Source organism: Molothrus ater, chromosome 14 (genome assembly GCF_012460135.2).
Source record: "Molothrus ater isolate BHLD 08-10-18 breed brown headed cowbird chromosome 14, BPBGC_Mater_1.1, whole genome shotgun sequence".
Classification (NCBI taxonomy): Eukaryota; Metazoa; Chordata; class Aves; order Passeriformes; family Icteridae; genus Molothrus; species Molothrus ater.
The window spans coordinates 15,417,755-15,474,684 of NC_050491.2; the positions used below are offsets into that span (position 1 = coordinate 15,417,755).

The 56,930-nt window shown below is 46.3% G+C and overlaps 1 protein-coding gene across 2 annotated transcripts; it reads right to left on the reverse strand.

The window, feature by feature from the left end:
• Positions 1-16,533: 16,533 nt before the first annotated feature.
• HDX (highly divergent homeobox) lies at positions 16,534-56,634 on the reverse strand. 2 transcript variants are annotated; one of them, XM_054516367.1, is made up of 11 exons: positions 56,497-56,634; positions 52,706-52,851; positions 48,573-48,719; positions 45,572-46,696; positions 41,739-41,792; positions 33,815-33,961; positions 30,185-30,392; positions 27,118-27,197; positions 25,481-25,564; positions 23,229-23,351; positions 16,534-23,017 (listed from the first exon to the last, which is right to left on the reverse strand). In XM_054516367.1, exons 3-11 carry the CDS (start codon positions 48,717-48,719, stop codon positions 22,892-22,894), a joined length of 2,094 nt encoding a protein of 697 aa, XP_054372342.1. In that variant the 5' UTR covers positions 52,706-52,851; positions 56,497-56,634; the 3' UTR covers positions 16,534-22,891. The 2 variants fall into 2 exon arrangements, with proteins under 2 accessions (XP_054372342.1, XP_036258160.1); XM_036402267.2 differs by lacking the exon at positions 52,706-52,851.
• Between the last annotated feature and the right edge of the window lie 296 nt (positions 56,635-56,930).

Below are 56,930 nucleotides of genomic sequence, written 5' to 3' on the forward strand. Positions count from 1 at the left end.
TGGAGGGGATTGGGGTCAGGGACAGGTCTGAGGGGGAGTGGGGTGGATGGACTGGGGGTGCGGGGTTGGGGTGAGGGACGCAGGATGAGGGGGATTGGGGATGAGGGACGGGGGTGAGGGAATTGGAGTCGAGACTGCAGGGACAGGTCTGAGGGGGATCACGGCTGAGGGGACGGGGGTCAAGGGATTGGTGATAAAAGGGTTGGGATGAGGGACAGAGATGTGGGGACGCGGGCTGTCAGGGATCGGCGCTGAGGGGCACCGGCTGCGCGCCCCGCACAGCGAGGCTGTTCCTCCCACGGAGCTGACAGAGAAGAGGAAAAAAAAAAAAAAAACCAAAAAAAAAAAAACCAAAAGTTTCGCTCGGTTTTGTTTTTTTCGAATGTGCGAGGCGTGGGGACAGGAAGCGCGGGCGGCGGGGAGGCACAGCCCGCTCCCCGCGGGGCCGTGGGCAGCGGGAAGGAGCCGGGGCGGCCCCGGAGCCGCCTCACCGGGCTCAGAGCAAACCGGCCCCGGAGCCGCCTCACCGGGCTCAGAGCAAACCGGCCCCGGAGCCGCCTCGCCGGGCTCAGAGCAAACCGGCCACGGAGCCGCCTCGCCGGGCTCAGAGCAAACCGGCCCCCGAGCCGCCTCGCCGGGCTCAGAGCAAACCGGCCCCGGAGCCGCCTCGCCGGGCTCCGAGCAAACCGGCCCCGGAGCCGCCTCACCGGGCTCACAACAAACCGGCCCCGCCGCCTTTGTTTGCCGGCGTGTGTTCGGAGAGAAACACGGCAGCACTGCCCGACAGAAGAGGCAGAAGGAGCGTGCGTGAAAAAATAATATTCCCACTTCACCATTCGATTTTAGGAGCTGGATGGCACTAGATGATGCTGTCAAAAGTGTGTTTTTAAAGGATAGAAAGGTGCCTCAATGACACTTTGTATTTGAACATGCTGCATGACTTATCAATAAGCCCTGCCCTCTAGATAGAGCAAAGGAAGACTCAAACCGTTCTTACTTGCCAAATAATTTCTATGAAATGAGCACAAACAAGGGAACAAGCTGGTGCACCCCATAGCTCAAACACTTTCCATGCTGATTTTTTTGGCTCAGAAGTCAACCAGTGCACAGACAAGTGTAGGATGCTGTGCTGCTCCAGTCCTTGATTGGATCCCATTCCCAGTCCCCCTAAGGTGCCCATTCCCAAAGGTGAATGAAGAGTTGCCTGTTGTGAATGTGTCACTGCAGCCAGCTGGCACCTCAGCATTTCCACTGCAAGTCTGTTTTTAAGGGTCTGGAACTCAACCATGAAAGACAAATGTTTTAGAGTGTGTACTGGGAATGCTTGTCCTTCAGAAAATAAAAATCAGGTGAGAAAATGGAGGAGCGAAGTCACAGGAGTTGATGTCGACAGAGAATTTATGCATTAAATATAGAATTGTTCAGGCTGAGTCACTTTATTTTTGTTGTGGTAGGAACAATTTGCAGGCTGTGGGTGCACATGTCCATATCCCAGTGCCTCCACTAGTGACACCGGTGTGGCCAAATCTTCTGTGAGATCTGTACATACTTCATCAGTGCCGTCAGGCACTTCATTTAAATATAAAGGAAATCAAGTGAGAAGTGAGTTTTGAAAGTTCTCGGAGTGCTCAACAAGAACTTGTGTCGAAACTCCTGCAGCAGATGCTGTTTTCCTGCATCTGACTTCTCCCATTGCTCCAAATAATAACAGGCTGCAAACAAGTGTTCTGCATCCCCGGGGATTTGAGAAGTTCAGAGGAAAGCAATAATTAAAGGAGTTGGGATTGTTATTTGTGTCAAAGGCTGGAAAAGGGAAATTATTATGTATGTAGATATCAGAAAAAGGAAATTCAGAATTTCTGTTATTCTAGGTCTCACAATCAAACAAGCAACAGGCATTCAATAAAAAGGCAACAGTATGTCACTGAAATGTAAAAATTAGCAAGATCCCCCTCAAATGCTCTTTTATAGAGAAATAAACCATCAAAAATACATTAGCAAATCACTGTTTTAGGAGGACCAGGGCTCCATGTCTTGGGTTTCAAATGAATATTTCAATATTATATACCTGGATATTATATGCTCCTATTTCTAGAGCATCTAATCTGCCTGTAGGGGTATCAGATCTCATTTGGTGCCCAGGTTTCAGCTGGGGGTATCACATCCCTGCTGAGAAATTTGCAGCTGAATATTTCTGACACTTCAGCACCTTCATCTGTTCAGCAGGTTCTGCCCATTCCATCCCTCAGCAGGTCCTTGCAGGAGCAGCATGAGAACCTCTGAAGGACTTTTTGATTAGATGAAGGGTTCAAAATAATTAGTTTCTTAATATAGATTCGCTTCAAAATTCACTCTACAGCATGGTAAAGTTGCTGAGAGTAGTATTTTACTGAGCCTAATAGGAAAGGAATAAAAATAAAGATAAAAGTAATAATAATATAGTAATAAATGGGATCTGCAGCCAAAATTCAGCTTGTTCAATATCAGTAACATGAAATCCAAGCACTCAGATGTCCCTTTTACGCACCTGCAGCCACCTGACAGCATCCATGCTTAATTTACTTATTCAATTTCCCTGAAAAATCACACACTTGAACATATGAACAACAGTTTATTTATGAATTTTAAAAATCCCTGCACAATTTCCTGCATGTCATTCCCAGCAGGACACTTCTAAGAAAGGCCAATTACAGACTGAGGTTCCCTCTCCAGTTTTCTGGTAATCTGTAGCTACACTAAACAAGATTATTTCAGAAGAATCCTGTAAATTTTGTGTTCATTCACCCAGCAAGTTTTCCAGGAAAGGAAAAATAAAAAATATTATCATCAGGCCAGTGTCTTTTGTTCCCCTCCTTCCCCAGCTTAGTGACCCTGAACCCAAACCACAGCAAGGACAGCAGAGCTTTCCCCTGGAAGAGCTCAGGAAGGAAACTGCAAAAAGCAAAGTCTGAGGATGCTGCCCTTGCTTTCCCATTCTGCTTTTACAGCTCTGGTAACGGCCCTGGAAGGGAGCAGGTACAAATCTGGCTTTGGGCATTCAGCTCAAGGCAAGCTGAGCTCTAGGATTGATTGTGAAACTGGTTTGGGGGATACAGGTGATTCCTCAGGGCGAGTTTATTCCAGTTCTTCATCATTTCACCTTTGATCTGTTTTACGATACAGTTCAGCACATTCTCAGAGTCAGAGCAGCACAGCCCTTCCCTGGTGTGGGGATGAATGCTCGTGGGTACAAAGCACGTCCTGTTCGTGCCACTCGCTCTCCTGAGGAGGAAAAACAACTGTCCTGATGCAATAAAGATGTGTCCTTGTGTCCTTGGGTCCCTGCCAGCACTGCCCCAGAGGAGGGACTGCTCCACACAGAGCCCAGGGAGATCTCATCTGGGCTCTGTGGGACCGCTGTGGCCTCTAACATGTGGAAATCCTCTCCACTCAGGTCCTAAGGAGCAATTTCCAAAAATACAGCAACATTTTCACCATTTTAGACACTGATATCCCAATACCAAACATCTGTATACAGACTGAGTCATGGAACAGCATCATGGCAAAATCTTCAGTCAATGCTGTGTGTGAATGTGAAACAGAAATGTGAGAGTCCCTATCCCACCCTGTATATTCTGATATTTAAAATATGCACCTAAGCCAAGCTCAGATATGGGTATGCACAGGGATGTGGTATCAAATACAAACAGTGTGAACTTGTTAAACAGTTTATTGTGTGCTCTGCCCCAGTGTGAAGGCAAGAGGAGCCACTCACACGAGGCAGCAGCCAGAACCTCTCCGTTGTGGTTATGTCAGAGCAAAAAGTGTGAGGGAAGAGGCCCTTGGTGAGTCCCTGCCTCAGCTTCATTACATCTCCCCATCTCATCTTTGTGCTTCTGTAGCAAGGCTTTAAAAGCTCACTTAGGGATAAAAAAAGGAAACCAATTTGGAGATGATGCTCCCAGATCAACACCTTAAGAAAGATCTACTATTCCACTCTCACCGTCAGAGCAAACATATTTTGGGGGATATTTTGGGGGATATTTTGGAACCACAGGACAGACTTAGCAGCAAATTTTGCCACATTTGGCCAAAATTATCTCAAGAAATATCTCAGCCATATGGAAAATACAATGAATTTATCTCTGCTGATCACAGTGCTTTGACAGTAGAAGATGGAAACTGCACATAGGCACAGTGAATGAAGATCCTACTAGATGTTATTTATGCTTGTATATACTTGTTTTCACTTAAAACTATTTCATTTTCCTTCATTTTGAAATGCCTTTTGAAATCAAATGTCCTACAGTTTATATTTTTTCCCCAAAACTGAGTGAATGCTACAAACCAGCCAACTAACACATCTCAGTTCTTCTCCACCCTCAAAGAAAAATATAAATTAAAGATGTAGTATCCTGTCTCCACACTGGCCAGGAAGCAGATGCCAGACAGAACATACAAGCAGGGTAAGCAATAGCTAAAAATACAGCTCCAGATTTGTGTTCTGGCTCAAGCAATTCAGGTTTCATAAACCAAGGGTGAGATCCTGCACAGAACAATCTTGTGGGGTATTTCTTCCATCAGTTTGCCAAAATCTTCTGGAGTATCTACAATTACAATGATCATAACACCTCACAAATTCCACCTTTATCACCAAAGTACCTCACTCTGAGCCTGCTGCTAAGTTGGATCTGCTGTTCCCTGGCTTTGTATTGCAAGGGAGAGGGGTTAATCCCCTGTGCACATTTGGGATTTCACACAGGTGTATATCCCACCTCCACCCCCATAGCAGGCACTGCTCCTTTCCCCATCCCTGGGCTGGTCACTCACTCAGAGCTGGAGTGGGGAATTCCTGTTTCCCTGCACACATTTTCACTGCTCCTTCGGAATGAACATAAAATAGTTGGCACAAATTCCAAAGAGAAGGAAAGCAGTGAGCAGCTCCCCAGGTCCTGTGGGAAAGGACAGGGGACTCAGAGCACCCCAGGAGGGCACACAGGGATGGAGTAAGGAGGGGGCTGGTTCCACACCCATGACTCACCCTGCAGGGATGGACACTCAGGCTTTGTGGGCACTTGTGGAGCCTGAGCTTAGGAAAGCCCAGCAGAGAGCACGGGAGTCCTGCAGCCTCCACCATGACTCAGTGAAAACCCCAAGGCCCAGCTTTGTCCAAGCTCCTCCTAAGGACTCATCAACAAGAATTCCTTTGGTAATTCATCTCTTCCCAAAAGCCACTGACGAAAACATGACCAAGTGTGTTTCTGATGGAAACTCCCAAGCTTAGCTGAGCCAAGTGCAGTCAGAAAACGTCATTAAATACTGAAATAAGTCACTGCAGCAGTGTGCACACACCAACAGATGGCAAATCTACCACAAGCAATTGATCCTTTTTTTAAAAAAACTGAATCTCACATACTTTTGTCTTTTTCCAGAACTTGCTTCGTTATGGTTCTTCAAACCTGATTTATCCTTGAAGCTGAAACCAAGCTTGCAAAATCCAGCTGGAATTCAGAGCGAATTTCGCCTCAGAGCGCAGAATAAACCACCATGGTGTTCCAATATGCAAATGTATCAACAATGATGAATACTTAAGGGATTGATTGCATCCAAAATCATCGTGATCTCCATCTTCAGGGTGGTTCTTGTGACAGCAGAAGGTGTTACTTCTGCAGTGAGAGAGAGCCAAAGATGTTGCCAGTGCCTAACTTTAGCTAGGAGCCCACATACCATGCCTCAAACCAGTATCCTAATCATCCCAGGTGAAAATTCTTCCCGTTTTGGAAGATTATAATTAACTTCCTACTGAGCCATGCTTAGAAAAATGCCTCAACCTGAAAGATTAAATAGGAACTTAGTATCTGTCAGAAATAATTCAGCAGTAGCTGTTTGTGTCTTGCAGTATAAAGATACCAATTTAAAATTATATATTTAGAAGTTGTTTTCTCCTTATTGTGTAACAAAAGGACTTGACTGGATGAGTAATAGCTGCACTGCTGGAGCAGGGAGGAGGTCCTGAATGCCACTTGAGGCTTATCAGTTTGGCTCTTGAGGTAATTGCTGCAGCAGCAGCGAGTGCTGAGAGGGTCCCCACTGCTGGGGGGGCAGAGATCCACAGAAACATGAAATGCAAGCACTCACGCGCCAGCCCCTGCTGCTCTGGGCTCCTGGGGGTCACCACAGCTCCTCTGCTCTCTCTTCTCCACCACAGTCAAGGTTATTTTCCAGCCGCCTTGACTTTGCTCCTGCTCCAGTTGGGGCACAACTTGACTCATCAGTTCTTTATTTGGAACACACATCACATTTCTGCACTTCATCAGTTCTGCTCCCAGTGAGGTCACTCATTTGTGGCCATTCAATACTTCCAGCTCTCAGTTTCACCCTTCCCACTGCCCTGAGGCTGGAGCCACTCTTCAGCCAGGGACGCTCTTTGTAGCCCTGTGACTTTGGGTTCAGCAGGACACAAGCTGAGCACATTCTGGAATGTATTTCAGAATCAGTCTCTTAAGCCCAACTTCTTTTCCCATTAACTCTGGTGACAATATTCATAATAACTTCAATGGGAGCATGATAATTCTGTAAGTAATTGCTATCAGGAATTTAATTTAAACCTCATTTGACTGACATTTCTTGTTTGCAAGATATCTATTTTAGGAACAATGTCTTGCTAGTATATCTCTCTTCATCTTAGTCATGACTGATAACAGAATAATCATCCCAACCACTTTTCTTTTCCTGCATAATGGCTTTACTGCATTTTTACATAGCAAACACACAAGAATAGAAACAATTAGACAAATAACAGTATTATATGTAGATGAGCAGGTAAGTGACTAGAACTAACTTGAAACTCTTTACTAGGCTGAGAAGCCTCTCGAGCCACAATGGGGTTGTTGAAAAGACTAAGGAAGGATGCAAGTTGTGTTTCTCTCAGCTGGGCTTACCAGGTGTATTAAATACAGAATGTCAACGTGCCAGAACTGCAGCCTGCTCCTGATTTCACTGCCAGTAAGACACTGAGGGGCTGGAGCGTGTCCAGGGCAGGGAATGGACCTGGGAAGGGGCTGGAGCCCCAGGAGGGGCTGAGGGAGCTGGGAAGGGGCTCAGCCTGGAGCAAAGGAGGCTCAGGGGGGCCCTTGTGGCTCTGCACAGCTCCTGACAGGAGGGGACAGCCCCAGGTCAGGCTCTGCTCCCAGGGAACAGGGACAGGAGCAGAGGGAATGGCCTCAGGTGTGCCAGGGGAGGCTCAGGTTGGAGATCAGCAGGAATTTCCCCATGGAAAGGGAGGTCAGGCCTTGGGAGGGGCTGCCCAGGGAAGTTTGGAGTGCCCAGCCCTGGAGGTGTCCCAGGAATGCCTGGATGTGGCACTCAGTGCCCTGGATTGGTCCCAGGCTGGATTCCATGGTCCCAGAGGTTCTTCCCAGGCTCAGGGATTTTGGGATCCCGTGCTGCTCTGCAGGAGTTCACTGCCCATCCTCCAGCACTGCCCAACAGCACAGCAAAGTCAACACTGCCCCAGTCACGTCCAGGACAAATCTGAAGCAGCAATTTCCAGGCAATGGATCTTTAATCAGTGTCTTTGCTACAGGGAAATGCCACAAAACACTTTGCAGGTCATTGCCTTGCCCTCAATAACCAACAGCAGCCACGGGGGAGCGCTGAGCAAGGAGGGACAGGGCTCTCCACCTCTGCCACTTCTTTCTCATATTTCCTCCTTTGCTGTAAATCCACAGGGACAAGCAACTATGAAGAGTCTTCCACAAGTTGACTTTGACACTGAAAGAGTTGCTTCTCCTGTCACTGAGGAGCTGTCACAGGCATAGGTGGAGCTGTGGCAGAACAGCTGAAAGGGGTAAAACATTGAGACAAGCAGACATCCAGAGATCAGGAAAAAATCCAATCCAGGCCTTGTGAGAGGCCCCTAATGGGAGGGTTTTTAGTAGATGTTGTGAGTTGGCTTCAGTGAGAAGCAGAGCACTCAGTGGAGGAAACATCTCGCAGGATGAGGTCAGACTTGTAAAGAATGGCTCTTAGCCACAGCCCAGCCCAGCAGCATGAGCAGAAATCACCTGTAAGCAGCAAGGATAATTCTGCTGGGGCACCTCAACCTCCCTAACAAAGCTACAAAACCTCAGCTCCAGCTCTTTTTGCATTTCACCAGTTTGTGGTGTTTTGAAGCAAGTTGAAATAATGTAATTCTGAGCATCAATATTTACCTTGTAAAAGGAGGAGAAACAATCTTTGATTTTTCTTCCTGCGACAAGCACAGTGTGGTACCTTCCCTGGAAGGCCAGCAAAAAGCACCAGGGCAGGACTCTTCAAAAGAGGAGGATCTGCTTTTTTAATACAAAAGATTAATAAGCCTCACTTTTAAAATCTGCTAACAGTAATCTCGAGGAAAAAAGAAATAATGCTGGGTTTGTGTGGGAAGGAAACAGATTTAAATCTCAAATGAATGACGTACCTTGTAATTACAGGAACCATTGAAAGAGATAGTCAGAATTAAAATACTTCCAATATTCACAGCGAAATATTACTTTGGAAATTTTCAAGGATGGATAACTGCACATAAACAGAGGCAGATGATCAAGGGCTGAAGATCAAATTAACTCAGAGAAAGAAGTCAGCCTTGTTAAATAATGATATCTAAAATTGTCCCTGAGCTTAGCAGCGAGGGCTTGAGGCAGCGTGTGGCTGGGGGAGCTGCACCTTGGATTTCCTGTGAGACTGGGCCTTTGTGAGTGCCACAGCTGCCTTCCAACAGCGCCTTGCAGCAGCACATGGACTCTGAGAATGCCTCAAAATTGAAATTAAAACACCTTTCCAAATTTTCAATCACCAAGCAATGGGTGATTAAGCACAATCATTAAGCTGGCAGCCACAGGAGTAACCTATTTCTTCCGTTATGACAAAGTCCTCGTTGCTTAATGCATTTTAATAAGACAATTATAAAGTGTTTTATGTTGCACCTAGCTATTAATATTGGTTCTTTAGCACTCTAGGTGGAAGATGTTTTCACTCAGAGATGATTCCATCTGTATTAATGCTACAAATAAAACTATGAACCCGTTTTATATCAATTAATGGCAGTTTTTTGGACTCAGTTGACCCAATGGACTCAATTAATGGTATTTTTTTGCACCCAATGGACTCAGTTAATGGCATTTTTTGAGTGAGGGAGATGATTACCTGAGCACAGAATCAGCAGGAGACCCCCAGACCCTTTAGATAAGATTTTAATGGGATAAACACATGGTGTCAATTTTCTGTACAGAACATTTTGCCATAAATATTTTCTCCACAAAGGATTTTTCCTCCATAAAATGCCACAGTGATTGCTCAGCATTTCCCTGTGACTCCCCTCGTGTCACTCTGATGGATCTGCTGAGAGCTGTGGAAAGCTCAGGGGAGCCCAAAATTGTCATTCCCTGTTTGTCTGCCTGTTTGTTTGACTCCAACCCCGCCGTTCTGGCTTCCTCCAAATTCGCTTGGGGACTCTGGGAGAGCTTTTTCAGAGCTGCTGGCTTGTCACAGTGACACCTCTGCTCCACTCTGCTCCTTACAGCTGGAAAACAGGGAGAGCTCCATGCAGACACCTCGGCTGCTGCTCCCATTCCTGGCAGGGCCGTGGAGCTGGTGAGGAATTCACCCAGGCTGGGAAAAGCTCTTTGGGAAAAGCAGCTGCCAGAACCACTGCCATGGCACTGCAGCTCAGCAGCACCAAAATACCCCAGGGGAGGCACCAGGGTGGTCAGAGGGACGGAGCAGCTCTGGGGAAGGAAAGGTCGGGAGAGTTGGGGCTGTTCAGGCTGGAGGAGAAATCTCATTGTGGCATTCCAGAGCCTGGGGGAGCCCCCAGGGAAGGTGGAGAGAGACTGGATGGGCCTGGAGTGCCAGGACAGGGGGGATGAATGGCTTCAGACTGCCAGAGAGCAGGGTTGGCTGGGATATCGGCAAAAGCTGGGATATTGGCAAAAACTGGGATATTGGCAAAAACTGGGATATTGGCAAAAACTTCTTCCCTCTGGGAGGGGCAAGGGTCTGGCACAGGTGCCCAGAGCAGCTGTGGCTGCCCCTGCATCCCTGGCAGTGCCCAAGGCCAGGCTGGACGGGGTTTGGAGCCCCCTGGGACAGTGGGAGGTGCCCCTGCCCATGGCACGGATGGGCTTTAGGGTCCCTCTCACCCCAACCCATCCTGTGTCTATTGACACCTCCCAAGGACCCGATTCCTTCCTCCCTCATGATGATTTTGAGCTGGAAATCATGGTCTGAACTTTTACAGGTGCCCTTAACCCCTCCCTGACCAGCAGGCTGATCAGCCCTAAACACGTTTATAATCCTCAATGGTTATATTGTAAATGACAACACCCCTTGAAGGAGTTCAAGGAGTCACCCAAAAAGCAAAATAAAGTTATCAAAGGTCAGATCCTGGCATGAGAAAGCTGGAATGACTCAGTTTATCCAGAGCATGAGTAGGATCTGTTCAAACTATCATACACTGGACTAAGAAATGCTTCTAACAAAAATACTCACCATTGTAAAGCCTTTAGGATACGAAAAAAAAAGTAACTCAACGATATTAGTAGATAAAGGTAAAAACAGCTTCTAAAACCTCTTAAGCAGGGGATTTTCTAATGAATAGTATTTTAATTTTTGCTTATTGCTACACTGCTTTTAATACAAATCTTTATTTTGTGCACAAATTTTCCTTTCCTCGCATACATTCCACTCCTAAAACATCCCAGTGAAAACTCCACAATATGCAGCTCATAGCGAGGCTTGAAACAAGCAAACAAAAAAACCAAAAAAAAAAAAAAAAAAAAAAAAAAACCAACAAAAAAGGTTGGGTTTTATTTTTTCCTGGTTGAGCTAAAAACCAGCCGTGATGCCAGCCCACAGCTCCTCCCACGGGCAGCGCCGGCAGCGCCAGCACATCCCGGGTGACACCGGGTGACACTGCAGGGGACACCAAGGGACACTGAGTGACACTGCAGGGGACACCAAGGGACACCTCAGATGACACCGAGGGACACTCCAGGTGACACCAAGGGACACTTCAGATGACACCAAGGGACACTCCAGGTGACACTCCAGGTGACACTGAGTGACACTGTAGGGGACACCAAGGGACACCTCAGATGACACCGAGGGACACTTCAGGTGACACCAAGGGACACTCCAGGTGACACTGAGTGACACTGCAGGTGACAGCTCCGAGCCCTCTGAAGGGTCAGTCAGGGCCACCCCAGCCCTGCTCTGCTCTGCCCCCATTCCCAGCTGCTCCTCCCTGGTGGGCACTCGGAGCGTTCCCAGCTCTTCTCCTCGCTCCCCAGCTCCTCTTTCTCCATGCTGCACTTTGTGCCTCAGTTTCCCCTTGGTTACCCGCAGTTCCCAGCTGGATTGGTCCTGTTTCCTCCCTGCTGTGGCCTCCCGAGGCTACACACACCCAAGGGACGGATGAAAGGGAGATTTCACAGAATCCTCTAGGCTGGAAAAGAGCTCTGAGCCATGAGTGCAGCCTTTGGCTGATCCTGGATCTTGGATCCCCCCTCTAAGTCCAAGTGGCAAAGCTGGGAGGCCACAAATCCAAGCTTTGTTTTATCTCAATTTTTAGTGTATTTCACAGCTCATTTTGAGCTAAAACAAGGAAAGCTCTGCATTGCCCAAGCTGGGCTCATGCCAGGCCTTGGGATTTGGGTGAGTGCTCTTCTTGCTGGAGAAGCCCAAAGCAGGAGTTTGGGAACTCTGCCTCTCCAGGCCCTTCCAGTCATTGCTGCTCAGAGCAACCCCAGGACGGGGTGACCTGTGTGTCCCTGTCCCCAGCCACCTCCCAGGCCACCTCTGCCCCTCCTGCCTGCTCCAGAGCTGTCCCTCTTGTATGTACACAAGTTTTTTTTTCCAGGCATTGAAACCCTTAGCTCACAAGATGTGTGTGCAGCTCCAGGTCTCACAATACTCAACAATATTTCCACTTTTTTTTTTTTCTTTCTTTTTCTTTTTTTTCTTTCTCTGGATATCCAGAGTGAGGTCAGAACATTTTGCTCTCTTCTTTGGGAATTTCCTTTACCCAGGAAGCCAACATTCACTGCTGGAAGGGAGTGATCCCTGTGTGAGCCATGGCAGTGGTGAGGAAGGACAGGAACAAGATGTCCCTCACCTGGCTGGAGCTGTCACAGCCCCTGGGTGGGAAATCTGGAATCACTTGTGAGGGAGACTCTGCAGTCAGTCTCTAATTCCTGCTCATGGCCTGGCTGTTCCCCGGAGCTGCCCTGACCCCCAGCATGGTGGAGCCAGCAGAACCTGTGATGCATTGACCCACGGTGAGAAATCGATTCAGGGGTGACACAGAGGGGCCCCACTGCCAGAATTCCCCCTCAAAATTCCAGCCACACACCCTTCCCTGGCCAGCCCTTCCCAGAGCCCATCTGAGCTGGCTATAAATACACACCCGGCTCATCCATCGACATTTAAATTTAAATATAATACCCTGCCAGGGAGAGAGAGGGCTTGGAAATATCTGAGGGATGTGGTATCTTGGAAACCGATTGCCTCGAGCTGCCCAAATCAATTTCACAGTGAATCAACACATGGCTGGGGCGTGGGAGCAGCGAGCAGCTGCTGCTGCCACCCCTCCCTGTCCCCAGCCTGTCCCCAGCCCTGTCCCTGTCCCCATCCCTGTCCCTGTCCCCAGCCCTGTCCCTGTCCCCAGCCCTGTCCCTGTCCCCAGCCTTATCCCTGTTCCCATCCCCATCCCTGTCCCCATCCCTATTCCCAGCCCTGTCCCCATCCCTGTCCCCATCCCCATCCCTGTCCCCAGCCTGTCCCTGTCCCCAGCCCTTTTCCCATCCCTGTCCCCAGCCTGTCCCTGTCCCCAGCCCTGTCCCTGTCCCCAGCCTTATCCCTGTTCCCATCCCCATCCCCATCCCTGTCCCCAGCAGGGAGTGGCCCTGGCAGCCCCAGCTGCTCCTGCTGCCCAGGTCAGGGCACATCAGGGTAGGAGCAAGGAGGGCACTCTGTGGTTTCGTATCAGCTCAGCTTCTAAACTAAAGAGGGGAAAACCCATTGAAAATAATCTGCAAAGGTGATAGGTGTCACTGACATGTTTTCTGAAAAATCCTTTTGCCAGGATCTTTTCTCCTGAGGAGCTGGGGAGCTTCAGCTTCTCCACAATGTGATTTTGAGAATTGTTTACCCAGCATGTGAATTGTTTTTCCTTGATGACCAATGACAGCCACCTGTGTCGAGGCTGTGAGCAGTCACAAGATTTTATCATCATTCCATTCCTTTCCTTTCAAGCCTTTCTTCTATTCTTTTAGTATAGTTTTAGTATATCATTTTCTTTTAATATAATATATATCATAAAATAATAAATCAGCTTTCTGAAACGTGGAGTCAAGATTCTCCTCTCTTCCCTCGTCCTGGGACCCCTGTGAACACCAGCACAGATAGGAGTCTTTATTTGGAAATGTTTGCACAAATTAAGGGGGTTTACTGCTAATTGCTGATGTTATTTTGGTAATATTTTCCACCTGTCTTCAGGCCATCAGCAGCACTTTGAAAATTGCCAGTCCTGCTTCTTGCTGAGACCACAAGAGCAGCCCTGGCTGTGCCAGCTCACAGCCTCCCATGGCAGCAAGAAATGGCATTTTCAGCCACACACTCGGGGGTTTTGTATGAAAAAAAAATAGATTAATTAATATTTTAAAGAATAAAAGATCATGTATTTCTGAGGTGTGGTTGTAGAACGTGAAAAAGTGTGTCCATCCTGTTCCCATGGCCCAGATTAGGCAAAATCCCATTCCAGTGGGGTTTTTCCCAAAAAGGGCTGAACCAGGGAGCCTGGGCTGGGGCAAACCCTGCAGGTGTCTCCTGAGGAGCCACAGCCCCACTGAACTCCTGCAGCTGCTTCATTCCTCCCTGATCAGCTTTGATTCCTTGGCCAGGCTCTGTAAAAAGCCTGAAATTTTAAATAATGGTCCAAAAATGGGAAGATGTAGCTGGGAGAGTGTGGGTTGCTGAGAGAAGAGAAGGCTGAGCTAAATATTTGGCAGAATTAAGCAAACCAGGAAAGACATGTGGGCACAGAGAAATAATTCAATATTCAATTTCTGGCAGAATTCATGAAATCTGTTTATAGTTCGGATCACAGTGAGCCATTTATTGCTATTATGGGAATGAAGGCCTGGGGGGGTTGGTGGTGATGGGTTTGCAACTGTGAAATGATTAACAGAACATTAAATTCAGGTTAATTAACCCATAGTCCTTGACCTGATGGGGTGTCTGTGCCCAGGTGTCGCTCCAAGGATTTGGCATTCCCAAAATGGGCTCTCCTGGTGTGGCTGCTGCTCTCCTGCTCTCTCCATCCCTGAGGAGGTGGGACCTGCTGGGCGACTCCTTCAAATTCCCCTGAATTCTGACTGAGCCCAAAACCTTCGGAAGAAAGAGGGGGTAAAGGGCTTTTAATTGAAAAATTCACATTTAACAGAAAAGATGAGACTGCCAGGGAAGATTGAGGCTGGGGATAATTTTTCCTTCAAAAAAAGTCAAATGAGATTTTTCAAGTGAAAAAAATTCTACACAGTCCAAAATTATTTCAGATTTCCAGGAAGATATAACCGAAAAGCAAGATCAAATAGTAGGTAAAATGTGAAAATTTTCACATTTCTTGCTCTTTCCTCCCCACTAAAATAAAAACTGCAAGTAAATAACCAGAAAACACCTTTTTTTCCCCAGTTTCTCTCTCCTGCCATGGCCCTTTCCCTTGCTGCTTGCAGCAGGAACGTGGAGCTGGAGTGGCCGCCCCAGCGGTCCCTGCTGGTCACACATCACCTCATGCCATGGAGCAGCTTTGGTGCTCCTGACCTTAAATCCATGTGTGCAAATTAAACTGGAATATGCTCCTGGTTTATGGCTGCACCTCCAGTCTGATCTCAGCCTCCTCTTTCCTAAATGCCAGATTTATTTTAATATTTGATTCTCCATTGAGACAAAAATAGTTGTTCATTCTGAAACATGAGGTATGGGGACAGTTCAAGGCATTTTTCTCCAGTTCCTGGGGTTTTTGCCACCAGGTGGCAATGGAGCTGCAGCAGCACCCGGCTCGGTTTGTTCCCGGAACGCCCGAGTTCAGGGTCCCGGGAGCGTTTGTTAATAAATCTTTCGGGTCACACAGATTTAACTCCTCTCCATCCACGTTCCCTCTGCTTTTATCCTCTCTCTGCAGCCGGAATTCCAAAGCTGGACTGGGCTGAGCTCGGAGTTTGGGTGACTTTGGAGCGTTCAGAGTTTGATTAATGAATCGGGATTGTGGAAATCGGCAGCGCAGGAGAGGAGCCAGGGGAGCCGTGAGCCCACGGGACCCGCAGGACGCGGCCACGGCCACCAAGGGCGGCCGGGAGCGGCGGGAGCCGGGAATTGGGGGACCCGGGAATTGCGGGATGAGGGAATGGAGGGATGAAATGAGGGAATTGCGGGACCCCGGAGCTGCGGGATCTCGAATTACGGGATCAGGGAATTGCGGGACCCGGGAACTGCGGGATCTGGAATTGCGGGACCTGGGAATTGCGGGACCCGGGAGCTGCGGGATCTGGGAATTGCGGGATCTGGGAATTACGGGATCCGGGAATTGCGGGATCCGGGAATTGCGGGACCCGGGAGCTGCGGGATCTGGGAATTGCGGGATCGGGGAATTGCGAGATCAGGGAGCTGCGGGGTCCGGGAATTGCGAGATCCCGGCAATTGGGGGACCCGGGAATTGCGGGATGAGGGAATGGAGGGATGAAATGAGGGAATTGCGGGATCCGGGAATTGCGGGACCTGGGAATTGCGGGACCCGGGAGCTGCGGGATCTGGAATTACGGGATCAGGGAATTACGGGATCCGGGAATTGCGGGACCCGGGAGCTGCGGGATCGGGGAATTGCGGGATCGGGGAATTGCGGGATCGGGGAATTGCGGGATCCGGGAGCTGCGGGACCCGGGAGCTGCGGGGTCCGGCTGCAGCTCGCTCCCGTATCCCTGCCCGCACCGAAGCCTTTTCCGTGCGGTCCCCTCGGGCTCTTTCCCAGCGCTCCCGGCCTGGAATCGTTTGGGTCCCGTCCCCAGCACAGCCGCTCGCCCAGCCCCGGCTCCAGGGACTCTCCCCAGCCCCATCCACGTGGATCGGGGCGCGGGTCAGAGGCCACGGGATTTCGCTCTGGAGATTTTTAACTTGGGGAATGCCGAGGGATGGGATGAAGAGAGCACAGAGAGCTCGGGTTTAGCTTAAAAACAGCCTTAAAAACCCCTCGGGTGAGCTGAGCTGGGTCAGCGCTGGGTGTGCAGCGCCTCCGGCAGAAACAAATCCCATTTTGGGAAGGGACATTCACTGCTCCTGGGACAGAGGGCTCCAAGGGCTCTGTAAAATTCCAATCCTGAAAAGCCACTCCGTAAATAATAAATTAATTTATATAGTGGGAACTGAAGAATTAGGGCTGAGCCCTGACGTGGATTTAATTCTTGTTGCTCTGAACACAACAGAACATTTACAAGGCCATTAATAAAGACAGAAACAGAGAAGTTCATATAGGAAAAGGAGTTAGTTCACCTTTATTTCATTTCTCCATAGTCCCAAACTTGACAGACGTAGAAAAATATCCTTGAGTCAGTAGACAAATTTACCAATGCTAAATAGCCCTTTTCTCTGACCATCTGGGCCACCCTAAATACATTTGTACAAGCATTACTTCTGGGGGTTTCAATAAAAGGTTCTTCTAAACTATAAACAATAAACTACAGAGGAAAAACTTGAGCTACCAAAGCATGCAGATGAAGGGATCTTCCAAAAATTAAAAAAAAAAAAAAAAAAAGAAAAAAAAAAGAAAAAAAAAAGGAAAGTAAACCAACCTTGAGATGCATTTGGAGGAGAAAACAAATTAGAACAATTTCAGGAAAAAAATTAATTATTAATTAAGAGAAGTCAAAGCAAACTCTGTAAAGGATCTGTGGATAAGTTAAAATATCTATGGCACAACTTCTCACCAAAAAAAAAAATTAAGGCGAAGACCAACGTTTTATATAAAAATAGCTGAGCAGGCTTCTAAAGCAGGAAATCAGCATTTCCAATGATGACTCTGTTCATACAAGATTATAAATACCCTTTATATACACAGAAAACCAACTCAATACAAACGTCTGGACTGTTTCCCTGGGCATCTGGCAGTGCCCAGATCAGGAGTCCTGGACCATAGTGGAGGTACTTCCGTTGAAGGTTTGTAGTAGTTTCTTTGCTACACGTACTGAGACAAATCATAAAAATGAAATATAAATAGTGATTTTCACACAGCAACTTAGGAATATGCTCAGGTTACAAAGCTTAAGGAATTGGCCCAAAAGGAAATGATGAAAGATTTAAAATCATCAATTATCCTGTTTTGCAGGCGAAGGAAAGCATCCAAGTTATACAATAATATTTAAATTTTCAGAATATTTTTTTAAATGAAACTGATTCCTACAGTGAAAATAAAGCAGAAATTATCATTATCTCTTCATAAATACAGCAGTTAGTTGGTTTATTTGCCAAGATCACTTAGAAATATCATTATTATGGGCATTTTCATAAATTTCCAAGCCTAAAAGTTACCAGTTGCAAGGACATAAACAATAAACCATATTTGTATGGGTGTATTTGACTAATTTTCAGAACTATGCAATTGATATGCAGCAAGACACAAAAATAAGAGCAAATGAACTATATTTGAGAAGAATTCCATTAACATTTCAAGTTAAAATACCTTTGTAGAGCTACTGTGATCAGTGTATCTGTGCACATTGTAAATCTGCATCCGTGTGTTCACACACACTCAGTAATTCCAGAAATAACCCCAGAAATGATCAAATTCCTACTGGAGAACACAATTTCCCCCCAGCACAACTCAGTGGATTTGCCAATGACTTTTTGACCTGTATTTCACAAAATCTGCAGATAAAGCAGAAGCTCTTGTTTTCCACAGCACAGAAACCTTTTAGTTTATTGAAATCTTCTTGACTAAATCCCAGAACCTTCATTTCTGCCTCCTTGTGCCTCATTCCCTCCATCCCCCTTGTGCATCCTGCCACCCTTCCCTGAGCTCCAGGGAGAGAAACGTGAAGGGGGAAATTCAAGGAACTCTTTTCAGATGAAACTTGAATACAAACGTGGTCTAAATCTACATTTGACCTCAGTTTGTTACTGACCCATTTTCATTTAACACTTCAAAATTCTTTCTACAAGGTCTCTATAAACTTATGGCAAAAAAAAGGAAACGAGTGAAACAAAAATCTGTGGAGGTATTTATGGACTGTGATGTCTCAGAAAGTGTAAAACCTTTTCCTGACAGTGCTGAGATCCCTGACTGCTCTCTCAGATTTTGTCATCTCATGAACTGAGCAATGTTCCAACCATCATTAATACCAGAATTAAGGATTTCACCCATTTCTCACAGTAACTGCACCAAAACCAGCACAGCCACCCCATCCTTCAGCTGTAACAGAAACATTTTCTCCCATTAACATATGCTAAGCTTTTCTCCCTAATTTCTCCATTATTTCCTTCTCCACAGATTGTGATGAGCACAAATACAGAAAAACAGCATTAAAATAAAAGCAAAGTGATGGCTCACACTCAGCAAAAACCAAACACAAACTGAAGGATGCATGTTGGGAATAATTTATTGCCTATAAAAGGTTAAAAAAAATTCCTTAAGTTCACATTTTCTGTGTGGGTTTAAGGGGTGTCACGTTTCAGAGGTAGCATTGTGTAAAAGTAAAACAGAGCTGGAAAAGAGTTAGTGACTTAGTTCAGTGACAGGGGGAACTGTTCCAGAGCCAAAGCACTGACCTGAACTGTTTTCCTCCCAGGAACATCCTTGAACACCTCCTTCAGCCAGGAGGATTTGCTCCTTTGTGGGAAAAGAACCCCACAAGCCCAAGGCTCTGCCCCGTTCCTGTTGCCTTCTGACCAAAGCAGCTGCTGTTTTTCAGAGCAATAAATACTCATACTCCAAACTCCTGTTCTTCCATGGAAACACCCATTCTGTAGTGCTGCTTTGACTAGTTTTTTCCCCCCCTAAACTTTTCAGATTTCACATTTGGCCAATGTGGTAAAACATTCTTGATTCAAGGGACCGACCACCAGGATCCAGCTGTGCTCTCTGCAGCCAGGTGGAATTTGCTCACTGGCCACCCCAGCTTTGCTCAGGCACCCCCCAGCCAAGCTGGAGGATTTGGGGCAGAAAAAGCAGAATCTGGCCAGGTTCCAGCCCTTCAGCCCCTGGTCTGGGGGAGCTGGGCAGGGCTGGAGGTTGGACATCAAGCTTAGGGCTGGAACAAGGTTAGGAATTGTGCCAGGAACCCTGTGCTATTGCCTTGGTGCACATTCCTGTCCCCCCTCACAGGCTGAGGCCAGCAGGAGGGTCAGTGTGAGCAGCACTCTGTGCTCAGTGCAGGGACACACAGGGCAGGAGATCCCCCCGGACAGGGCAGATCCATCTGAAGCACAATTCCCATTCCCAAGCAGGATTCCCATTCCCAAGCAGGATTCCCATTCCCATTCCCATTCCCATTCCCAAGCAGGATGCCCAGGATGCTGCTGGTTTGTCCCAGCCCCTCACCTGAGCCCAGCTGCACACTCAGCCTCTCCCCTTGGAGAGCAGCCTCTCTAAAGCTGCTGCCTGGCTCAGGTGAGGACAGAACTAGGACATTCTTTTCCTCACTCACAGGGCTGCATTGCCCCAAACTCCTCATTTCACACTTTTTATTGCCTTAGTGAAAAGAAATAACTCGGAGAGATTAAAGTGCAGAGCTGCCTCCAGGGCTGGGCACTCCAGAAACCTCGTACGGTTCATCAGGCGTCTTTAAACCCGCCCCAAATTCACCTGCTGGAGTATTTATTGTTTTATTGGAGTATTTATTGTTTTATTGGAGTATTTCCTGCTACTGTTACTCCTGTCAGACCTGTGGATGTGACTGAAGCATCATCTGCAGGGTGAGCTCCAGGAAATAGGGTTTAACCACGAGCAAACCTCCAGCACCCAAAGCCCAGGGAGAGCCTGTGCTGCCTCTGGGTGAAGTGTCTGCTCTGGGCTACCTTCCCACCTTCAGAAAGACATCACTGGTGTTCCCATGGGTGCTTTAGGAATGAACAATGCCAGGGAAGTCACTGTTCGTGGACAAAGAGATGCAGGATGGTCAAACATTGATACCTGGCCACAGGAAGGTGATAACACCACCAACAGGAGCCCTTCTGCTGCAGTGATAATTCACATTACAGTCACACACAGGGGGCTGATTTCTGGCACCCTGAGAAGCACAGGATGGAAGGGTATGGAATGCTGAACTGCACTTTCTGCAGGCGTTTGTAACCATCCTACAGTCAGGGGAAACACCCCAGAGCCACCCTCACTGCTCTGCACCAACATTTAACCACCACTGATGGTCACAGTTCTTCCATTTCTGTTGGAAATACCCACTGCTACTGAAAAAAAAACAGCCAAGGGGCTGTGGAGCATCTTCCTCCCCAGATTTTGTTTCAGGGATACAGTTTCAGTATATTTTTTATTCTATAAATTCTATTCAGGGATAGAATTTGTACTCTTTTCTTTCCCCTGACTGTCCTGTAGTGCTGTCAAGTGTGCCAGGCTGTGTTTTGTCCCCCCACAGGACATCCCCAGGGATGGGGTGGGCCCTGAGTGCAGCTCATCTCAGCTGCACATCCAGGAGGATCCCAGCTCCCTGGAGAACAGGGACTGACATCATTGCTTGTATCTAGCAAACAGGCCATTCAAAATTCATTCCTTCCATTTGTTAGGGTATGAAATAGCAGCAAGACAGCAAAGTAGGAGTCATCAATGGAAGTTTTTCCTGCAGGAAGGCAGATGATTTAATTGACCATGAAATTGAAACTCCTGTTAAAGAGTATCCTGCTCTCTGTCATGGGAATTCAAGTGGAAGAAGCAGGAAAACAGGGTCCAAATAGTGGCAACTCCCAGCACTATTTTATGGTAATTTCACAGAAAACAAGAGGTTTCATTGTCAGTGGCACAAATTTCCTGTCTAAAGAGAACAGCAATAGAAACCATTGTCAGCCTGGCATAGAAAACCCTTTATAAATGAGTTTTTCAGAGAATTCCAGCTCAGCCCTGTCCTATCTGTGAGCTCTGCTCACAAACCTCATTCCCACTCAGAGTTTTAATGCCCCAGCTCAAACACAGGCCTGGAACTCTGGGCTTTCCCTGTGGAAGGGTGGCTCTGTTGGGAACTTACAGAACTGAACAGGGGGCAGAACTGTGAGACTTTTGGTTGCTGAGAACACCTTTTAAAAGCATCCCTGCCCTTTCTGCAGCTGGTATTTAACAGTATTGCTAAAAGCTCCCCATGCCTAAGGAGAGGAGAGACTGAAAACCTGAAAGATCAGAGCTCACTACTGATAATAAACAGAAAGAGCTGAACAAGTGATTAGGGAGGAACTGATTAGACTGAGAAAACCCTAAAACCTGAGTCTAATCCCAGTATTAAAGGAAAAAAAAGATGTTATTTCCCCAGCACTCTGGATTTTCTGAGCTACACCTTGGACCTCCCACTGAAATTAAGGGTGTTACTCACTGCATGAACAAGGATTCATCCCCAGAGTCAATTATCATTTGGCATAAAATGGGAAGATCAGGTTTTTTACCAGACTGAAGCATCTGTGTGAAAAATGCTTGCTGAGGGGCATCCAGGTTGGAACTGGAGCATCAAAGCCATGGGCAGGCACCTGCAGCACCCCACAGAACCAACCTGGAGGAGAAGAGCTCCAGGACTGAGACTGCCCTGGACTGGTCCCCTACCCGGTCAAGCACAGCACCCCTGCCTTGGCCAGGCATTCCCTGGACACCAGCACACCCCGTGAACCCACCTGAACACCTCTGCACAGCCATCCCACCACACGACTGAGGGGATTCAGTGCCAACAGCTCTGGGAAAGAAGAAAATTCAGTTCAGCCCCTGCCTGCAATCCAGATCACAGTTTAGAAATGGCATTTGCCAAAAAATGCACCAGGCAGGGCTTCAAAGCAGATCTGCAGAGCTCACTTCCAACACTGGAAAACCTTGCAGGGTGCAATGACAGCTGTGGAATCCTGACTGGTAAACTGGAGCAAAGTTTGTGGAAAAATATATACCCAAGAATTAAAATAATAAGCAGTACTTTAGCATTCAGGCTTTGACAAATAAATACTGTGACTACAATCATTAAACTCTAAAGAGTGTAAACATCCAATCCCATTGCTACTGTATTAGGAAGTTGTATCCTGCAGCTATCAGGGTTCCCATTTCCACCTCATTTGTTCCAACACTTATCACTGCTTCTTTGCATTAATAATTTATTCATGATAATTCAACTTTTTCAGCTAGCCTTTCAAGGTTTTTTCAGCTATTTTGGTCAGAAAAATGGAAGATTTAACAATCTCAAATCAGAAAACAAAAACCACTTCAGTTTCATTTCAGGTTTTCAAGCACAACTCAGAGAAAGCCCGTTATTCTATTTGGATCCCCAATTTTTAGTCCACCTACCTGAGTAAAAATGGGGAAAAATATAATAAACAGGCCTGGGGAGCACGTGGAGCTGGAGAATTCACTGTGTGTGTTTCCCACTCTTGCATCCCTGCTCAAAAAAGACTTTGCTACAGAGCCAGAGTTGTTCTGGAGAGTCAAAGTTAATCCTGCCCAAGGCCAAGCTGCTACCAGTGAACCCTTCCCTCGCCCAGTTCTTTCATTTTCCACACCCAGCATTGCCAACTCCTGGGCACTGCAAGGCTGTGAGGAGCCAGGACTGAGAACACTGCAGAGCAAAAGCCTCTCTCTGTGTCTGTGTCTCCTCTGCACCTCGCTGGGGTTTGTGCTGTGTCTCTCCAGAGCAGAGCATCACAAACTGTCTGAGGCGTTCTTCTCCGACAGCGACGAGAGGCTGAATGAGGTATCGTCGGGCTCCGGGGAGGTGTGGTTGAAATCCATCTCTTCCAGTTCAGGAGGTAAGTCTGAAAGCAGAGCCTACAAGGGAAAAACATATCTAATGTCTGGTATATACACTGTTAGGTGTGGTTTCTGTGTCAGCAGTGATTTAAACAAAGTGGGAGAAAATTATTTGAGTTTTTCGATCATAATTTGAGCCTCTGGAACAAACCCAAGGGAGGGACACAACACAAAAGGACAAACATTTTCTGATATTAAAGACAGATATTAAACCTGCTGCAGGATTTACCTGCTGCTGTTCCTTATCATCTGCTTTAATTGCAAGTATCAAACTCCGGGTAAACGTCTGCAGCTCAAAGTATTTCTGTTTGTGGCTCTCCAGCTGACTCTCGATGAACCTGACTTCTTCATTCTGTGGGGAAACCAGAGAGCTCTGGGAATGATCTCAGAACCAAGGAATCCTTTAGGCTGGAAAAGCCCCTAAGGCTGAACCCAACCATCCCCCAGCACTGGCCATGTCCCCAGGTGCCACATCCACGTGTCTGTTAAATCCCTCCAGGGATGGGGACAGGACAAAGCATTGGAATAACCACACCTAAACAGCCCTGGGTTAAAACTAAACTGTTTTTAGTGACAATGACAACCAAGGCCCAGATCTCTTCCTGAAAGTGATCAGGGGGCTGAGAGAAGAGAAAGCAAATAAATTCAATTATTACAGCAGAAGGCTTGACACAAAAATCAGGGAAAATGACTTGAAAATTCCTCAAAGCTACCATGAATTAAAAGATAACATCCTCCAGCAGCTGGGTTTGAGGTGGATCAAGTGTCAGCTCACCAAGCTCCTCAGCATCCCCTGGGTTACAGAATAAACAGGAATATCTCAGAGTGACAGAACAGTCTGGAAGGGACCTTACAGATCATTCAGTTCCAACCTCCACAGAGTTGTTTATGGGGCTGGAGCTGGATGCAATATATTACAAAGGGAGGAAATATCAATAAGTTGTGTGCTTTGGCTAAAAAAAGCATTTTCCCAATCTATACTTGCAAATCTCTTAATTAAAAATTCAGATTTAGTAAGTATTTCTATTTATTCCAAGTATCTCTTCTCTTTTAAACTTATTGGATCAAAATGTTAAACCTGTTGATCAGTGCAGAGCTAAAATTCATTTTCTCTGGTTATTCACTTTTGCAAAGATCATGAAAATCAAACTGTTTATTTAGGTTACAAGATCAAAGGCACTGCTCATTTTTGCAGAAGGGCTCTGCTTAATAGCACCAGCTCATGAGAGAATAATGAAAAAAATATGGTATTCCTGCTCACAGTGGCTGGAATTCAGCTTTAGTTGACATGAAAACCTGTGACTACATGATGCTCTAAAGGTTTGCAACAAACCTTTAAAAATGGTTGTATTTTTGCTGGTTTTTTTCCCAGAAAATTCTCATTTTTTTCAGTGAAAGCACTGCTCACCACACTGTTCTAGCTGATAACAGCTCTGGGAATGAGAGAAGAATATTCTGAAGTTTCCATAAAAAATCAGCTGAATTCTTCCCTATGGATACTTAGCAGTTGCCTGTTTAGCTCTAGATTTTGCCCAGCCCAGGAAGAATTCAGATTTAGGCAGAAAACTCAGGGAGTAATGAGTGCTGTCAAACAAAGGCCTGGCTCTGCAGGGCACTGTCACAACAAGCCTCTCACTGTGCTGACAGGTGACATTAAGAAAAGGTCATTCCCTCTCCTGATTCATTCTCCACTGCCCTTCCCAGGAAAATGCTGCTGGAAGGAGGAGTTTCTGTTCCAAAGAGATGATCTGTTCATTATTGTGGTAATTGATTATTATCAGGAGAACAGACCTGGTTTCTAAGGGAAAAACTGGGGGTAAAAGCTCAAGGAAAGGTGGAATTGTGGCAACTCCTGGGAGAGCAGCACAGACACAGCCTCAGCCTTGGGCTGGAGCTGGCAGGATCCAGCTGCTTCTCCTCCCTCCCACAGGCACCACTTCCAGCATGTCCTGGGGAATCCTCCTCCTCAAACCCCCTCTCCAGCAGAGGATTCCTTCCAGCTGTTCAGTGCCTTCCAGGCTGGCAGCACCACACTGCAGGAAAAGCACCACAGCATTCCCAGAACAATTCCAGTGGGGTGGCTCCATAAATGCCTTGGCTGGGACACATGGAGGGAGCTGCAGCTCTGTAGAAATGGGGTTTTCCAGGGGAGGCTGATCCAAAGAACACTTCCAAATGCATAAATATGGACATTTTCACCTAATTCACAAAAACTTGGGGAGCTTTTTATACTGAGTTTCTAAAGATACCTTAAGCACAGTGTTAAGGCCAAGCTTAACACTGACTAAGACTCAGAAATACATCCCATTTGGGCTGAGTAAGGATGAAGTGGCTGGAGGTGGGATGAGGGCATGGTGTGCACACTGGGAAAACAGCAGAGGAGCTCAGGATCCCACAGGCTTTTGCTGAATTCCTGACAGATCCACCCCCTGAACTCCCTGGGGATTATCCCAATGTCCCCAACACGGCCCAACCACTTACCTTGTAATCCAAAAGAGAACTCATCTGATCCACTTCAGAATTGCTGATCAGATCACTCTCCTCATCGTCTAAAATTTCTATTTTCTGAAACAGAAGCAAACAGTTCATTCCAACACACAGAGGAGCCAGACAAACGGGGATCCCCATCCCAAAGGGGCAGGAGGGAGGAAGGAGGCAGGATAAATGATGAAGGACAAATGACAAAGGAGGAAGGAAGGAAGGAAGGAGAGCTCTGTGCTGGCTCCTGAGCAGCCCTGAGCCATGCAGCCCCATTAGATGGCAATCATGCACCTCAGCCAGGAGATCCAGCAGGAATCCAGTGGGAGCTGCTGCCATGGAGACTCAGGCTGTTTACAGAGGAGGAGCTCCCTGGCCCAGCTTTTTGACTTTGAGTTGCACATTTATCCCCTCACAGCCCTTGCTCTGCTCTGCTGTTGCAAAGGAGGGTCTGGAAATAAACCTCTGGAAAAACCAGCCCTCCTGCCCTGAAGAAATCAAGGAGTTCTCCTCTGACCCTGCCTGGCCATGTACCCTTAGCTGTAAGGGTGATGATCCAAAGGACAATTCCAAATACATAAATATGGACATTTTTACCTAATTCATAAATATTTGGGGAGCTTTTTATACTGGGTTTCTAAAGATACCTAAAGCACAGTGTTAAGGCCAAGCTTAACAATGACTAAGACTCAGAAATACATCCCAAGTTTTTTTACTGATTTTAATTGTTTTGACAGTTGTGAACATTTATGAACATGTCCATAATAAGTTAAAGTAATTTTCCTGTTTTTTAGGATGGTGTTTAACCCAGTGTAGGGAAGGGCCCCCACTGACCCAATCCATGTCCATGGGTCATTCCTGAGGTGTTAATTCAGGTTTTTCCTGCAGCATGTGGTCCCTCCTGCCTGCACACCAGGAATCTCCCTGAAATCACTGGGGAGAAATCCTTCCAGGGACATTTCCAGCTCTCCCTGGCAGGACCCACCAAGCTCCCAAGCCTGTGCTGAAGGAAGGGAGGATAAAGCACATTTTGTGTGCTCCAGTGTCTGCCAGCCCAGCTGAAGTGACAACACTCAGAGCTTTGATGTCCCCGAGTTCTGCTGCTCCATCAGACCCTCAGGAACACTGGGACTCAAATATTTTTGGTTTCAGACTCAGCTTGAGGAAAGAGTCTCTAAATAACTGCCAAATATTCACATTCCCCTTCTTAGGCACACTTTTTAAAATAGGAGGGGAAGGAACAGATTAGCATTTCAAATAGGAAAACCTCTTATGCAAATACAATGTATTTTAGTCCAATTTTAAGCGCATTTTTATAAAGTTTTGTTACAGGGTTTCAGAACAAAGTATGCAGAAACTCTTCCTTGGTTTTGTTCATTGTTGTATCAAATGACAAAATTCAGGCAGGCTGGGGGGCTGAGTCTCTTGGGCACCATCTCTCCAGACCATTTCTACTGAAGGTCTGAGGGGTTTTTCCTGCTGTGTTTTAGAATTTTTAGTTCATTTTTAAAGCTCAAATAGGAAGGAGTTTTAACACACACAACTGAAGTTGTCACCTAGTGAAAAGCACAAGTGCTGGACAACAACCTCAACGTTAATTAAGGAGTTATTAATTGGTGGAAAAGGAAAGGTAAACATACCACATTATCAGTGGAAACTGGATTCTGGTCATCATCTTTGTGGCCAATTTCTTCATTTTGAAGAGCTTCATTTGTCTCTTCTGCAGAAATAAATTGGTTTTGTCAGATTTCATTCCAATTTTATGCTGAAGGACCATTAATGGTGTTTACCACTAAATGTCACAGCTGCTAAATCCAACAGCAAAGTCATGGTATCAATGTCTAATCATAAACAGAGTATCTGCCTTATTAAAAAGACATCTTGTCACAAGCATTTCAGGCCAACATCAAACCAACTGCCCCCTGAAACAACAACAAAACTCTCAGTTATTCTCTGCACCAAAACCTTCCCACTTTTAGGTTCAGGTTGGAATATTCAAAGGTGATGCAGAGTTTCACATCAGAGATGTGCAGAAGTTGGGTTTTTTTAAATGAAAATTAATTCCTACATGAAAAATCCTGCATTCCCTGGAATTCTGGGGTACATATCTAAATCCCACTTCCCCCTTGCAGACATTGATGAATTTTGAGCCAAAAATGGATCAGATTATGGCAAATGCTTACCCCAGTAAACCTAAAGTGCTTTTTTATGTATAAACACTGAAAACAGAGCAGATTTTACCCTGGTATTTCAGCCACAAAGCATAAGATGATTCCACTGACCTTAAAGGCCAAGGAGAACATAAAACCCAAAGAAAGGTTAAGTCTATTTACCCTTAAAATTGAAGTTTGTTTCTCATATTTACTTGACTTCTGCATATTAAAACATAAATCTATAATACATAATAAATATCGAGAGGAAAAGAGGGAAGGGGCAGCAGGGTTCAGGTGACTCCAGGGTCTGTCACCTCCACACAAACACAGGGACAACAAAATTTCCCTGGGATTACCAAAAACAGGGTGATGTTTAGGCCAGACCATAGAGAGCCAGTTCATGGTTTTAAACAACTTTCAAGTTAAAAATCTCTGCCCTGAGCAAATTTGATTGGGAATTGTTTCAAATGAACTCAATGTGCCACTGGTCACAGCTCCATAGGACAGTTTGTGCCAGGAGCACATGGGATCAGAGGGAGCAAGGAAGGGTGGAGGTCCCAGGGTGAGGTCACTCCTCAGGGACATTCCAGGGCACCAGGAACTCTGCAACCCTGGCAGTCACCCCTTGGATTCAACAGCTGAAGGAAGCAGCTCCTACAGCATTCCCAACTCCTTAAATATTCACCCTGAGCTCACAGAACCAGCACAGCCCTAATGGCCTCCACCTACACACTGTGGATTCAATTAACACACAATTAAAAAAGGTGAGGCAATATGAGAGCTTTAATGATCCATTTTGCATCACAGCACAGTTTATTTTTTTTATATTTACGCACTACATTTTAAAAGCAGAAGCCATCAACTTTAATCGCTCTAATTAGGTGACCAAAAATTGCTTTTGTCTGTCTTTCAGAGTGGCTTTTTGCTCTTGTGGTTTTGGTTTTTTAATAAATTAGGATCAAAAGTTACAGTTCACAAACATTGGAACAATTCCCTATCTGGGACTAACCCATGGCTATTGGGGGAAATTTTTCCAGGAAGTTCAAACCCAGCTGAGCTGCAGCAGTGGAACCTCCTCCTTTGAACTGGAGAAATGAACAGAAATAATTGTAGTGGGAGAATAAAGGGATGAAGGTGGGATTCCTGGGTGCTGTGGAAATCCTGTTGTTTCCTTGCATTTCCTTAGGCTTTGACACTAATAATGCTCCCAAGTGTTCAGCCTCACCTTGCCTGCTGGAAGCCTGGCTCAACAACATGGAGTTATTCCTCACTTGATCTGCAGACACTTCAGACTCTTCCCTGTCACCATTTTCTCTCAAGCAGATCTGACTTAAATCAGCTCCTTCCACACCTCAGGCAAATCAAGGACTCTGAGATTCCTCATCTCACTTGGCTTTCAATCACTTGACCCATTTCTTTATCATCTTATTCCCTCCACACTCAAGTATGACAAAGCTCCCAAACTCATTCCCAGCCGCCTCAGTTCCCCTGGCTCTTCCCTTCAGACTGTTCTGAGGACATGACAGGATCCAGCCTGGCACACTGAGCTGCACAGCAGCAGGCCCAAGGTCAGGCTCTCTGTTAGCTTGGAGAGCAAAGGCTCCATTGATCTCCCCCAGGCAGAAGCACTGGGAGCAATTAGTGAGTGGGGATGTGCCGGGCTCAGGGACAGGAGGGGCAGGGAGACATCGATCCCATGGGCTCCTGGGGGGAAAGGGAATTCAGCTGGAGGCATTTCCCACTCCAGATCCTGCAGTTTACTGAGGACACCCCCTGTGTGTGCAGTTCCAAGGCTCCTGGGCTGTGCCCTGCTCCTGGCTTTGATCTGCTGGCTGTGTTTGCCTGTCAGACAAAGCAGCAGGAGGCCTGGGCAGCTCCTTGTTCCAGCCTGAGCTGAGGGGTTCCCTGCCAGGAGAAATGGGAATGCACAGTCCCAGCAGCTCTGCTCAGTCCCAGCAGCAGCTCCAGCCCCACCAGTGCCTGGGGTGGCTCAGGATCACAGGGATGGAACCATGGAATCACTGCATGGGTTGGGATGGGGAGGACATTAAAGCTCACCCAGTGCCACCTCTGCCATGGGCAGGGACACCTTCACTGTCCCAGGGTGCTCCAAACCCCGTCCAACCTGGCCTTGGACACCTCCAGGGATGGGTGTCAAATGGAATGGCCATCCCAGCTGGCTGGGGAGAGCTGAGCAGTTGGCAGAGGGCATTTTCTAAATCTGGATTCCCTGGAAAGAGAGGCTTCCCCACGTGTACTGGCTGCCCAGCTCTCAATTGCACCAGTAGAACGTGAACGCTTGACTTCATTTCAGATGAATCTGGCAGAAATGGGGCTCTCATGATCAAAGGTTTCTCCAATCTTTGTGCAACAAACCCAACAAAACTCAGAGACACAGAGGCAGAAGAAAGAGACCAAACAGTACCTTCAGCCCAGGCGGGGTGGAGCACTTGTGACTCTGTCAGACGTTTTTGAATGTGTACAACAGAATCCAAAGCATGCACACTGCACAAAATTGAAAATATAGGCACAGTAGTAACTGCATTCCAAATACCTTGTGAGCTTCCTTCAGATAAGCAGATTGACACTTCATCATTCCTATCATTATCATCCCCCACTTCAGTAGCAGTTTCCTCTCCTGGATTAAGTGCTGATTTAGAAACAAATTCAGATTGATCAGAGAAATCAGCAGGACCTCCTCTAGGGGGTGGGACCTCAATCCCCATTAAACGATATTTCCGTCTTCGATTCCCAATCCAAGTCTTGTAAGAGAAATAAACATGAATGATATCAGAAACTATGACAAAAGCAACAGGCCCCCAACCAAGTGACATCAGCACATGTGGCCTACAGGAGCAAGGGTGCAGCCAGCAGCTCAGGGAGCTGAGTATTCCCCAGTATTTCACCCTCCTGAGGCTGCTTCCCCAAATCCTGTGTCCAGCTTTCCAAGGGAAACAGGGAGGTGCACAGCAAAAGGAAAAGAAGCAATAGGCACAAGTGGCAGCAAGGGAAGTTCTGATTGGAATTGAGAATATAAAAGAAAAAATAATGTTTTACAGTGATTCAGAGGGACAGTTTGTCCATAGAAGTTTTGTAGCTCCAGCCTTGGAGGTACTCAACGTTTCAATGGACAACATCCTGAGAAACCTGACTTGATTCCAAAGTAAATCCTGCTCCAGATAAAGAGCAGGACTAGGTGACTTCGTAAGGTCTCTGCCCCCCTAAATTATTCAACAAATTTAGCATAAGATCTTTGATTCAGGTTCTCCTATTCTGCAACTTCCATAAGGGGACTGAAGCATCCGATGACCCGAACACCTGCCCTGTTCTAGGATTTCCTACAGCACAGAGGGAGCTGGCCAAGGTGACAGATCCACAGCACTCCCCTTGCAGGACAGAAAGGAGCTTGGAAGGATAAAGCTCAGAGCAGCTCATCCTTCAGTCCCCTTTGGCTGTAAAACAGAGCTTTAGGAAAAGCTGTTTGCAATGAGTGCAGAGGAGCACACTGGGAACAGTCCGGGAGATGAAACCAGGGATGGAGATGGATGCTTTAAGTTCACCTCACATCAATAAAATTGAATTTCAAAGGAGAAAAAAAAAAGAAAAAGAAGAAAGACCCACATTCTAAATTCTCCAAGTGGATCTGTACACCTGGTCATTAATTTGCCTTCTCTGATGAAGAAACATTTACACAAAAAATTATTAAAGATTCAGAGTTTAACATGATGTAACAAGAATTGTCTGCAACTCTTCACCTCCTGAGGCTCTCCTGTCCCTTGTGTCACTCAGGCTTTCAACTTCTCATCTCATCTCAACTCTGCTCAACAGCCCCTGTACCCCAGACCCTCCATTCCATCAAATCAGCTCTACTGGCAACCAAAAATCCTTCCCAGAGCCAGGAATCCACTTCTTTACCTAGCTGCTCCTCCCACTCTCCTGGGGCTGGCTCTCATCCCCCTTCCCACCACCCACACCCCCAGAAACAGAAGCAGCAGCTCCTGGGTTTGAAAACATGACCAGGCCATGGCAAAATGCACAACCTTTCCATGAGGCCTCTGTTCCAAATGAGTAACCCAAGACATTAAAATATTTCAGGATATTTTTTAAAGACACACTAAGAATCACTCTGGCCTTATTTCATAAACACCCGCCCTGTTCCTCTTCCTAGGGTTCTGAGAAAGTTGAATAAAAAACTTTTTGCTTATAATACCTTGATTACCAAAGAGGAAAAAGTAAAGGAATATTAACAGCAGTCCCAAGTACTAAACACAGTTTCATGCTGTGCCAGCCTTGGAAAAAAAAAACAAGCCTTTTAAAGCTGCATCTCTAACAAGCTGAAAGATAACATGCTGAACACTATTTTTAGCAAATCTTTTTTGTTGGCTGGTATTTGCTTTCCCAGCTTGCTGATTTTCCTCTTTGAAGAATGCACAACAGGTATGCAGAGAACTACCTAGATCATTTTTTTTTCTATTACCTACAGTTTGGGGAAAAAAAAATAAAGAAAACCCACAAGCAGCCCTTTGAGATCTGGGTATCTTTTTTCCAAGCAGTGTATTGCCATTCTTTAAATTTTCCCATCATCTTGTGATTTTAACAAACAGTGCTAACAAAATTTAAAATTCAATCTATCTCTTTTTTAGTAAAGAAGGCACTTGGGAAAGGCAGATCTTTTCACAGACTTTGCAAAGCAGAAAATCTTTCATTCAACATACTGAGAATGTCAGAGAAGATGAACATGTTTTGATAGTGTCTCAAATTAAATGGGGAAGAGAAGGTTCCACATCCTGTGTGCTGTGCTGAACAGAGAACATTCTGGAACAGCAAAACAGTGAGGGCAAGAGCAGACTGGAATTGCCATGTGGGAAATCAGCTTGAGAGTTCTATCCCTAAAATACATTCTTATCCCTAAAATACATCCTTAAAGCCCTCCAGCAAGGTCTGTGAGTGCATGGGATCATTTGTGGTCTGTTCTGGTGCAGGTGAGGCTGAGCCTTCTGGGTGTCCTGGTCCCTGCCCTGAGCACAGAAAGGTTCCAGCAGGAGGAAAAGGGCTGCACTGAACTCCACAGTGACAGCCCTGCTGTGCCAGTGTCCCCAAGGGAACAAACCAAGGGTGTCACTGTCCTATCCAGGAGGTGCTGCCAGGGGGAACAGCTTCACCTTCAGAGAGCAAAGGGAAATCCTTGGAAAACAAGGAGCAGCTTTGCTCTCTGCAGAGGAAGGAGTGATTCTCTTCAGCCTCCAAAAGTACAATTGGGCTTTTTAGAATTCCTGTGTGCCCACAAAAACAAATAACCAGATGGGTGTTCTGAAAGCAGCTTTGGGACCATGTGGATGCAGCACCAAGGCAGAGGTCTCACAGCAGGAGAGCTTCACTGAGGGCTCAGCCCTGCTCCTGCAGCACTGCCAGAAGTTCAGGAAACAGCTGCAAAAAGAGGATGAAGCCTGGAAGGAACAATCCCAATTGTCACATCTGTCACAAGGGAAAGGAAGGCTCCTGTCCTTGTCTGACTGCCAACAATGGGGCCATTTCCTGAGGCTGGGATGGGAAAGAGACCCCAGAGGTGCTGCTGGGTGTCTGCTCAGCCAGGACACAGTGGCACCACCCCAGCCTCTGGAGGAGATGATGTGCAGAGGCTCTGGGAGCCAGGTCATCTCCAGCACACCTGGGCCTCCCTCAGCCCCCTACAGCAACCATCAAACTGAACTGACCCAGAATTCCTCCCTCACACCTCAACCTGCCCTCAAGACAGCCTTGTGACATTTTTTTTTTCTATTTTGGAGCATTTTCTTTCATACAATTTTCCCTATAAGCATGAATGAGAAGTATTTTCCCTGTATCTTTAGAAAAGCCCTTTTTTGGTATCTTATTAGCAATGTAAATAGTACCTTTCAGTCTTCTAGGATCTCCCTCAAAAATGTAACACTTTTACTTAAAGTCTTCCTCAAGAGAATGTCAAACAGCTCCTAGTGCTGCTTCTGCTGCTGATCAATAAGACCCTGACCTGAGGGCTTTTACTAAATATGGACTGCAGAAAAGGCAGGAGAGCACTTCCCAACATGGTCATTCATTATGTAATACATGAAATCTATTTCAAGCTTCCTCATGCAATTTTTAAAGCCTTTCATCTGTCCTATTTTTGCTCCTGCGACAAGATAAGGGAAGACTCTGGATTTCTTACCCGAACTATTTCACAGTCAACATTTAATTCTGCAGCCACAGCTTCAATTTTCTCTCTGCAGACTGAGCCCAGGCTGGTCATGCCATTGTCCCAGTATTTCTTTAGGGTAGCTAAGTCTCGGTCACTAAATTGTGTGCGGTCCTGTAACTGCAAGATAAAAAAAACACTGTTAGATTGAAAAAAAAAAATCTGCTTATCCTGAGCATTCATGTCCACAGGTCTCTCACACAGTAACACACACGTTCTACTGTCTCCATGGCTCTTCTTCTCTTCTAAGTCTCCCTTAAGAATTTGGGGTTTTTTTTGATTTCTTTTTTTTTATCCAGGGCACTTCAGAGTTCCCTGGGATTTGCTGTAAAGGCAGTGGCAGCATTAACACAAGTTTAAGGCACTTCAGCTTTGTTTCACTCACCTGATTTCTTTGGTAATTTGTTTTATCTCATTCTATGGGGCCTTACTGAAAATAACTTTTTTCCCCCCTTGTGCTGTTTACTCTCTCCACCCAATTTATGCAAATTACTCCTTAAAGGCTTTTCAAGTTTCTCACCCTCCCCCCTAAAAGTTCTTTTATCTTACTGCAAACTACAACACATGCATAATTCAAAGGATTCTGACTTCCTAAAGGGAATACTTTAATGTTTATGTGGTGAGCTTGAGTTTAAATTGGTTCCACTGTTTATCTTTGAGTTCCCAAACTCTTTGTCTATGTTTATCAAAACATGTGATAGTGGATCAGTGATAAAAGGAGTAAAACTGAAAAAGAATTCCTAAACATCTCACCACTGTTTGAACTGGTGTGAGCACAGAAAGTATTTCTCTGGTAGAGCTTCTAAGCTTTAAAAAAACCTTTTCACACAGAATTTTATCTAAAATCTACAGTTTCATTACACCAACCCATGTTTTTCACTTTTCCTGCTACTCAGAGGACAAGCACTGAGGAGCCCCTGTGCTCTGCCAAGTGAGCAGCTCTGTGGGATCTCAGAGATCCTGAAGGATCATCATTTCCACAGCCTGCTCTCAATAGCTGCACCAGCATCATGGGATCAGTGTCACTCCTTAAGCTCAGCAGATGTAAATGACACTTGAGCATGTCCAAATCTCAGCTCCAGATTAGCTGCCTTGGTGTAACACGCTGTGCCATGGGCCTTATCAGCACTTTCTTAGGGAAATCACAAACTACCTTCAATTACAGGATCATCCCCTTGACATGGATCATACCCAAGTTTGACTCCTACATTATAAACTGCTTAAAAATTACATAATGACTTTTGTCAGAAAATAAAGGATAGAATTTCTACATTGTACATGTAACTAAGCTTCCATCAATTTAGTTAATAACCTTCCCATGCTTAATATCATCAGAGGAAATGAGGGACCAAGAGGAAAACCTCAGAGCCCTACAAATATCATAATATTCATCATTATAGGAGAAAATATCAGAATATTGGAAAGCTTCATATTTATGACAATACTTATAGGTGAAGGCAAGCCAGTAATTCAGTTCTTATTTTTTTACGTCATTAAGCTCTGAATACAATTCTCATTTCCTCTTCAGATAGCCAGCTTGCTAATGCAAGGCTTGGCTTTGGCAGTGCTGGCTGTTGGCTGAAACCTTTACATTTCCCACTTCTGTTGGCCACAGTTTAAGCAGCAGAGGCTTTGTCCAGCAGAATCCAGCCTATGCATTCCCAAGGAAAAGCAATTGAATCAGCAGCTGTGCCGTGCAGGGTTAAACCCGGCTTATCCCCGACCTCCCAAGTAGCACAACACCATCCTTGGAGATGACCCAGTTTATCAGAGACATTCCTGGCTCTCTGCCAGCCCCTCATCCCCCACAGTGCAGCAATTTCTGTGGTGCAAATCCGGTGTCTATAATTGGGGTGAATAATTGCACGAGTGGAGTGTCCTCATCCTGCCTTTGCTCAGAGCCTGCGCTTTCACATCGGCTCTCATGCAGCACTTGAAAATGTTTCAGGCCACGTGCACAAAAGCTATCCACAAATTTCAGATTATTAATCAAAGACATGCTAAAAAATGGAAGAACTTGAGGTTTTATACATAACTTGCATTTATGCTGCAGCTGAGCACTGTGTGTTGTGTTCATTTCAATTGCAGTGAAATCATATTAAATCAACATTCAGTTCTGATACTTGGTGATGAAATGAGCTGAGGTAATGGTTATTTTTAGCAAACAAACCTCTCACAAACAAATTTGCCATGCCTTTGATCTCTGTCACTGCTTCTCTGTTATATTTTGGGAGGAATGGGAAGATCAGAAGCACTCAAAGTATTCAAGGCATGAACAAATCCCAGATTCTTCTGTACAAGCACAGTGTCATTTTGCCTTATTCACCTTTCCCAGTGACACCAGCATGGAGCTCTCTGAACCCTGACACTAATTAATACCTGTTTTCTTCAGAGGATTATCAATTCCCAGCTCAGGACCTTACTGGTATGTATTAACAGAGATTTCTGAATCATTCCACTACATTTCTCCTTTCCCATCTACCCCATTTAATATCATTCTTGCTTTTCAGTTTATTATTTCTTGATTTCCCACATACAAATTCTGAAGGTCTGCATTTTCCCCTAACACACCAAGATACTAAACCTCATTAAAGCTGTTCCAGATTACACATTCCTTCAGCCTGAGCTTTCAGCTTCAGGTTTCACCAGTGCCACAAAGCTGCCCCCTGTCAGTGACAGCCATGCTGAGCTTAGGCTGGACACTGGTGCTCACACACAGCTGCACAAACTCAGGCACAGAGGTGTCTGAAGGGACCCTTCCCCTCCTCCTGCTCACACACTGCTAGGTTCCTGCAGCAGAGACTTTTTGCATCTTTCCCCACTGGCTGGGTAAGCATGAAGTTTGCTCTGATGGAAGCAGAGGTGATAAATATTTCATAGCACCCCATTGTGAGAAGAGCTGTAACTGCTTCAGCATGCAGCCAAAATTACAGATATTCTGTTAATACCTGTTTCTAAATCAAATTCAACTAAAAAGATTTAAAAAAACCAGAAAGAGATATCAATGCAATGAACAGTCTAGCAAAGAAATGACACTGAGCCCCAGTTATCTCACCCCAATTTCCAAACCAACCCTCAAACCACACAAATGACAACTCACCCTTCTGGAGATTTTGAGCTGGTCTGTGTAATAGTGAATGTTCAGCCTCAAAGTAAACTGATTTTTAGATTTTTAATTATGATTCTTACTTGATCTATGAATGTCTTCCTCATATTGGACCAGAAAGTTGTGCAGTTCCTGTTCAGGCAGGATGCATTCCTTGCCTGCAGGCTCCCAGCAGACAGACAATAAGCCAGGGTGATTTGTGGCACTGAGCTAGAGCACATCACACAATAAAAAACCACCAGACCTGTCCCCTTTGCATTCCTCCAGCACTGCTGAGGGCCAAGGAGGCGCTGCTCCCTGCCAAAAGGCCAGGCCATGCTAAGGGTGGTATTACCAAAGCAGAAATACCTTGAGGAATGTATTTAAATATTTCAGAGCAGGAGGAAACACTTCAGTCACTATTCCAATGGCACAGAGCAGGGGCAAGGCCAGGGCTCCATGCAGAGAGCTCCAGCTGGGCTCAGCTCCCTGCACACCCTGGCTGGCTCACTCACACATGCTCCCACTGACCCAGCTGAACCATGGTTTTCCCCCCTCCTGGAGGAGCAGAGAAGGTGGAGAGAACTCCCCAAGCTCCTCCTGGAATGGTTTTAAAACAAAAGGCAGAGCTGAGGTGCCCTCTGACTGACTGCAGGAGCTTTAATTAATTAATCCCTGCCAGGGCTCTCTGAAGCTGCTCTGAGGTTTTTGCTCTCAGCTCAGCTGTTTCTCCTGAGCCTTGCACACCCCAGGCCAAGGAGGAGCTTTCTTTAGGGTTGTTCTGCCCCACAAATTCCAGCTGTGCTCCCACACCCAGAACAGCTGGGGCAGCTGTCACACCTCAGCCCCTCCACTGCCCAAAGTGTGCCTGCACTCCTGTGACAGAGTTTTGCTCAAACAGCCAATGTGCAAACAGTGACACAAAAATCAAAATCTAGCACTCTCCACCCACCAGTATTCTCCTGTCCCCACACACAACAGTCTGAGTGCCCAGACACCCCAAAGTGAAGGTCAGGGCAGACAAGCTCCCCCTCTCTCCCCCAAAAGAGAACTTCACCACTAAAGCCAGGCTTACCCAGAGCCACCACCTGTGTGACAAATGCTCTCCAGAGCACACCAGTACCTTCAAATCTACCCCAAACACAGCCCATCCTGCTCAGACCTCAGATGACACAGAACTGAAGCTCAGTCAGTACACTCAAGACCTAAGAACAGAAGTGAAGATATTTTCTCCCTTTTAATTCTCCTTAACTGGTACCTTCACTGCTACTTCTGAATCCTTGTTATCCTTCCACCACCCTGTGAAAAACCAAAAATCAATGCATTCATAAAGGCCACTGCACATGCACCAGGACAGAAGACAGAACTCTGGCATTTCCAAAGACACTCTCATGAGTTACTGAGAGGGTGATATTTCTAGACTAATATTCATTAACAATCAGGATTACATCATCCTACAGCAGAGCTGAGCACACAAGAAAGAGTTTCTGCAGAACTGCACAGCTTTTATTTCTCTCCTGATACAGTTGAAGGACAGGGCAAGGGAAACAAAACATCAAGGCAGAAGATTAAAAATTCAGAGCATCTAAAAGACAATCTTCTCCATTTTAACCAAAATACAGATTAGCCTTTTTCCTGTTTGAATGGCAGTAATTGCCATAATGGCACTTCTACAACTCTATCCATTCTATTTCTGTTCCCTCACACTCTTTATTCAAAAGAATTTCACAGTTGAAATCAAAGTTTCTAGGAAGTAGGAGCTTTTTGTCCTTTGCTTGTCTTACCCCTGTGTGTACACAGCAGTTTCAGAGTGCCAAGTCCTCCACTTGCCCCCTGAAGGAGGCTGATTCTGCACTCACACTGGGAAACTGCATCCACAAATCTGGACACAGATGTTGTCAAACAGATTGTATTAACCAAAGGGCTTTATGCATTTTATTGATTAAAAAGACAAATGAGTAAAGGTCTAAGGAAAAAGAATTCTCTGATTACCATCCTTAATGGTCTCTCACTGAAGGAAAGACATTGAGAAGCTGGGGACAGAGAAGGGAATGGAGCTTGGGCAGGGTCTGGAGCCCCAGGAGAGGCTGAGGGAGCTGGAACAGGGCTCAGCCTGGAGCAAAGGAGGCTCAGGGGGGCCCTTGTGGCTCTGCACAGCTCCTGACAGGAGGGGACAGCCAGGGGTGCCAGGCTCTGCTCCCAGGGAACAGGGACAGGAGGAGAGGAAATGGCCTCAGGCTGGGCCAGGGGAGAATCAGGAAATCAGGATATCAGGAAATATCGGAAACCAGGATATCAGGAAATATTGGATATCAGGAAATATTTTATCACTGAAAGGGTTGTAAAGCATTGGAACACATTGCCCAGGGCAGGAGTGGAATCACCATCCCTGGAAGTGTTCATGAAATGTGTGGATGTGGCCCTTGGGGACACAGTTTAGTGGTGACCATGCTGATGCTGGCCTGACTCAATGATCTTAAAGGTATTTTCAAACCTCAAGGACTCTATGATTAATGAACAGGAACCTCCACATCCTTGAAGGTTTAAATTTTACACCAGAGCTGCCTTCTACAGCTGGGGTCAGGTACCCAGCATGACCACAATGCCCAACAACCCCCCAGTGCTGCAGGCAGAGGCCAAAATCACCCCACTCACAGTCCTGTGCTGCCACTGCCAAATCTGAGCTGGCTCTGGCACACACCTGACCCCAGAACAGCACTGAACTCTAAAAACAACCTCAGCAGCAGAATTTGTACCTGCCAGGTCACACACCCGACCTGGATTACCTCACAACTGGGTATTGGCTAAAACTTCCCCATTTAGCTGTGAAAGTCTACCCAGGACACTCCCCAGCTCCTTGGTGAGATGCTCTAAAAGGTCATTAAGTGATAAAGGGAATGAGCCTTCCAGAAAGGAGCTGCATTTTAAAAAGCCTTCTCAAGAGAATTAGCACTTAGGAAAGAAAGAAGATGGATTGAGCACAACAGGATTTGTACAAAAGTACCAGTTCCTCTGGGAGATGCTCTTATAAAGTGCTCTCTGTACAAAAAAAAGTAAGTCATTGTACCAAACTCTGCAGAAATGGGAAGTGCTTCAGCTGAGACCTAGAAAAAGTCTGAGAGAAAACACCATTAATGTGATGGTCCTCAGATTCCTACTTATACAGGAAACTGCCACACTCACGCTTTTTGAGGGCTAAAGAACTGAAAATAATAAAGGAAAAAGTTTTGGTTACAGCAGGAGAAAGCAAGGAAAGGCTCTTCCATTGCCTAGACCTCACTGCCAACAGAGCAGGCACTGCCAGGGCATTGCCAGGGCATTGCCAGGACACTGACAGGCATTGCCAGGACACTGCCAGGACATTGCCAGGACACTGACAGGACACTGCCAGGACACTGCCAGGACACTGCCAGGACACTGCCAGGGCATTGCCAGGACACTGCCAGGACACTGCCAGGACATTGCCAGGGCATTGCCAGGACACTGCCAGGACACTGCCAGGACACTGCCAGGGCATTGCCAGGACACTGCCAGGACACTGCCAGGGCATTGCCAGGGCATTGCCAGGACACTGCCAGGACACTGCCAGGACACTGCCAGGGCATTGCCAGGACACTGCCAGGACACTGCCAGGACACTGCCAGGGCATTGCCAGGACACTGCCAGGACACTGCCAGGGCATTGCCAGGGCATTGCCAGGACATTGCCAGGACACTGCCAGGGCATTGCCAGGACACTGCCAGGACACTGCCAGGACACTGCCAGGGCATTGCCAGGACATTGCCAGGGCATTGCCAGGGCACTGCCAGGGCATTGCCAGGGCATTGCCAGGACACTGCCAGGGCATTGCCAGGACACTGCCAGGGCATTGCCAGGGCACTGCCAGGACACTGCCAGGACACTGCCAGGACACTGCCAGGGCATTGCCAGGACATTGCCAGGACACTGCCAGGACACTGCCAGGACACTGCCAGGGCATTGCCAGGACACTGCCAGGACATTGCCAGGACACTGCCAGGGCATTGCCAGGGCATTCCCAGGGCACTGCCAGCTCCACAGACCGGGGAGTTTGGTTACCATGGCAGACACTTCTCCAGTTGCTGCTTCTGCCAGAGCTGGGGTGACAGAGCAGCCCCTGGCTGTACCATCCCACCTGAGGCTGCATTCACTGGTAAGGAGGCAGAACTGACACCTCTTCAAAGACAAGCTGGAAATGCTGAGCACTAACTAAACAAAAGAGTTGGGCAGGGTTTTGGTTTTTTTTTGTTTTTTTCCCTGACAAAAGTTGCTTCATACCTTGTGTTATGGTTTGGAGTTGTCTGTGAATTGAGGACACCAAACTGGCTGATTCTGCTACTGTGAAATGACATTTATCTGGATAAAATTAGACTTGATCAAGTTCCTACAGCCAGCACTGACTAATTCTGTGCATGTGCAGAGAAGCTGCAGAGGGAGTTACTCTCCTAAGCATTCAGTTGCCTCAATTAACAACCACTTCACTTTCAATGTAAAAAAAATATTCTGAGCTCCAAACTCTCAGTCCTGACCAATTCAGATGCTGTGTTTGAGCTAAGAGCACCATTCCTACCTGGGCATCACCTCACACTGGATTACAACCTTGACCTCCTTTTAAGTTAGACATCAACTTCACCTCAACTGAAACACTGCACCTGCAGATAATGTTTGTATCAAAGGAAAAAGGGAAAAAAACCCACCCAAGGTAAATAGAACTGACATTTTCAAAAATGCATTTTTATTAACTTTTCATTGCTTTACTTGTTGCATTAGATACTTAAATGAAAATGTACTTACTGCTCTTTTTCTGGAACAACCTGTAATCCAAGGCACAGTAAGGTTTCCTGAAATCTGCAGAGGGGAAAGAGGAAACAGAACAGAAAACAAGAGCAGCTTAGGTTGATGTGAGAGCCAATACTGAGACCTCAGCACTGTGCATTCAATTCTGACACCAATGTCTGTGAACAGGTTAAGACTGAAAACCAAAGTCCCTCTCACCTTTACTGCCAAGAATAAACCATTGTTTCTTTGGGTGTGGGCAAGATAATACAGTGGGTGTTTCTGTGCTTTTGGTACCCCAAAACTTGTATTTCACAACAGCAGTTTCCCTTTCCATCTGGCAGGATGAGCAGACTGGAGTCAAACAAAGGCTGAGGACTGAGCTGCCTTCACATCTTTTCCAATTACATCACTTCAGCTTCCAGAAAAAATGCTCTCATGTTTGTCACTGAGCTGTTCAATGTCTGATGTTAAAGATTTGAGTACCAGCAGAAATTATAGGGATGTCAGGATGGAGAAGGAAGGAGAAGGGGTGTGAAGGCAAAGGAGAGCTGCTTCCATTCCTATTGCTTCTCCATCATTCCCAGAGATAAGACTTTATTAAATAAAAATCTCAGAGTGTTTTCCCTGACCATCTGAGGGAAAATAGCCTGGAATATTTTACACTTATTTAAGATTCCATGTTCATTTTCTGCTGCAGACAAGCAATGCTTGAGAGACTAAACACAGCTCTGGAGAGATCAATCACCTGTGAGGAAAAAACCTGTGCACTTCTGACTGACCCAAACAGCTCTGAGAGTTTCTGTACTGGCAGAGTTCCTCACTGATGGCTCTTGCAGCATGAGCACAACAAGCACAGCAGCCCTGGTACAGGTGGCTGCTGTACAAACACATAAAACACTTTTATTCTTCAAGCTTTTAGCTGGAAGCACTTGGAGGTCACCCAAAGTCAGACACTTTCTCATGACAGCACAAAGAGGGTTGAGGGGGATGAAAGGAGCACTCTCCCCTCTCAAGGACCATTAGGGTTTGAGCCTAAAATATTAATTTCTTCACTGCACACAAACATTTTAGAAATTCTGTCTGTCTGTTATAACCCTATATCCATCCCTCACAACAGCTTCACACCACAGAATCCACTGCAAAGGCACCCTGAGGAATCACCCAGGTGCCTCCTCTTCACTCATTTAAAGGAGGCTACAAAAAAAAAAGTGATTTTCTATGGGAATAAAGCAAAATCTACCTGGCAGAGTGTTAAGGGTTGCTGGGAAGACAAATGCACACAGTTCTGACAGGGATAGGGCCAAAACCAGCCAAGTTCATCTCACTCCCTGGGATACAATGTGTATGGCACTGCTCTGAGCTGCCCTTGTCAAACAGGCACAAGGGCTGGGCCTGGGAGCAGAGTAAATAAAAATACAGATTCTCAACAGTGTTCCTGTCCCTTAGGGTGGGGGGAAGAAACCAAAAGTAAATCCCAACTCAGCCTGGAGGACAGCACAGGTAACCTCTCCACTCCAACACGCTCAAAGTCAAACTGAGACAAGCAAGTAGGCTGAAGAATTTGTTTACTGAAACTGCTCAGGCATTAAAATTGATCACTTAATTAAATTTAGTCTTAAGTTACACTAACATGAATTTGATTAATTGAACCAGTAAGGAAGCTATAACTAATTGCTAATTAGATACCCCACCAATATATGACAGTAATTGCTTCATCAAAACATGAATCACACAGTCCTGACTTTGAAGAAGCATCTGCTTGGATGTTCAACTACTCCAATAATCATTTAGCTCAGGTTTAATCTATTTTTAAACTCAAGAAGATTTCCCCAAGTTTAAGGATTTTCATCTCTATGCTGATGGATAAATTAGCTAAACATGGGCAATAAATTAACATAAACTGACTACAAAAAATGAAATGTCATCCTGTACAAGCCTAAAAGGATTCAAGCACCTTAGAAAGTCTCTAATACCCAGAAGTGTCACCTCAGGGGTTCACAGGGTGCATGCTCACAGCAATAAGGGAATTAACAGCTTCCTGCTCAGCTTTTCCAAGGTTTAAAACTCTGGGATGACAAGGGATATGACAGAAGCTTCCTCCATCCACACTCAAATCCAAAGAATGAGGTGTCTGTGACAGGCATGGAGGTCAGCTAGGATACAGATCAGTTCCTCACTTATCAGAAAACCAGGTGTGTTGTTACAACAGGGGGAAGTAAAAAAAACCCAAAACAAAATTCCAGAGATCTTATTCTGATCCATAAAACGCCACACGAGCAGATAAAATATCATCTACCATGAACTGTTCTAGCTCTTCAAAAAGACTCAGTTCCTATCCCATAAACCCCCCCCCCAAAAGTTATTTTCACTAAAAAAAAAAATTTTAAAAAGAAGAAATCAATCTCTCTGATGCTTTTCCAAGAGTGAAATAAAGTACCATGAGCACACAGCTGATGGAGGCATCAGTAATGGATTTCCCTTCCTGAAACTTTCTAAAATGCCTTTAACTCAATTGTAAGCACTTCCACCAACCCTTTATTGGACTGATCTGCACATTTACAGCTTCTCTTCTCCTGTGAAACTGGGATGGCAGAAGTAAACAGCATTTCAGGAATTCTATAACCAAGTAAGAAAAGTAACAGCAAACACTGAGAGACTGTGTGAGAGCAAAGGAGAGAATGGCTCATCTGATGTGCATCTACTCCCCAGAATTTACCCTCTGTCCATCAAACCTCTGGTTTACCCAGAGAAATAATAATTCAGGTGAATACTGGCACTGACTTGGACTCAGAAGCTTTCCTTCAAATGATCACAGGAAATAGGAACAAGTCAGGAAAAAAAGAAAAGAAAAACAAAAAAAACCCCTAAGAAAAACATGATTCACAGAGTCTCATTCTCTACCCTGGTGAGCAAAGCACAGGAAAAGCTGATATGCTGTCGACATGGTTTATTTTCAGGAGAAAATAAAAAGGCAATAACAGGCAAATGCTTGCAGGTGAGACACACACAGAATCACATTCTGTCAGCCTTAAAAGACTTTTACCTCAGTGTCTCCAGGCTATGTCATGCCAGATGGTGTAAAAATCCATGAAAAATACCAATTTGGATGTTTCCTGCACAAGTATCTCTCCCCTTGTAATACCAAAAACTAAAAAAATGTGTCAAGTGCTGCAGTTTCTCCTAAACATCTTTTAGTTCTTCAATGATCTGCATTTAATTTCCCCCCAGTATCACTAAAGGGATTTTAGTACAGGAAAAGGAATAAAGGGATTGAATGTAAAACTGATTATTTGAATTAGATGCTGTGGGAAAGGAAGCTGAGTTAACTCCATCACAGGGGATCCTAATCCCTGACAGAACACAGAGACTGCCACCTGCACAGGGGGTACAGGCTTCCAAGCTGACACCAATGGAGTCAGCAAATACAAAAATGCCAGCCTGAAACCACGTCTAGTGCTACGTGTGATGTGTGTCCACAGCAGAACACCCAGGGAATGGCCAAGGCACGTGCTGGAAAGCCAGGGCAGGACAACACAGGCTTGAGCAACCACCAGCTCATGGGTATGATCCTCCTGCAGTCAAAACTTAGTCCTGGAATCCATGAAATCCTCACTGATCTTCACCATACGGCTACCAAGGGCTCAGCTGGCCAGGCAGAAGTGCTACCACACTGCAGGGCTGCCTGTACTGGGTTTGAGAAGGAATTATCTCCACTGGAAGGCGTAAAAGGAGCACAGCCTGCAGAAAGGTGAACCTATTGCTTAATAGCCACCAACTCTGAAAGGAAACAGCATTTATCTACAACCTCAGCTTTGATGCTTGACGACAGAGATAAACTGATGGATTACCTGGTAATTATTTTGGTTTTGTGACAGCCTCAGTTGACTTGAAGATGTAAAATGAGGAGAAAAGGTACTTCTGGCCGCGCTGGCAGGGTTATAAATCGTGCTGGATGCTGTGTGCAATGAGGTCCGTGCAGGCAGGTGGAACTCTCTGCTGTGGTAGAGGAGATTGTCGGGCCCGTCGCGGGCAGGCCCCAGCTGCGCCCCGCAGCCCCCGCTGCGGCCCGGCCCGGCCGCGGCCGCGCTTTGGTTGTCCCCGCGGCCGGAGCCGCTGCCCTCACAGTATCTGGAGTAGCTCTGGATCTGCGCCCCCATGGAGGCCAGCTCCTCCTCGCGGGCGTACTCATCCTCCACGTCGCCCGTCTCCATGGCGATGGACAGGCAGCTGCCCTCCAGCGAGGGCGCTTTCTGCGCCGCGCTGCCCGGCACCAGGCGCTGCGGCTGGTCCGTGACGGCCAGCGAGAACACCTCGCGGATCTCCAGGTTCTGGGTGCCGCAGCCGGGCTCCCTGGGGTGAGCCCTCGGCCCCGGGGCCACGTGCGGCGCCAGGGCCGCGGGCTCGGCCTTGTGCAAGCGCTGGCACGCCAAGGGCTCGGCCCTGCAGGGCCGGTGGCAAATCATGGGTTTCTGAGGTAACACCAGCTCCGCCGTCTGCACCGAGGAGCTGCCGTAGCTTTTCTTCGTGTGACTGTAGATGGAGTTTGCAGAATTGAGCACGCTCGTTTGCCTGGATAGAATAATGGTCTTTTCCCCCACCAAGAGGGAAGCGTTCTTACAGTGGGGTACCTGCCGTCCCAGAGGGATGTGCTGCTGCTGGAAGTCCGAGTCGCTCTTGCCCGGGAGCCGTGGGATGGAGGTTTTGTGCAGCTCTGCCACGGAGGCGTTCGTGTGCTTGGCGGCTCCCGGGCGGCCCGAGGAGCCGGCAGGGCTGTAGATACCGGTCACTATCACGTCGTTGTTAGAAGAGGTCCAAGAGGATTGCTGGCTTTGGGATCGAGCGATATTCACCACGTTTCTCACCGCAGCTTCCGGGGGCACGGAGGGAGTGGCGGGGGCAGTGCCTGGGGGGGTGCCCCCAGATTCCACGGCGATCTTGCTGCTCATCTTCCGCCGCTTGTTGCCAACCCACGTCTGCAAACAAGACAGCAACGCCAACAAACACAAAACCAGGCGTCAAAGAGGCAGGAAAAAAATTAGCAATTCCATTTTTAAGCAGGTCTGATGACATGTTAAGTGTTCGAGTTGAGATGTAAGTTTACAAATATGTAAATCATGTACTGATTATGCAGTGAACATGACAGGGTGGAAATACAGGCCTGAACAATACAGGGTAGAGATCCAGGCCTCCTCTTTGGGATCCACAACTCATACACAGGACAACCCCAGCCTCAATTCCAAAACTCCAGCTTCTCAAAAATCCTGATGCCTCCTGTCTTGAAGTGTCAAGATTTATTTAATTGACACCACCATGACTAGTTTCATACAGGAAAAAAAAAAACCATCTCTGCCATACACTATTCTGCTCTACTAATTTTTGTCAAATTTTACAAAATGTTTAATTTGAGGCACAATTTGTAACGTGCAGTAAAATGTCAGTTAGTGGTCAGCTTTGCAGTCCCATTCTCCTGACCAATTGTACTTAGGGAATTCATGTGCCTATTATAATCCTATCTGCAAGTGCCAGCTGCAACTCAAGTATCATTTTGCAAAGAACTAATCACTGACCAAGAGTTTTATAGGATAAAAAGAAAAAAAGGGGAAAAAGGGGGCATTAGGAGAAGCAGAAATGATGGGTGTAAAGAGGAGAAAGGTAAGATCATGCTAAAATGTGACAAATGCAGGACAGACACTGGATCTGTTTCCATTCTGAAGTAAGAAAAAGTTGAAGTGCTGCAAATCAGGGCTCAGGAAGGAAGAAAGCAGAAGGAATGATACTTGATTGCAGGAAGGGAAATGGAGAGGGAAGGGAAACATGAAGATGGAGAGAACTGCAAGGAGAGGGGAGCTGGGCTGCCTCCTCTAGGACATTCAATCAGCACAAAAATAGCAAAGCAGCCCTGGCTGCACCATCAGCATCCAGATTCCTGTTACAACTGCCTGCCTGCCGCAGGAGCCTGAACCCCTGCCTGACTTTCACAGCTTCTACCACCTCCAGCTGAGAAAGTAACTTTTAATGTTTGCAGAGCTCTGAGAGAGGGGAATCCAGGTAAGAATTTGGGAGCAGGGTTGTTATTGTCAATGTGCCACTGTTAAACCAACTAAAAACCAACCCAGACTGGCCCCCCTTGCTCCTCCTCAGTGTCCAGTGTCACAGCAGCTCCTGGGAGCTCCACTACCCTTTGTTATTTTTCCATCTAATGCCTCAGGATTTCTATTTCTGCTCCCTCTCGGACAACAGCCATTTTGTTGTCTAGTGTTTCACAAAGGGATTATTATTTCCCTTTCTGTGGAATTCATAGACTCTGGAAGAGCCCCTGTTAGCACTGGGACATTCTTGTTTTATAGGAAAAGAATGTCCTCACTGTGAATAACCACAAAGGACCACAATATTTATGATTGTGATGTGGAATACAAGTGTGACAGAGTGCATCAAAAGAAATAGTTCCACAGTTGTTTTCCCCAAATATATTAATTTATAGAAACTTATTTAGCTTAAAAATAGTTTCTTAATAACATGACCTTGCTCTGATACAATACATTATACAAAGTTTCTATAGGGCAAGCCATCCTATAATTAATAAATAATAACTTTAAAAATCCCAACAAAAGACAACAAAAATCCTTGTACAACCCAGGCCCCTGCTAAATTCAACAGTCATGTGAAGATATTTCAGTGAAAACAAACTCTAAACAGGCTTGCTGGGTAAAAATGAATGTCACACACACACACACACACACAAAGTCTGATTTAAGACAAGGATAAAGTGAGAGACTCCAGACCTCTCTCTATTTTATGTAATGCAATGAATGTGTATGCTTAACAAATTTGGAAGGCCTCAGTACTTACCCTGACCACGCTGAAATCCAGTTTAGTTTCTTGTGCACACTGCAATATGAGCTGAAAGCAATTTTTACTTTGATTTGTCATTCCATTTTCATAGTAACGCTGCAATATCCTTTGTTGTTCTACAGTAAATACAGAACGCAGATTCATCTGAAAGGAAAAGGAGACACTCTGAAAGCTGGGTGGGAGCTGCAGCTGTGCAGGAGGCACAGCTCTCATCTGTGCCTCTGATAACGCTGAGGACTGACATGTTTTCTCTACAGAACCTTTTACCAACACTCTTCCTGACTTTCCAAGGAAGCCTCTTGCAATCAGAGTTGTGTCAAGCTGAACAGGTGAACTGGATGTTTGGAACAACAGAGACTGCTTTGCACAAATAAATAAATATTACATGGTATTGGTAAGCTCGCGAGGATCTAGTTTGAAAAATAAAGTTTCTCCCTTAAAAATGTAAATGAAATAAAGGCATTAGGCAAAACAGAGAAACATCAGCAGCTCCAATATTGGCAGGTCTGTTTCCCACCCCTAACAACAAAAACCAGATACAATCTAGTATAAAATCAAGGTGAGTGATACGAGTAAAGTTTCCAATGTCTCCAGCAATTCCTGCACTCCACAAGAGCCAGTCCTTCTGCTGTGTCAGTACTGGCACTTCCAGCTGCAAAGTCACAAGGATCAAGGAGCAAAGACCAATTTGGGGGAAAGCCCCCAAGGAAGGGCTTTGGGGAGCCCTGGTTTAACAGAGGAGGGACACTCATGTCCCAGGCTGAGAAAGGCTCTGCTGCTGTGACACCCCCTGAAGGCTGGAAATCTGGATTTTTAAGAACATGTAAGGGTTGTTTTCCTGGGATATAACCAATGCTGGCTTCAGGACCTTGGGATGTGCTCCTGCTCCTTGGCTCTGTCCAAAGTGGTGCTCTGTAACAACAGCAGGGGTGAATAACGAGGGGCAGAGCACTTCAAAGTGCCAGCAGCAAAAACCCCACTTTAATGTTACAGCCTATTTTTAGCCAGTTTTCTCAGTTATTGTGTTTAATTCTAATTGGTTAGGAACTTTCTTGCCACTCAGTTCATTGGTTAGAAGGTGCTTGTGTGTGCACAAGCTAAGGCTCTCTCTTTACACAGGTGTTTACATCTTTTCTTTGTGGATTCTCATGGGATAGAATTCTTATTTTTCATAGATGCCTTCTTGCAAGAATAGACTGTTATGCAAACTGATTGCCATTCTTCTGATTCTTTCTCATGGGAACTTTACAGGTTAGCTGTTAATTCAGCTGAAATAGCAAGGGCTGGTTTTACAAGGCCTTTCTTTTATAAGGTTTTACCTCTACACAACAGTGCTCAGGAAGTCAACCAGGACGAGAGGCCCGGGTTCCTCCCGGGCCAGCAGCAACTCCTCAGGTCAGTTCCCAGCACTGGGTCCCCCTGAGTTTCACTGTGAGGACACAGGAGGTGGCCTGGACAGGGCAGCACGTTGATGAACACATTAAACCAGACATTGCTTTGTTATGTGTGAAAATTCATGCCCTGGCTTGGGAAAGGCAAACATTATTGCCAATATTATCAATATTATCAAGCACACAACAGAGTCCTAACAGCAAACTGGAGCTTGATGCTCTCGTTACACCATCTACACAGGCAAAGAATGCAATCCTCTGGGTAGATATCAGAAAAGAAGAGCCTCATCTTCACAGATTTCCAAGGCAGGGCCTTTTTCTGACACAATGGAAGTGCCAGCTAGGAACAGCCTGCATCCAACGTGGTGCCTTGGGAAGCAAAAACGTCACCAGCCACAAGTTATTTTAATGCAGTACATAAATCACAAGAATACAGGATGAACCAAAGGAGGAGAAACCTGCCAACATCTAGTAGGAAAATAAAGGGGATGAGGGAACCTTTTGTAGCCAAGCAGTTTTGAAAATTCTGAATGGAAAGGAGAGGGGTGATCTACCTAACCTTTGCAAAAGAGCTGCTTCTAATAAAAAGCAAATAAAATTATTAGGAGCTCAAAAGCATAAGCAGAAATCCAACTGTCTTCACTTTATTCTCCAAGATGATTATACTATGGAATGGTAATGGATGTTAAGAGTTCAAGAGGCCTGTATAAAGAAAGAGATTGATATCTAGAATTTGGAGTAAAACACTTGGAGACCAGAGCTTTGACTTCAGAGTTTATTTTCCTCTCTATGTCAACAGGCAGTAGAAAAATCAGTAATTACCAATTTGTAAAAATTACTGTTTCTTTGAAATAAAGGATAAAATAGAAGATGATTTTTCAATTACATTTTTTACTTCTCTTCTCTTATTCCCCCTCTCAATCCAGTGCATTATTAAACACAGCACCAGCTGCATTACAAGTCAGGTTTGCCTAAGTTCTGCCTCCCCTCAACATTTATTCAGTCACAGCCAGAGCTGGCCAAAGGAGACTCTTGCTCTGAATAATCTACTCCTTAAAGAAATTTATAGCAAGCAACAGAGGAGACAATTATTAGTCCATTAACAGATCAATAAAGTTCATCATAATCTACTTTCTCATGTTGAGAACTGCCTTCAGATCTCCCATGTGGATACACAATGACAGGGCCACTGAATGATTTACATCACTCTGAAGGAACACAGAAGAGTTAATTTTGTGATTCTTTTTCTTCCTGCACAATTGGCAGGCCCCAGCTTCCACTCCTGTCTACTCCTCTTTCAGTACCAGTGCTCCTGTTTTATTCAGTGGAGCTCAGTTCCCACAAATGACCTCATCAGAAACAGGTCTGAAACTTCCATCTTTTCAGAGCCTGCTGAAGTCACCCCAAAGCTCCAGCATTTCCATACACAGGCCCATCACACTGTGCTCTCCAAACAATTCACCAACTGCAGTGGAGACTCCTCCAATGGCAAGATGAATTTTTAAAGCCAGACCTGATGATCTGCGAGGGAAGACCCATGTCAGGTCCTTGACATGTTTTTTAATTATGTGGATTTCTATATCCAAGGTCACTTCTGTGTTAAAATGCTTTCATTGTTGCATTTGACATCTGTAATTTAGATAAAGACAGGGTGGATCATTTTGATTAAATCACTTGAACTTCAGATAAACCCTTGAGCATTGCATGACAGGCTGGGCCCAGCTAAGCTCAGGAGAGGTCATGCTCTGCTTTAATAACTCATTTTTACAGTGCATTTTAATCACTCATGAACTACACCTGCCAACCAAAGTCCTGGTAAGATTCCTTGGTATCCTCTGCCTTGAATCCAGTAAAGCAGAACTCAAAGGTTCCCTGCAGAGACCATTAGAAACTGATTTGAATAAACAGATTACAGGATCCTCCAACCACAGAGTTATGAACTGAGTCATAACTGCTGTTTACATTACAACATCTTCAAACAAGCAGGTGAGATTTATTAAAGCTTTTTGTGTCATGGATATACCAAACCCTCAGTCAATAGACAGTTCTGTACCATCTTCCACCAATTTCACACCAGAGTGAAGGACACCTGGCAATATTCTGTCTCTGGCAGGTTGAAAGCTCTCTGATTAATATTATGTCACCTGTAAAGTGCACATGGAAATCAGTTTGCTGTCTGCAGTTCTGAAGTGCTGATTCTGAATACCTGAAGCAGTACCCTGTGTTGAATAAACCCATTGATAGATGTTTGGGAGCTCCCCTGGAAAACCAGAGTCCAGAGGCATCCCATTAATCCAGGAAGAGCTGGATTATCTCTGCATATCCCACCTGCACAGGCAACAAGTTCTGCTCACTGCCTGTGCCACCTGGGAATTCACCTACACTGAGTATATTCACACAGCTGTGAGAACAGAATGCTACTGGCTCTGAGACAAATTAATACAGGATATGTTCATCAAAGGATTACAGCGATTATTTTTGGAGAAGTATTACATGTTCAGCATCAGTTTTCATAATTAGAACAAGATATGAGCCCTTACATTTTCTTTAACACAGGAAGTAACTTGCAAAATGCTAAATTAACTGAACATTGAGGCATCAGTATGAAAGGAATGAGCAGGTCATTCACCTTCAGCACAGACTATTATTCAAAACAACCTCAGTAACTTCCAAGGGAATAAACTCCTTTTCCCAATCTGTGCACCTACAGAGCACTCCAGTCTCTTCAGGATTTCTCACCTTTGTCTTGAACCTCAGACTCCAAGTTAGAAATCCACATGGATTTTTATCATAATTTCATTTTGATCTTGACTTGCCAAGCTTAGCAAACAAGCCTGTGAGCTTTTGGGAAGCCAGGTGTCCAGCTGGTTGGCAACACATTGGCACTGAAAAGAGAGTTTGTTACAGAAAAGAACTCTGTGAAATTTAATAAAATTCAGGTAAAGCATTATGCAAACAAGTTCCATGAATGTAAGTTGAATTTTCACTTTAATAAAAGACAGAGGTGGCAAAGCTGTATTTAAGGATTCAACATCTGCCTGTTCTAATAAAATAAAGCATCCTTGGCCAAGTGTGTTGGTGTCTCTGGCAGAGCAGAGAATAACCCACGACAGCTGAAAAAAACAGGTTTTCCAAGGCTTCCCTTGCCCCTGCTATGTCCCAGGCCAACCATCACTGGTAACTGTGCACTCCCATGGTCTCCCACCCCTCAGCCTGCTGGGAACCCAACCATATAAAGATGTTTTTTCACTGTCCTTCTGAACTGAACACTAATTTAAAAATCTGCTCATTGTAAGATCCCTCTGCTGTGTCGTGGTCTGGGAGGTGTGAATGGAGTCCAAGTGCTGTCAGGCACTGGGGACACTGGGAGATCCCAGGCTGTGACTGAAAAGGACAAAGATGGGAACTCTGTGGCCTTCAGTGTGTCCCAAGGACAATTCCATGGACACCCTGTGTCTGTCACCGGCTCCTCAGAGATGACATTGGGCTTGTTCTTACAGCTGAACTTTTTCACTTCTTTAGTGCCTTGAGCAACTCCTGCTCAGTATTTCCATTCCATCCCTTCTCTGGGAATGAGTGGAGAGGGGAGAGCACGCAGAGCTCCAGCAGAGCTGGTCCTGAGGCCGTGGTTGCCTCATGGAACAGGTACTCAGTGCACAGTCCCAGGGTCTGCTGCAAATCCAGCCCTTCCAACCCATTTACTTCATCCAACATTCCAAAATCAGCAATCTCTCCAGGGAGACCTGGTGAAGCCAGGTCATTCCTTTTTAGCAACTAATGGAAACAACTCAGTGCCAAGGAGTGCCACAAAAGACAGAGCAAACTATAAGGAAATGGGGAAAAATAATGTAACCAAATAATTCAGGAGTTACTGAGCTGTTCTGGAATTATTTGAGAGATCTTGGGGGAAAATAAAGAAAAAATAAAGGAGCAGCATAAGAAGGAAAAATAATTTCTTCCTACAAGGTACAGCAGTATGGTCTTAGTCTCCAAAAGTCCTTAAATGTTTGGATTGCTGAATCAAGTAAACATTTACAAGGTAAATCTTTATGCTAATACTAATTAATTTGAAAAATAGGAAACAAACCCATAATTATACTCACTTCAAACAGCAAGAGAAACTAGTCTTGGATGTCAAATAAATAATAAATTAACTCAAGAGTACAAGCCACCAGGAAGAAAGTAAGTATAAAAATATGTATGGTATAACACATTCTAAAACTGTCAGGGATTAACACAGATTGATAAAAGGGAATAATCAGTTTCTGAGAGTTTTCTTTTTTCACTTCAGCTCCAAAAAGTCATTTTCCTAGGAAAAAAGTCACCTTACAAAGACTATTTCTGTTTTAGTCTCTCCATCTGTAAGAGGTACAAGAAAATCGGCACACTCCCAATTTATGTTTTTTTTGTTCCCTCCACAGATCTCCAGTGGCAAAAAATAACAAGTCTTAGTGCCAATATAAATGTGAGACAAAACTGGAACTATGGAAAGAAAACTACTATAGACATAAATAAAACAAGACTGCAGTAGTGACACTATTCCTCCAGCTTTAGAAACTTGAACTGAAAGAATCTCATCCACTTTCCACCTCTGCCAAACACTCAGCATTTTTTGCACATCCCAAATGGAAAGAAAACAATCAACCAACCAACCCCCCAACTTACACACTATGTGGAGATACTGGACACACATCAAGCAAGAACCTTTAATAATCTGAATTTGTAGGTTGGTGCCTCTTTCCTACACAGGCCAAACCAGTTACAAGCACTCACTCGGAGGGCAGTGGATGAGGCTGATGCTTGGGTGAGTGCAATGTACACACCAGCTTGTAAAACTACTTTTAAATATCTGTGACTCGCAGCATAATTGCTTCCCTCTCCACTAAGTACAGTGTTTGTAGGATTGTATTACAGCCCTACCTATAAAATGCAGCCCTTTATTAGGGACAAATTAGACAGCCCTCAGTAACTTAATAACATAATAACCCATGACCACAACACTGCAGGTTTATGCATCCCATCCTGCTTTATTGATGCAAATGAGACTCCTGACTGCAGCTGGATTAGCCACATGTTTTAAATAAAGCGTGTACATGTTTTGTAAGACCTATGTCAGAAAAAAGGGAAGAAACATTACAATGCAGTGTTACTTTGAACATGTGAGCTACTTCAGGACTGCAGCTGGGAGGACACAGCACTACTTTAGGTGAGTTATGTGTGATGTTATCCATAGAATGAGAAGGGGACAGGGCTGGGACTGCTCGGACAGGTGAATGCCACACAAGCACTTCCAGGGGTGAGACCTCCAGAACAGCACAGCCAAGGACACATCCTCCTCTTCCTCACCCTCAAACACCTGAGGGACAAAAGCGTGGCAGCACAAGGCCCCTGTCAATCACCACTGGCTGTGCCTGGTACCACAACAGGCCAACACCATGGAATCACAGAAGGGTTTGGGGTTGGAAGGGACTTAAAGTTCATCTTATTCCACAGCCCTGCCAACACAGGCACACTGAGCCACTGGGGACACCGGGCACTAAGGACTGAGGCACCCATGACACAAGAGAACACAGTCTTAAGCTTTGCCAAGGTCTGTTTAGGTTGCACATGAGGAAGAAATTCTTCATGGAACGGGTGGGAAGACACTGGCAGGGGTTGCCCAGGGAGGTTTGGAGCCCCTGTCCCTGGTGTCCAAGGAAGGATGGAGGTGGCACTCAGTGACAAGGTGGGCATCGGGCACAGGTTGGACTTGGTGATCTCACAGCTCTTTCCCAACCTCAGTGATTCTGGGATTCTGTGATTCCACCAGGGAATGAGGCAATTAGCGATGACAAGACCTGTGCCAGGGGAGGTTTAGGATCGACATTATAAACAATTCCTCCACAGAAAGAGTGCTCAGACATTGCAAGGGTCTGCCCAGGGAGGTGGCAGAGTCCCTGTCTCTGCAGTGTTTAAGGCAAGGCTGGACGTGGCACTGAGTGCCGTGCTTCAGCGGCCGGGCCGGTGTGCTGGGGATGCCGGGGTGTTTCCCAGGCTCTGTGCCCGCGGTGTTTCTGTCACTGCCGTGTCCCTGTGCCCGCGGTGTTTCGGTGCCTGAGGCACCAGCGGCTGAGGGGCCGCTGCCGGGCCCGGCGCGCACGCGCAGAGCGGCCCCGGCCGGCGCAGGCGCGCGGGTCCCCCCCTGGCGCGCGCGGAGCGGCTGCGCGCGCACGCGCAGTTCCCCCGGCGGCTCCCGGCGCGTGCCCGGCGCTGCCTCCCCCCCCCGCTCGGGGCCGCGCCGGGGGGGGCGGGAGGCGCAGCAGCGCCTGCGCGCGCCGGGCGGGTCCGCGCGCGCGAGCCCGCGCGGGCCTCCCCCCACCCCCACCGCCGGGCCCGGGAGGGGGGGGCATCGCCGGCATCATCATCATCATCATCACCATCATCATCATCACCATCATCATCTTCTTCCTCCTCCTCCCCTCCCGCCGTGTCCCTCCCGCTCGGGGCCCCGCCGCGCTCCCCCCACCCCGGGAGGGCTCCCCCGCGCTTACCGTGTAGCGCGGGGCCGGCGCGGGGGCTCCGGGCTCGGCCGGGCTCGGCTGGGTCGGTCCCGGCGTCACACAATGAAATCAGCGGCCCCGATCATTAATTCTCATCATGATCGTGACGTGCGCGCAGACAGCGGCCAATGGCGCGCTGCGATCAGCGCGGCCCGGACGGCGCCCGCCCCCGCCGCCCGCCGGGGGGGCGCGCACGGGAGCGCCGGCACCGTGAGGGGACGGGGCGGCCGCAGGGCCGGCCCCGCTGCGGCCCCGGAGCCCCGCACCGCCCCCGGAGCCCCGCACCGCCCCCGCGCCGCGGGCCCGGCCCGCAGCACCCTGCGAGTGCTCCTGGAAAGCCATCCCTGAGATCTGAGGGGGAGAGACAGGGAAGGAGCCCGCGATCCGTGTAAATGTCCCCCAGAGGGTGGTGCCGGCTCTGCCCA

Bases quoted from the DNA above. Each gene is read 5' to 3' on its own strand.
- HDX (XM_036402267.2), bottom strand. From the start codon at position 48,719: ATGAATCTGCGTTCTGTATTTACTGTAGAACAACAAAGGATATTGCAG. The intron at 46,697-48,572 runs GTAAGTACTGAG...TCTTGTTTGCAG, and splicing joins TGGATTTCAGCGTGGTCAGG to ACGTGGGTTGGCAACAAGCG. The intron at 27,198-30,184 runs GTATTTGGAATG...TTATTTCTGCAG, and splicing joins ATCTGAAGGAAGCTCACAAG to AAGAGACAAATGAAGCTCTT.